Genomic DNA, 55,533 nt, shown 5'->3' with positions numbered 1-55,533 from the left:
TACCAAGCGCTGTGAGCCTTCAGGGCAAGGTCTGATCCTGTTCTCGCCAGCTTGTATCCCTGCCTCTGGAGTCGAGCTCCAAGAAGCTCAGAGAGGCTGGGCTGGGGCAGGGCAGGTTCCCTGCAGGGTGCTGGGAGTGCTGAGAGGGGAGCTGGGCCTATATGGAGACCCCTGGTCTGCACAGAGCTTCCCAAACGCCAGGCTCACGCTGCAGGGAGAGGAGAGATTTCCCAGCCGTGTGGCTTTGAGCAGCATCCCCGGGTCCTTGGCTGCCTGAGACCCCCAGCCAGGGCAGCACCGCCCAGGGGTCCCCCATCCGAAGGATCCCCACTCCTCGATGTGCCCCGGCCCCCTGAGAGCACCGTACAGCAGCGGCAGCCACGATCCCTCAGCTTTATTGGGGTCAGAAGCGCAGTCCTCGTTGGCGCAAGTCCGTCCGTGCCGCACTGATGTGCTCCTGCAGCTCCACAGCTGCCTCTTCGCAGTCGTTGAAGGTGGCCAGGCGATAGCCCACGGTCGCCAGAGAGTAGCAACCAAAGGCCACCAGCAGGTAGACCGGCAGGGGCAGGAGGGCCTGCCGGAACGGGGCCGGCAGCCGCAGCCCCGGCGGCGCCAGTGCCAGCGCGGCCCAGGCCGAGCCCAGCAGGGCGAGTCCACACAGCCACTGTCCCAGCTTGGTCATGACGGCCTGCGGAGAGAAGAGCCGTGAAAACCGGACCGAACCGCGCCCGGCCCCGACTCCCTGTGCCCCAACCGGGCCGGGCGCGGCCCACTCCGGGACCTCCCGAACAGAACCGGACCCCGAATCCCTCCTGGCCGTCGCCAGCCGACCCCGGAACAGGCCTTTTCCTGGGCCTCCCGAATCGGTCCCACCCTGCGGTCGCGGCCTGGGTCCCGGTCCCGGTCCCGGTCCCGGTCCCAGCCCCCACCTGGATCGGTCCCAGGCCCGGCGCCCACTCTCCCTCGTCGCGCCGATGACGTCACGGCGGCGCCTCGGCGCGGGGGCCACTGGGAGCTGTAGTGGGGAGCCGGCGCCACGTCACAGAGCGCGCAGGGCGGACCGCTGCGGGACGCCCCCTGCTGGCGGGGCGGAGGGTGGCAGGGCGGAGGGCGGCAGGCCGGACTCCCGGGCCTGGGCCCGGTGCCGGAGGAAACGCCGGGCTTTGTCGGCCGCGGCCAGGGCCGCAGGAAGCATCTGGTTTCCTCCACGTCCGGCCGCGGCAGGCAGCAGAGGATCTGGCGTGGGAGCAGGCCCTGCCAACCCTCCCACGGCTCGCAGGGTCTGGGCCCTTCTCACGGCCATCCCCCACCCCAGAGCAGCCCCGGCGCCCGGGGCTCCCCCTGCCCATCGCGGGACGGGCACGAAAGTGCCTTTGTTACAGAGTCACAGCATGCATTGGGTTGGAAGCCACCCTCCGAGGTCATCTTGTCCAAGCCCCCTGCAGTCAGCAGGGACCTCTCCAACTAGATTGGGTTGCTCAGAGCCCCAAAAGTTTGGCCTTGAATGTCCCCAGCGATGGGACCTCCACCACATCTCTGGGCAGCAGTTCCCTGGGATGCATTCAAAGGAGTCTGACCAGCAGGGCGAGTGAAGTGATTCTGCCCCTCTGCTCTGCTGAGACTCTTATCTGCAGTACTGTGTCCACTTCTGGGGCCCCCAGCACATGGACCTGTTGGTGAGGGTCCAGAGGAAGCCACCAAGATCACCAGAGGGCTGGAGAACCTCTCCTGTGGGGACAGGCTGGGAGAGTTGGGGCTGCTAAGCCTGGAGAAGGCTCCAGGGAGACCTTAGAGCTGCATTTCAGCACCTGAAGGAGCTCTAGGAAAGCTGGAGAGGGACTTTTGACAAGGGCTGGGGGTGCCAGGACGAGGGACAATGGCTTTGAGCTGGAAAAGGGGAGACAGACTGGAGATTATGAAGAAATTCTTTACAGTGAGGGTGGGGAGACCCTGGAATTGGTTGCCCAGGGAGGTTGTGGCTGCCTCCTCCCTGGAGGTGTTCAAGGCCAGGCTGGCCTAGTGGGAGGTGTCCCTGCCCAAGACACAGAGTTGGAACTGGATGATCTTCTAAGGTTCTTTTCAACCCAAACCAGTCTGGGATTCTATGAATCATGCAAATCACCATAGATTGTTCTGCCAAGTGCTGGCACCCTTGGCTGTACCAGTTAAGGGGCCTGGTGGCAGCTGGGGAGGGAGGCTGTTTCTCCGCAGCTCCCCTTCCCCATCACCCACCAGAGCCCTGGCCCACAGGGACCCCCCCAGTCTCCCTGCTGCCTGCCTCCAGCTGGGCCAAGCCCCTGCAGCACCAGAGCCTGCTCTGACCTGCTTAGCTCTGCTGGGATTTTCCTCTCCTGCAGGTCCAGGCAGACAAAGCATCACCAGCCCTGCGAGCCAAAGGGGGTGGGGGGGGGGGTCAGTGGCTGTCAACCCACCTTTGCCACACTCCACTGGCCCTGCACTGAGCCCCCTCAGGCAATGAAAATCCACCCAGGGCTCTGCTGCAACCTGGAGAAGTGAGCCAGAGGCTCTCAGTGGTGTGAGGAAACTGATCTGAGACCTGCCAGAGGAACCAAACCCATGGCAGCTGCAGGCAAGAAGCTACAAAGAAATGGCTTTATTGGGTGGCTTGAGACCCCCCAGTGTGGCTCAGTGGGGAGGGGACAGCCCAGGGGAAGGGGCAACAGGACATCAATTCCTCTTTCTGCCTTTGCCAACGGCCTTGGTGGGAGCAGCGACAGGTGCTGCAGACTGGTAGAGGGTGGAGGAGATTTTGTTGATGTAGTAGAGGCCAACCATGGAGAAGATGAGGCTGCAAGGAAAGAAAAGTATTTGTCACTTTGAATGTAGGGCTCAAGTTTTGGGGCCCTCACTACAAGATCAGGGTACTTGGCAGCAGGCCCAGCTGCCCTCCACCCTCCAGGGCAGGCTCTGGACTTACCAGGTGGTCACACAGACCCGGTGAATGAGGCCAGAGGCAAAGAGAGCCAGCAAGAGGCAGGTGAGGACTGCAGGGGAAAAAAGAGGAGAGAGAAAAGCTGCAGCCGTGCTGCCCTGAGGTGTCCACCTCAGAGCAGCAGGGGCCAGCTGCAGCAGAACAAACCTGCCCAGGGTGGAGCTGCCAGGGTCAGGCATTGGCACAGGCTGCCCAGGGAGGTGGTGGAGTCACCATCCCTGGAGGTGTTCAAGAAACCTGTGGCCATGGCACTCTGGGACATGGTTTAATGGCCATGGTGGTGTTAGGCTGATGGTTGGACTCCACGATCTTAGGAGAGCTTTTCCAACCCAAACGATTCTAGGGCTCCACGACCGGTGCCCCCCTCTCCCCACCCTGCCTCAGCACTTACTCTCGGGGAATATCTTCGCCTGGAAGCCCTTGCCGAAGACGAGGTTCTCCAGGTTGTTGAAGGCCTGGCTGGTGAGTTAAGGGACAGAACGGGGACGCCGCACCCCCGGCCCGGCCCCGTTCCCCGTCGCCCGAAAGGATACGGTAAGGGAGCAGACGAAGAGCGCGGAGCCCAGCAGCCCCCCCTGGATCGTCAGCCACTCGGTGGAGGCCAGCTGCCGGCTGTACATCTGCATCCCGGCGAACAGCAGCAGCGACAGCAGCGACGAGAGGGCCAGGGAAGTGCCCGTACCTACGGCTGGGGCCGGGGGAACCGTCTTAGCAAGGCCACCGGTACCGGGGCCACCGCCACGACGGGGCCGTGCCCACCCATATGCCCCGGCCCACCCCGCAGCTCCCCCTCAGTCGCCCCCCATGACCCAGGCCTGGCCCGCCCTGGCCGCCCCCCCCCCGTGCCCCGTTACCCATCGCGCCCCGCGGTGTCGCCCCCGTGCCCGTCCCGGTGCCGGCGCCCGGCTCTGCGCACGCGCCCGGAGGGCAGGGACACGGCGGCAGCGCGCGGTGGGAGCCGCGCGGGGAGGCCCCGCCTCGCCCCGCCCCGCCCCGCCCCTCCTCGCGTAGCGCCACGCTCCGGTGGGCTTCGGACACCCCCTGGCGGACAGGGGCGGAGCTGCAGTCTTCGCTGTCTCTCGCTTTCTCGCGCCCCCTGGCGGTGGGAAGGGAGAGGCGCAACGGGCGGACCGGGACGCGGGGACGTCCCCCCCGCAGCACCGGTACCGGTACCGGCAAGGGGGTCCCGCTCAGCCCTGCTCAACCCGCCCCGGGGTTCACCCCGGGCGCCGCTCCTCGATTCGCGCTGCCGTCCTTACGGGCCCGGCGCGGCGGGGGGGCCGGAGATGCGGCGGGATCCTCCCGGTGCCGCCCCGCTGCCGCCGCCACCGCCCCTCGCCGCCCCCCCGCCACCGCCGCCGCTATCGCCACCGCCGGGGAGGGTCTCGCGGAGCATGCGCGCCGCCGCCCTCCGCCCTCCCCCCGGCTCCGCCGCTCCCTGCAACAGACCGGCGCGTCCGCGGCCGCCGCTACTGCCGTCGCCGCGGGGACCGGCGCCGGGAGCGGGCGCGGAGCCATGGCCGAAGGCGAGGACCTGCAGACCTTCACCTCCATCATGGACGCTCTCGTCCGCATCAGCGTGAGCAGCCGCCTCGGCGGGGGAGTTGGAGGGGGGGTCACCGCGGGGCGGCCGGGCGGGCTCTCCCGGGACCGGTGTCGCCATGGCAACCCGCCGGGGCCCGATGGCGAGGGTGCCCTTGAGGACCGGAAAGGCTGCAGCGAGGCCTCGGACCCGCGCCCCGTACCACCGGGTGCCCATCCTCGGGAAAGGCCAGCAGCGGCCCCCCCCTTGCACTGTGCCACCGCCGGAACCACGAACACCGGCAGGGCCGGGAGCTGCCTGCACACCTATGGGTGGGGGTCCTGGTCCCCATCCTGGTCCTGATCCTGGCTCTGGTCCTGGTGTGCAGCCTTTGTGCCAGCCTCAGCCCCAAAGCCCATCCTGATCCCATCCCTGGTCCCAGGGATGGTCCTGATCCTGACCCTAATGCTGGCTCTGATCCTGGTGCTGACGCTGGTCCTGATCCTGACCCTAGGGCTGGTCCTGATCCCAGTCCTGGTGCTGGTGCCAGGCCTGATCACAGATTTCGTGCTTGTCCTGGCTCTGGTCCCACGGTTGGTCCTGGTCCTGGCTCTGGTCCCAGTTCACAGCCCTGGTGCTGGCCTCAGCTCCAGTCACCATCCCAAGCTCAGCCCTGGTCCCTGGCCTGGTGTTGGTCCTGATCCTGACCCTGGTACTGGTCCCTGGCCTGGTGTTGGTCCTGATCCTGACCCTGGTACTGGTCCCAGGCCTGATTCTGGCTCTCGTGCTGGTTTCAGGCCTGATCATGGACTTGGTGCTGGTCCTGGCTCTGATCCCAGTGTCAGTCTTGCTCCCGGCCCTGGTGCAATCCGAGCCCAAATCCTCATTCTGTTCCCAGCTTTGCTCTCTGTCCTGGTGCTGATCCCAGTGCCGGTCCTGCTCCTGGCCCTGCTCCTGATCCCAGTCCTGATCCCATTCCCAATGCAGGACCTGGCTCTGCTCCCAGTGCTGCTCCTCACCCTGCCCCTCCTACTGCTCCCAGGCCTTTGCTCCTGGTCCCAATCCTGATTCTGGTCCTAGCACTGCCCCTGCCCCCCCAGTGCCCACCGCTGCCCACAGCCCACCCGCGGGGGGGGGGGGTGACTCTCTCCTCTCCCTCTCTCTCTCTCTCCCCAGACCAGCATGAAGAACATGGAGCGGGAGCTGGTGTGCCCTGTGTGCAAGGAGATGTACAAGCAGCCCTTGGCCCTGCCCTGCACCCACAACGTGTGCCACGTCTGTGCCAGCGAGGTGCTGCTGCAGCAGGGCTACCTCTGCTGCGACCCCACCTCCGAGCCCTCCTCCCCTGCTGCCACGCCCACCGCCCGCAGCCCACGCCTGGGCCGCCGCTCCCTGGCCCCCAAGCCTGACCGCCTCGACCGCCTCCTCAAGTCAGGTGGGGCAGAGGGGTGACAGGAGGGCAGGAGGGGATGCAAAGAGGGCATGAGGGGACAGCTGCAGGACATGAGGGGATGGCAAGAGGGCTTGTGGGGGTGGCAGGAGGGCTTGTGGGGGTGGCAGGAGAGCATGAGGGGATGGCAAGAGGGCTTGTGGGGGTGGCAGGAGGGCATGAAGGGGTGGCAGGAGGGCATGAGGGATGCAAAGAGGGCATGAGGGGACAGCAGGAGGGCATGAGGGGATGCAAAGAGGGCATGAGGGGACAGCTGGAGGGCATGAGGGGATGGCAAGAGGGCTTGTGGGGGTGGCAGGAGGGCACGAGGGGATGGCAGGAGGGGATGCAAAGAGGGCATGAGGGGATGCAAAGAGGGCATGAGGGGGTGGCAGGAGGGCACAAGGGGATGGCAGGAGGGCACGAGGGGATGGCAGGAGGGCATGAGGGGATGCAAAGAGGGCATGAGGGCATGGCAAGAGGGCATGAGGGGGTGGCAGGAGGGCACGAGGGGATGGCAGGAGGGCATGAGGGGATGCAAAGAGGGCATGAGGGGATGCAAAGAGGGCATGAGGGCATGGCAAGAGGGCATGATGGAGTGGCAGGAGGGCAGGAGGGGATGGCAACAGGGCACGAGGCGACAGCTGCAGGGCACACAGCGCCAGCACCCCATGGGTTGTCACCCAGGAGGCCTGAGCGGGTCTGGGGGTACTCCACCCCTCCCGACCCCCTCCTCGCCTGCCTCCTGCAGGCTTTGGCACCTACCCGGGGCGCAAGCGTGGCACCGTGCACCCCCAGACCGTCAGCTTCCCCTGCCCGGCCTGCCGGCGGGACGTGGAGCTGGGCGAGCGGGGCCTGGGCAGCCTCTTCCGCAACCTGACGCTGGAGCGGGTGGTGGAGCGTTACCGGCAGACCATCGACATCAGCGCTGCCATCATGTGCCAGTTCTGCAAGCCCCCCCAGCTGGAGGCCACCAAGGGCTGCACCGAGTGCAAGTCCAGCTTCTGCAACGAGTGCTTCAAGCTCTACCACCCCTGGGGCACCCAGAAAGCCCAGCACGAGCCCACGCCCCCCACCCTCACCTTCCGCCCCAAGGTTAGAGCCCTTCCCTCCTGGGGGTCTTCTTGGCCTTGCTTAGGATGTGGTGGGTGCTGGGAGGAGGCTCCATCACCCCCAGGGTACCCAAAAAGCCCAGCACGAGCCCATGCCCCCCACCTTCACCTCCTGACCCAAGGTTAGAGCCTCCTGGGGGTCTTCTTGCCCTTGCTCAGGATGTGGTGGGTGCTGGGAGGAGGCTCCATCACCCCTAGGGTACCCAAAAAGCCCAGCACGAGCCCATGCCCCCCACCCTCACCTTCCGCCCCAAGGTTAGAGCCCTTCCCTCCTGGGGGTCTTCTTGGCCTTGCTCAGGATGTGGTGGGTGCTGGGAGGAGGCTCCATCACCCCTAGGGTACCCAAGAAGCCCAACATGAACCCATGCCCCCCACCATCATCTTCTGACCCAAGGTTAGAGCCTCTTGGGGGTCTTCTTGCCCTTGCTCAGGACGTGGTGGGTGCTGGGAGGAGCCCCTGGGGGTGAGGGGCAGTCAGAGAGCCCTGCTGAGCTGCCCTGGTGCCCACGCAGGGGCTGATGTGCCCAGAGCACAAGGAGGAGGTCACTCACTACTGCAAGACCTGCCAGCGCCTGGTGTGCCAACTGTGCCGCGTGCGCCGCACTCACACCAGCCACAAGATCACTCCGGTGCTCAGTGCCTACCAGGCCCTCAGGGTAAGGGCAATGCCACCACGCTGGGGGTAGGGACTGGGATTGGCGAGGAGGAACTGGGGGCACTGGCAGGAGCCTCAAATGTGTCCAGAGAAGGGCAGCAAAGCTGGGGAAGGGTCTGGAGCACAGGGCTGGGGAGGGGTCTGGAGCACAAAGCTGGGGAGGGGTCTGGAGCAAAAGGCTGGGGAAGGGTCTGGAGCACAAGGCTGGGGAGGGGTCTGGAGCAAAAGGCTGGGGAAGGGTCTGGAGCACAAGGCTGGAGAGGAGTCTGGAACACAAGGCTGGGGAGGGGTCTGGAGCAAAAGGCTGGGGAAGGGTCTGGAGCACAAGGCTGGAGAGGAGTCTGGAACACAAGGCTGGGGAGGGGTCTGGAGCACAAGGCTGGGGAGGGGTCTGGAGCACAAGGCTGGGGAGGAGTCTGGAGGAAAAGGCTGGGGAGGAGTCTGGAGCACAAGGCTGGAGAGGGGTGTGGAACCCAAGGCTGGGGAAGGGTCTGGAGCACAAGGCTGGGGAGGGGTCTGGAACACAGGGTGGGGAGGGGTCTGGAGCACAAGGCAGGGGAGGGGTGTGGAGCACAAGCCCCATGAGGAGCAGCTGAGGACGCTGAGGTTCTTTAGCCTGAAGAAGAGGAAGCTCAGGGGAGACCTTATTGCTGTCTACAACTACCTGAAGGGAGGTTGTAGCCAGGTGGGAGTTGGTCTCTTCTCCCAGGCAACCACGAACAGAACAAGAGGACAAAGTCTCAAGCTGTGCAGAGGGAAGTTTAGGCTTGGTCTTAGCAAGAAATTCTTCCCAGACAGAGAAATTGCCCCTTGGAATGGCCTGCCTGGGGAGGGGGTGGGGTTGATATCCCTGGAGGTGTTTAAGAAAAGCCTGGAAGAGGCACTTAGTGCCATGGTCTGGTTGATTAGTTAGAGTTGGGTGACAGGTTGGACTTGATCTTGGAGGTCTCTTCCAACCTGCTTGATTCTGTGATGATTCTGTGTCTCTGTGTGAGCCCAGTGCAGGTGGGGGTGTGTGGGTTGGGGAGCTGGAGACCTAAGAGAGGGAGATGTTGTGGGATGTTGGGGTTTGCAGTGGGGTGCTGAGGGCTCTGAAATGGGGTGCTGGGGTCTAAAGTGGGATAGTGGGGAGTAAAGATTCTGGGGAGTCTGCAGTGGGGTGCTGGGTTTCACAGTGGGGTGCTGGGGTCCACAGTGGGGTGCTGGGTTCCATAGTGAGCTGCTGGTCCCTTGGCTTAACCTCTGAGGTGCCTCTTGCAGCCTTGTGTATGGCTTGGCTCTGGGACACATCCCCATGGGTTGTCCCTGCTGACTGCAGAGGGGTTGGACTAGATGAGCTTTAAAGGTTCCTTCCAACCATGCCATGGTTCTAGGATCCCAATCCTGGAGCTAGGAGCAAAGGTAGAGAGGAAAACCAGCTTCTTCCCTTTGGCAAAACGTTTGCTGCTGGTGGTGGGGTGGGGAGAGGTAGTGATAGGACTGGGGGGAATGGAGCCAAAATAGAAATGGGTAGATTCAGACTGGATGTTAGGAAGAAATTCTTCCCCATGAGGGTGGTGAGAGACTGGAAGAGGTTGCCCAGGGAGGTGGTGGAAGCCTCATCCCTGGAGTTTTTTAAGGCCAGGCTGGATGTGGCTGTGAGCAACCTGATCTAGTGTGAGGTGGCCCTGCCCATGGCAGGGGGTTGGAACTGGCTGATCCTTGAGATCCCTTCCAACCCTGACAAATCTATTATCCTGTGGTTGCTCAGAAACGCAAATCTGTGATTCTGATTGCTCATAAATGCTTTGCCTCACTGGGGGTTTGGGGATGCCCTCACTGAGGAGGATGAGGCTCTCTTAGGTCCTATGCTCCCCTCACCTCCCCTCCTTCCCTGCAGGAGAAGCTGACAAAGAGCCTTGCCTACATCCTGAGCAGCCAGGACACGGTGCAGACCCAGATTGCTGAGCTGGAGGAGACTGTGAAGCATACAGAGGTGAGGGCAGAAGGTGCCCCCTACCTTTCCCTGAGTTTCCCCCTAGGCAGGGGGTGGCACTGCCAGCCTGGTCCCCTCTCTGCCCCAGCCCTGCTGACCCTGCTGTGCTTGGCAGGTGAACGGCTCACAGGCCAAGGAGGAGGTCTCACAGCTGATCCAGGGGCTGTGTGCCATACTGGAGGAGAAGAGATCCACCCTGCTGCAGGCCATCGAGGAGTGCCAGCAGGAGCGGCTGGCAAGCCTGCACTGCCAGATCCAGGAGCACCAGGCCATGCTGGAGAACTCGGGCATGGTAGGCTATGCCCAGGAGGTGCTGAAGGAGACTGACCACCCCTGCTTTGTCCAGGCTGCCAAGCAGCTGCACAACAGGTACCAGGCTGGGGGACCCCTGGTGGGCATGGGGCTGCTGGGGGGAGGTCAGAGCCCTCCGGTGCCCAAGGTCCCTGCTATGTGCCACTGTGTGGTGGGTTGAAGATTCCCCCCAACATTAAATTTGCCAGCCCAGCCCAGCTGGAAGCAAAGTATTTACAAGCAAAACTACAATCCTGGAGGTTTTTAAGGCCAGGCTGGACGTGGCTGTGAGCAACCTGATCTAGTGGGAGGTGTCCCTGCCCATGGCAGGGGGATTGGAATTGGATGAGCCTTGAGGTCCCTTCCAACTTTAACCATTCTATGATTCTAAATGCAATGAATATGTACAAAATACACAACATTTACAATATGTGCAGGTATTTACAGATGAACAGCACAAGAACCCTCCACCCCTGGCCAAAAACCAGGGGAGCTAATAGCTTCCCTCTCCCTGGCCTTCTCCTTTAACCCTCTGGACACAAAGGGACAAGAGAAAAGAGCAGAGTCAAAACAATGCAGCCAAGGTCAGCAGAAGGCAGCAGAAGCACAAAGTTAGTATCTCCAGGAAATGAGAGGCAGAAAGTTTACCAAAATAATTCTTATGGTAGATATCCATAAGAATTATCTACCCACAGAATCTCCAGTGGGATTGTTTAGAACTTAGTCATTATTTTCCTTTTGACACGCAGTGGTGATTTATTGACATTTTTTACCACTTTCTGTTCAAGATCTGTGGAAAATTTTAAAAGCCCAGCCTAAATCATAGAATCATAGAATCAGTCAGGGTTGGAAGGGACCACAAGGATCATCTAGTTCCAACCGCCCTGCCATGGGCAGGGACACCTCACACTAGAACCTACCACACACTGTGATGTCTCTTCTATGGCCTGTGGAATGGGCTGCCCAGGGAGGTGGTGGAGTCACTGTCCCTGGAGGTGTTCAGAAAGAGACTGGATGTGGCACGTGGAGCCATGATTTAGTTGTCAGGAGGTGTTAGGTGTTAGGTGATAGCTTGGACTTGATGATCTCTGAGGTCTTTTCCAACCTGGTTGCTTCTGTAATTGATTCTTCTGCCACAGGATCCTCAGGGCCACCGACTCGCTGCAGAGCTTCCGTCCTGCAGCCACAGCCTCCTTCAGCCACTTCCAGCTGGACGTCAGCAGGGAGCTGAAGCTGCTCACCGACCTGGCCTTCATCCGAGGTAAAGGCAGCAGGACCTGGGCACCGGCTGTGCCCCGAGTGGAGGTGCAGCCCCTGTGGGCAGAGGGGCTCCTTGCAGCCTCGGAGCCGGAGCTGGGCGCCAGCCGCGGAGGGCTGCGCTCGGGCGGGTGCTTGCTGTTCTGCCGGTCCCCCTCCCCGTCAGGGATGGCCCCAGCAGCCCCCAAAAGCATCCCTGTCCCTGCCCTGCCCTGTGCCAGGGGGAGCTAAGCAAGGTGACAGGCCAGGCAGGGCCGCGCTGCCAGGTAAGGGCAGGCGGAGCGCCGCAGGGTGAGTACGGAGCTGCCCCGCTGCAGGGCAGGAGCTTCCCCGCAGGGCAGGAGCCGTGGCCCTGCCGCCCCGCTGGCAGCACTGTTCAGACCTGCTTCTACCTCTCTTTGTTTATAGGCTGAGGCCGCTGCTGAGTCGTCACCGAAGTAACTGAGGCAAGTCACACCCCTGCCCCAGAGCCGGCCCCGCTCTCTCTGTCCCATCCCTCCATCCCTACTCCCGCCCCGCCGACATCCTCCATCCCCCATCCCCATCCCGCCCGCTGCTGGGGGCAGGCAGTGGCTCAGTCCCTCCCCATCTGCTGCTGCTCCTCCTGCCCTCCCGCCACCTCCTCGCCCCATTTCTGTTCTCTTGCCCTGGCTCTGTCACCCTCCTCACCCCATTTGTGTCCTGCTCTCACCCTGTTTTCATCCTCCTCTCACCTTATTTCCACCTCCCTCGCCGTCTCTGTCCCTCTCCTTGCCCCATTTTTGTCTCCTTCTCACTCCCTCTCTGTCATCCTCCAAGACCCATTTCCACCCTCCTCACCCCATTTCTGTCACCTTCTTCACCCCATTTCTGTCACCCTCCTCATCCCACTTGTGTCCTGCTCTCACCTGGTTTTCATCCTCCACTTACCCCTTTTCCACCCCCCACTCTTTCTGTCTCTGTCCCTCTCCTTGCCCCATTTTTGTCCCCTCCTCACCCCATCTCTGTCACCCTCCAAGCCCCATTTCCAATCCTCCTCACCCCACTTGTGTCCTACTCTCACCCAGTTTTCATCTGCCTCTCACCTTATTTCCACCTCCCTCTCCATCTTTGTCCCTCTCCTTGCCCCATTTTTGTTTCTTCTCACCCCATCTCTGTCACCCTCCTCACCCCATTTGTGTCCTGCTCCTCACCTGGTTTTCATCCTCCTCTTACCTTCTTTCCACCCCCTACTCTTTCCATCTCTGTCCCTCTCCTTCCCCCATTTTTATCCCCTCCTCACCCCATTTCTGTCACCCTCTAAACCCCATTTCCATCCTCCTCACCCCATTTGTGTTCTACTCTCACCCCATTTTCAGCCTCCTCTCACCATCTTTCCACCCCTCACTCTTTCCATCTCTGTCACTCTCCTTGCCCTGTTTTGTCCCCTCCTCACCCCATCTCTGTCACCCTCCAAGCTCCATTTCCACCCTCCTCACCCCATTTCTGTCCTCTTGCCCCCATTCCATCCCGTTCTCACCCCATCTCTGTCTCCATCTCGCTCCATTTCCACCCTCCTCACCCCATTTCTGTCCTCTTGCCCCCATTCCATCCCGTTCTCACCCCATCTCTGTCTCCATCTCGCTCCATTTCCATCCCTGCCCTTGCCCCATCTCCATTCTCCTCCTCACCCCACTTCCACTCCCCCCATCCCCCCATCTCCCCACCCTGCTTCCCTGCTCCTGCCGTGCCGCCGGCATCTTCACGCCGCTCCACCATCCTCATCTCCTCCCCCACTCTCCTGCTGCCTCCATCCTCTCTCTTTCTTTCTCTCTCTCTCTCCTCCCTCCCCGACTTGCACTCAGCCTGTCCGGTCCCTGGAGTCCCCCACAGCAGCAGCGAGCTCCTCTGTCTCCCCGACTCTCGCTCTCCTCTGGTTGCCTCCGACACAGTCTCCGCAGTCCAGATCCTTCCCCCCTCCCCCTTTTAGACTCCTGCTGGTTGTGCGTCCGTCCGGGATGTCCCCTCCCTGCATCCGGCTGCCTCCCCGGGGGAGGGGGATGCTGCCTGATGCCCGCTGGGTGCCTCTCCTCCCCCTCGCAGTTCCCGAGGCTCCTGTCATCGACACGCAGCGCACCTACGCCTACGATCAGATCTTCCTCTGCTGGCGGCTGCCGCAGCACTCCCCGCCCGCCTGGCACTACACCGTGGAGTACCGCAAGACGGAGGCCAGGGCCAAGGGGCTGAAGCTGTGGCAGCGGCGGGAGGAGGTGCGAGGCACCAGCGCCCTGGTGGAGTACCTGGACACCGACAGCGTCTACGTGCTGCGGGTGAAGGGCTGCAACAAGGCAGGGTTCGGGGAGTACAGCGAAGACATCTACCTGCACACCCCCCCCGCCCCAGGTAAGGGGGTGCCAGGTAAGGGGTGTGCCAGGTAAAGGGGGAGCGAAGTAAGGGAGTGCCAGGTAAAGAGGAAGCGAGGTAAGGAGGTGCTAGGTAAAGGGGTGCTAGGTAAAGGGGTGCCAGCTAAAGGGGGAGTGAAGTAAGGGGGTGCTAGGTAAAGGAGTGCCAGGTAAAGGGGGAGCGAGGTAAGGGGGTACCAGATAAAGGGGGTGATGGGTAAAGGGAGTGTGAAGTAAGGGGGTGCCAGGTGAAGGGGTGCCAGGTAAGGGGGGTGCCAGGTAAGGGGGTCCCTGGTAAAGGGGGTGCCTGGTAAAGGGGGAGGGTACCAAGGGGGGCACTCAGAGCAGCCATCCTCAGGATGTGGGAATAAAACCTCCTCACCCCCTGCTGCCTTGGGAGCTGGGGGCAGGATTTGGGTAGCTCTTCTGATGCCCGAAGAGGGACTGGGTGGTGCCAGCTGGTGGCTGCAGAGTTCCCTTGAAGGGGTTTTTGTTGGGAGCTCAGGAACCTCTGCAGGGGTCATGCCTGGTGGGGATGTTCTGCCACTCCAGGGTGGTTGCCCCTTGCTTTGGCACCCGCTGGGTGATGTTAATATGTTAATTACTGCTCCTAATTAAGGTACCACTGTGAAGGGGAGGTGCCTCCAAAGCTGGGGTGAAGGGGGTGGGTTGTGTAACCCCCACCTCAGGCTGGTGGCTGCAGGAGGATGATGAGGATGAAGATGGAGATGAGGGTGAGGATGAGGATGGAGATGAGGGTAAGGATGAGAATGAGGGTAAGGATGAGAATGAGGGTGAGGATGAAAATGAAGGTAAGGATGAGGATGAAGGTAAGGATGAAGATAAGGGTAAGGGTAAGGATGAGGATGAAGGTAAAGATGAGGATGAAGGTAAGGATGAAGATAAGGGTAAGGATGAGGATGAAGGTAAGGATGAGGATGAAGGTAAGGATGAGAATGAAGGTAAGGATGAGGATGAAGGTAAGGATGAGGATGAGGGTGAAGATGAAGCTAAGGATGAGGATGAAGGTAAGGATGAGGATGAAGATAAGGATGAGAATGAGGGTGAAGATGAAGGTAAGGATGAGGATGAAGGTAAGGATGAGGATGAAGGATGAGGATGAAGGTAAGGAAGAGGATGAAGATAAGGATGAGAATGAGGGTGAAGATGAAGGTAAGGATGAGGATGAAGGTAAGGATGAGGATGAAGGATGAGGATGAAGGTAAGGAGGAGGATGAAGGTAAGGATGAGGATGAAAATTAAGGTAAGAATGAAGATAAGGGTAAGGGTAAGGATGAGGATGAAGGTAAGGATGAGAACAACGGCGAAGAACGAAGATGAGGGCAAGGATGAGGCTAAGAACAGCAACAGGGAGTAAGGACCAGGCTGTGCCATCCTTCTTCTTCTCACCTCTCCTCCTCCCTGCAGTCCTCAACTTCTTCCTGGACAACCGCTGGGGCTTCAACCGGGACCGGCTGGCCATCAGCAAGGACCAGCGGGCGGTGCGCAGCGTCCCTGGCATCCCGATGCTCTTCGCCGCCGAGCGCCTCATGACCAGCTGCCACCTCTCCATCGACCTGGTGATCGGCGACGTGGCCATCACCCAGGGCAAGAGCTACTGGGCCTGCTGCGTGGACCCCAGCTCCTACCTGGTCAAGGTGGGGGTGGGGCTGGAAAGCAAGCTGCAGGAGTGGTTCCAGGTGCCGCAGGACGTGGTGAGCCCCAGGTGAGTGGGGGGCTTGGTAGATGTGGGGAGTTGGGGGGTGGTCCTCCACCAGTCCCAGCTTCTTTGCTGGGTGCAGAGAGGAGCCCCAGGTGAGTGGGTGTTGGTCCTCCATTTGTTCCTCCTTCTCTGGTGGGTGTGAAAGGAAGCCCCAGGTGAGTGGGGGGCTTGGTAGATGTGGGGGGTGGGGAGTGGTCCTCCACCAATTCCAGCTTCTTTGCTGGGTGCAGAGGGGAGCCCAGGTGAGTGGGTGTTGGGAGGGTGATCCTCCATCTGTTCCTACTTCACTGCTGGGTGTGAAAGGGAGCCCCAGGTGAGTGGGGGGCTTGGTAGATGCTGGGGGGGGGTGGGGGTGGGGGTGCTGTGCTCCACCAGTTCCAACTTCTCTGCCGGGTGCCAACCCTGGGGTGCAGAGGGGAGCCCCCAGCCTGTCCCTTCCGTGCCCCAGGTACGACCCCGACAGCGGGCACGACAGTGGGGCAGAGGACACGACGGTGGAGGCTCCCCCCCCTTATGCCTTCCTCACCATTGGCATGGGCAAGATCCTCCTCTCCCACGGCTCAGCCCTCACCTCCCGCGACCCCAACGGCTGCACCGTGCCCTTGCCCCCTCGCATTGGCATCTGCCTGGACTACGAGCAGGGCAAGGTCAGCTTCTACGACGCCGTCTCCTTCCGCGAGCTCTGGGAGTGCTTCGTGGACTGCTCGGGGCCGGTCTGCCCTGCCTTCTGCTTCATCGGAGGGGGTGCCCTGCACCTCCAGGAGCTGGTGGCCAACAAGCAGGAGCGCAAAGTGACCCTCGGAGGCTTTGCCAAGCTGGACTGAGCCGTGCTTGTGCCCACCCCCTGTCCCCAGCCCCGGCGTGGGCGCTGGCTGCGGTGCCCAACTGCCCAGCGAGCTGCGGGGCCGGGGGGCTGCGAACAAGCAGGGAGCAGAGGCAGGGCAGTCCCAGCCTGGCTGGGAGCAGGCCAGGGGTTTGGTTTGTGGCATTGGGGAGGGGATGGGGACAGCTCTGCCATCCCCTTCTCTCCCTGTCTGCCTGCCCCTCTGCCCAGTTTGGCTCGAGGCTGCTTTGAGCTGGGCAGAGCTGGGCAGGGCTGGGCAGAGGGACAGCCCTAGAGGCCGAGCAGGCTGGGGGGTGCAAGAGGGACAGGGTGCTGGCACAGGGAGGGGGGGTGGCAGGTGACAGTGGGGGTGACTGTGGGGTGTGGGGGGGGAGAGGCTGGGTGCTGGCTGGGTCGGGGAGGCAGCTGGGTGTGGGGAGAGAGGGCTGGGGGTGGGGGGAGGCTGGGCTGGGCTGGAATGAGGTATGAAGATTTATTTGTAAAATGGCTCGTTTTGGATTGGCTCAGCTGGCAGCAGTGTCACAGCCAGGCACAGCCACCCTGACTGGGCACAGCCGCTCTGGCCAGGCACAGTCAACAGGGCCAGGCACAGCTGCCATGGCTGGGCACAGCCACCGCAGCTGGGCACAGCCACCATGGCCAGGCACAGCTACCATGGCTGGGCACAGCCACCGCAGCTGGGCACAGCAACCATGGCCAGGCACAGTGACCATGGCTGGGCACAGCCACCATGGCTGGGCACAGCCACCATGGCCAGGCACAGCTACCATGGCCAGGCACAGTCACCATGGCTGGGCACAGCCACCACAGCTGGGCACAGCCACCATGGCCAGGCACAGTGACCATGACTGGGCACAGCCACCGCAGGTGGGCACAGCCACCATGGCCAGGCACAGCTGCCATGGCCAGGCACAGTCCCCATGGCTGGGCACAGCCATCATGGGCAGGCACAGTCACCATGGTTGGCGCAGTCACCATAGCTGGGCACAGCCACCATGGCTGGGCACAGTCCCTCTGGCCGGGCACAGCTGCCCTTGGGTCCCTCCCGTGGGCTGCAGGGCTGTGGGACCTCAGTGTCCCTTAGCTCCCCTGGACTCTGAGTGCTGCTGGCTGCTGTGCCCTGTCCCCGGGGGAGCCACTTGCTCGGCCAGCCCTGGCTGTCCCCATGCCTGCACATGGCTCAGCAGGGACACCCTCGGCCCCTTTACACCACTTGGTGCCAAACAGGGGCGGGCTGGGGGCTGTGGGGTCAGGATCTGACCCTGCTGGGAGCCGTGCAGGGGCCACCACCCACGGGGAGGACCCTTGCTGGCGCCCCTGCTCCGGGGCCTGCCCGAGCTGCTGTAGTTTCTCCTGGGGTCTGTTACCTTTGCTGTATTTTCATCGTTTCCTACAATAAACTGCAATGCCAGACTCCTCTGGAGACCACCCACCACAGACAGCCCCTGGCCCACCAGGAGCATTGGCACTGGGGGTTCACAGGATCTGAGGATGTTAGGGATTGGAAGTGGAGATCCTCGAGTCCAACCCCACCCCGTCCGAGCAGGAGCAGAGAATCCAGCACAGGTCACACAGGAACACATCCAGAGGGGAGCTGGAAAGTCTCCAGAGAAGGAGACTCCACAACCTCTTTGGGCAGCCTGCTCCAGTGCTCTGTGACCCTCACAGTGAAGAAGTTCCTCCTCATGCTGAGGTGGAACCTCCTGGGCTGGAGTTGTGGGGTGCTGGCTGCTCCCCAGGGTGTGGTGCCCGCTGGTGAGGCCATGGAGCTGGCCCTGGCAGCAAGGCTGCATGGGGCTGGGCTGGGCTGACCTTCAGGCTGTGGCCAGCAGGGACCAATCCTGCCCAGGGAAGGGCCTGGGGCAGTGCTGACGTGTTGGGTCCCAGCCCAAGCTCTGCCAGGCCATGTGGCTGCTGCCACCCCCATCCCAGGGTGTTGGGGTGCTCCTGGACCAGCCACTAGTGGGGACCCTGCTTGGGCCTGGAGAAAACCTCTGCAGTGTCAGTGGGGAGGTCCCAAGGGTGGCTGCTCCAGCCTCGGGGGGGCTGCTGGGCACTGGGGCATCTTCTTGGGGTAGGTGATGGAGGCTGGTACCACCTGGGTACCTGCACCCCATGGGGCAGGTGGAGGTGGAGGAGCCACGTGTGGGGCTGGGGCTCCCACCCCAGGCTGGCACCTGTGCCTGGGGAGCACCAGTCCCCTTTGTTGGGAGGTGGTGGGGCAGTGCCAGGCTGGGTGCCCTGTGAACAGGAGATTCTTTGTAGGGCCCAGCCCTGCAGCCTCTTTCGATTCCTGTGGGCCCTGCCCAGTGCTGAGGTGGGGGAGGGGGGGGGGGAACAGGCATGGCCCTGCCTGGCCCCATGCCACAGCAGCCCCATGAGGCCCTGCCCCTGGCATCCCCAGCTGGCAGCAGGGCTGGGGTAGGAGGATGTAACACTGTGCCCCTTCCCTCTGGCATACAAGGGCAGGATCTGACACTACATCCCCCCCCATCTCATCATATCCACCCAAAGACCCCCTCCCCAAAAAGCCTCCCTGTGCCAATCCCCCCCCCAGCTCCTACCCTAATCCCCTCCCCAACAGGCTGCACCCCAGCCCTGCAGCCCCCTCCCCCCAGCCCCTCCCCAGCCCCGTGCCTGGGAGGCTGCTGGCTTTCTGCTGTTGCTGTTGGCAACTTTGGCTACCAGCACTGCACGTGGAAAGCCAAAAGCAGCAGACACCCCCCCACACACTCCCCCTCCCCCTCTCCCAGCCCCCCCCAGCCCCAGGCTTTGCGTCACCCTCTCTCCTGGCAGTCCCTCCCACCTCAGAGCCCCTTGCCTGCACCCCAGCACATCCCTGGCACCTCCTGGCATAGGCTTGGGGGTCTCCAGGCACCCAGCGTGGCCACATTCCCCACCCGTGCTGCCAAGGCTCCCAGCAGCCCCTCGCTGCCAAGCTGGTTCCTGGCACAGCAGCTGGCACAGTGCCTGGGCTCGCAGGGATTTCTTTGGGGGAGGTTCAGTTTCCTTGTGGGTTGTTGTTTTTGGTTTTTTTTTTGTGTTGGTTTTTGGTGTTTTTTTTTGGTTTTTTTTTTTTGGTTTTTGGGGTTTTTTTTCCTGCCTTTTCAGTGGCTGCCAAAACCCTCCCAGCCCCCAGCATGTGGGCCCAGCCCAAAGTGGCTCTGGCAGGGGGCTGCCCTCAGCTCAGGACATGACTGTCCTAAAAGTTTGTGCCCAGACGTGGTCCAACACACGGCTTCATGCCAGGCTCCAGGCTTTTGGTTCCCCTCTGCCCCTTGGCATGTCCCCTGCCATGCTCCTCTTCCTCCCAGCAGCACCCAAAGCCATTTCAGGGCTCAGCTGGGGTTAGAGGATCCTGAGTGGGGAGCAGGGAGGGGAGGGGAGTAGGACTGGCAGGCTGGGACATGGCTGTGTGCATGCCAGCGATGTGGGCACAGCCTCCATGGCCCTGCTGGCACCTTGGCATTCTGCCTGGGCAGCCACAGCTGCATCAGATGGGACACATTTGCTCATGAGACACAAACCCAGAGTGTGGCACAGGCAGGTGGGATGTGAACAAGAGGGACAGCGATGTCCTGGCAGGAGAGGGTCCCTGCTGGTGAGGCAGAGGAGAGGGCACTGCTTGTGTCCAAGGAAACTGTAGGCACAATGGCAGCAAGTGAGGGGAAAAACAAAACAACCCAGCATGGAGGCCACATCTGCCCAGGCCCAAGGAATGAGAGCCAGAAAGGGATTCACCCACCCAGGGCAGGCACCAGCAGTGCTGGGGGAAGCCTCTGTGACCACAGAATGTGCCAGGGCTCAGCACAGCAACCCCCACATGGGACACGGTGCCCCCACTGCCCCCATCCTTTTTATTGGGAAATGCAATAAATATTCCAGGGCTCAGGCCCTGCCACCCCACTTCCCTGCCAAGCTGAGCTGCTGCTGCCACCCTGCAGGTTTGTATTGATATCAAACACCACGAAAAGAGCAATGGAATCCCCCCAGGGGGTGGGAGGAGCGCAGAGGGGGGGGGCACAAGCTTGGACCCACACCCATGGCACGGAGCAGGGTTGCAAAGCCAAGCAAGTGCAGGGGCTAAGGGAGAGGGGGGTTGGGGGTGGAAAGTGGTGCAGGGGACCCCTCTGCCCCAAATCTTTGTTCATCCATTTCTGTCGTGTGCACGAATCCAGCTGCTGCAGAACCATCTGGCTCCTGCTGTCCGTGGCGTGGGGCCGAGCAGCACCGGGGGACATGCCCGGGGCCGGTGCTGCTCCCCTGGGAGCAGGGGGCTGCAGCCAACCCCTCCTCTCAGCAGCCTCCCACTGGCCCAGAGAGACCCTCAGAGGTTGTCAGAGCCAGCAGCAGGGTTGGTGTAGGTGAAGGTGCCAGTCCCTGCCCCGTTGCTGCTGGCCACCTGGGAAGGGAGATGTGAAGAGAGGTGTCTGAGCTGGGCAGAGGTGCCAGGCTGAGCCTCCTCCATCCCCCCTCACCTCCCCATCTGGGTGCAGTGAGGGAACCCCCCAAACCTTGACCACAGGCACCATGGACAGCCCAATGATGAGCCAAAGAGTAGATTTCCCCTCCCTGCATTGCGGGCACCACAGGCACCCATAGCCTCCGTGGGCACTATGGGGCCCTGCTGGGCACAGGAGCCAGGTGGAGGAGCTGCAGTGGCCCTGGCTGTGTTCCCCACCTGCACGATAAGCCTGCTCAGCAAGAGCCACAGTAAATATTTACCCAGGCCCCTGCTGTTTGAACAGGGTGAGCTGCTCACACCGAGCCCAGCAGCTGGATGTGGCCCCTGCCTGCAGCACCAGGGGGCAGGGGGAGTGCAGCGTGCCAGGGGCACAGGGCCATGATCCCACCCCAGATCCCACATCCCCTGGGGGAGTTCTGTGCCCTTTGCGTGCAGGCAGCTCCCAGTGAGACACATCTGCAGCTCTGCTTTCAGAGCCACTGGTGCCAGATGTGGGGTGCAGGACACAGGGAGCAGCCCCCCCCCCGCAGCCCCCTGCTCCCCCTGCACTGCCCCTGTCCTGGCACCAACGCCAACCCCAGTCCCCATCCATAGCAGAAAGATGCCAGGATCTAGCTTGGGCATGGCCAAGTGGGAGAAGGGGCAGTGTGGGCACACAGTGAGCCCTGTGCCCACTGCCCAGGGTTGAGCAGGGGGTGGGGAGCAGCTGCCCAAGGTCGTAGGGAACTCCCTAGAGCTGGGCCAGGTCTGCCAGTACCAGCTGCATGCCTGGCACCACTGCTCACCTCCCAGCATGGGGCAGGCTCCCAGGGCCCCACCAGCTCCATCAGCCCAGCACCCAAGGGACCTGCCCAGCTCCCTGGCTGCATCACCTTCCCCAGCACCACCCCAGCACCACCGCAGCTGGGCACCGCTGGGTGTGGGCAGCGCCAGGGATGGTGGCAGAGGCTCTCACCTGGCTGTAGGGACTGGGCTTGCTGTTGGGGGGTGCATAGCGCCCGTGGCTCTGGTACGGGGGGTACTCAGCCATGGGGTGGTAGGAGTCCTTCTTGTTGGACAGGTCCAGCTTCCCTCGGCTCTTCCGGCGGCAGGTGCAGGTGGTCTGGTGGGGAGAGCGTGGGGGGCAGGGGGCAGAGGGGATGAGGATGGGGACAGGAAACCATCAGGAGGCAGGGGAGAGCAGGATGGGGGTGAGGAAGGGACTCAGCATCAAGAGGCAGGGGAGAGCGGGATGGGGGTGAGGGAGGGACTCAGCATCAAGAGGCAGGAGAGAGCAGGATGGGGGTGAGGGAGGGACTCAGCATCAGGAGGCAGGGGAGAGCAGGATGGGGGTGAGGGAGGGACTCAGCATCAGGAGGTAGGCAAGGGTAGGATGGAGGACAAGGGACTCAGCATCAGGAGGCAGGAGAGAGCAGGATGGGGGTGAGGGAGGTACTCAGCATCAGGAGGCAGAGGAGAGCAGGATGGGGGTGAGGGAGGGACTCAGCATCAGGAGGCAGAGGAGAGCAGGATGGGGGTGAGGGAGGGACTCAGCATCAGGAGGCAGGGGAGAGCAGGATGGGGGTGAGGGAAGGATTACAGCATCAGGAGGCAAGTGAGGGTAGGATAGAGGACAAGGGACTCACCATCAGGAGGCAGGGAGAAGGTGAGGGCAGGGATGGGGACACAAGGGACTCACCATCAGCAAGCAGGGGAGGGCAGGATGGAGGACAAGGGACTCACCATCAGGAGGCAGGGAGGAGGTGAGGGCAGGGATGGGGACACAAGGGACTCACCATCAGCAAGCAGGGGAGGGCAGGATGGAGGACAAGGGACACAGCATCAGGAGGCAGGAGAGGGCAAGATGGGGGTGAGGGAGGGACCCAGCATCAGGAGGCAGGTGAGGAGGTGAAGACAGGATGGAGGTGAGGGAGGGATTCCCCATCAGGAGGCAGGGGAGGGCAGGCTGGGGACTCACCATCAGCAGGCAGGTGAGGATGCTCAGCAGCAGCAGGAGAGAGACCAGGACCAGCAGAGCAATAGCCCAGTCTGGGACCACAGGCACTGGTGCTGGGGACATCACCTCCACAGCACCTGAAAGAGGAGCAGAGCAGTGCCCATGTCACTGGGTAGAGCCCTGAGACCCCCAGGGCAGAGCACGAGAAGGGAGGTGCCCTCTGCCACAGGGTCCAGTTGGTCTTTCCATTGTTGTGCCACTGGAAAAACTACCTTGGCACTGCCAACTGCAAGCCCTGAACCTCCCCCACCACCACCGAGGAGCCTCCCTGCCCTGGCCAGGATGGGGACAGTGCTTGCAAAGCTCCCCAGAGGACCCCTGTGGGGCTCCATCCCCAGCCTCCCCACCCCCCAAAGCTCACTCTGGATATCAGCCAGCTGCAGGTCCATGATGAAGCCGTTGGGGTCCAGGCTGCTCCTCAGCTGCTGCTCAGCAGCACTGCTGGAGGCGGTGCCATTGCCGTGCCCGAACACGAGGGTGGATTGCACCAGCACCGAGCCCTGGCTGCCCACGAGAGAGGAGGCATCAGCACAGGGACTGCCACCCCCACGAGGGGCTCAGCAGCATGCAGCTGGACCATGCCAACCTCTGCAGCTGGGCCATGCCAACCTCTGCAGCTGGGCCATGGCAGTCCCTGCAGCTGGGACATGCCAGCCTCTACAGCTGGGCCATGCCAGCCCCTGCAGTTAGGCCATGCCAACCTCTGCAGCTGGAACATTGGAGCCCCTGCAGCTGGGCCATGCCAGCTTCTGCAGCTGGGCCACGCCAGTCTCTGCAGCTAGGCCATGCCAGCCCCTGCAGCTGGGCCATGCCAACCTCTGCCAGCCTGCTCACCTGAACTGGAGCTCACTGCAGCCCTTGTAGGTCTGCCTGCCCATGCAGCCCACACAGCCAAAGACACGTTCAAACTGCAAGAAAGCACAGGGGTGATGCCACCTGCCCAGCAGACATCCCCCTACCTCCTGTCCCCCCTGCAACCCCTCCCCCATCATGGCACCACCTGGCAGAGTGGCTGCTCCAGTGCACTTTCATGGGGAGCCCCCAGTGGGAGGTGGCTCCCTCCCAGCACAGCCCAGGGTGGGGTCTTTGCTCAGCCTGGCAGGGCTGGCACTCACCATGCTCAAGACGGAGTACTGCAGGCTCTGGTACTCCTTGGACGTGGGGTCCCTCAGGCTCTCGTTGAAGCTCCTGTTGAGGATGCGGAAGGACAGAGGGACACGGAGCAGCAGCTGGCCAGCGGTGGGAGGCAGGACTGCAGCTTTGCTGGGGTTAGGACCTTGGCTGTTGTCCAGCACAGCCGTGGGGGTCAGCCTGGGGGCTGTGCTGCCAGAAGTCTGCTCTGTGGGCACGACCCGAGCACTGCCGTTCCCGTTGGTGTTGGGGCTGGAGGTGCCAGCAGGAGGCAGGGAGCTGCTGTTCGTGGTGGTGTTGGAGCTGGCAGTGATGCCAGGGGCAGGTGCCACGGTGCTGTTTGCTGAGGTGTTGCCTGGGGTGTGGGAGGAGACAGAAGTTTGGGTCCCGTTGCCAGCTGTGTTTTTGGAGATGAAGTTTGGAGCAGTGGTCACAGGAGGGAGAGTTGTCCTCAGGGTTGTCTCCACGGTGGTGGTTTCGCTGGTGGTGGTCTCCGTGTCAGTCGTGGTCTCTGTGGTGGTCTCGGTGGTGAACATCTCTGGGAATGCAGCACCGGCTTGGAAAGCTTTCAGAAAACACAAATCCTCAGCTGGATGCTCCCCTGGGCACCAAGAAGCACCACAGCCTCCAGGAGCCAACCACCAGCAGCTCTTGCTGCTCACGAGGCATCTCCTGGGCACACGTGGCACCACCAAGGACCCAGCAGTGCAAGGCGACTGGCACCAGCTCTTTGCCCAGCCCTGGCCAGGGGCTTGGGGACAGGAGCTTGGGGACAGGAGCTTGGGCACAGGAGCTTGGGCACAGCCTTGCACCCCAATAAAACCACCTTTGCTGCAGGGCTGGGTGATGTGGCACCCCCCCAGAGTGCTACCCATGCCCCCCTGGACTCGCATGGGTTGGCTGCTGGCCAGTGCAGGCAGCTCCCCAGCCGTTTCCCGTTGGGTGCCCGAGGCACTGGAGGAGAGCCCGGGGTCCGGCTGGTTCACTGAGACACACCTGCATACCAGCCTGCCAGCCCTGGGCACAGCCTGCTCTGGCTGGTCCCGGCACAGCCTGGCTGCCCGGGCACAGCCGATCCTTTTGGACACAGCTAAGAGGGAGCCACGGACTCGAGTGAGGTCCCCAGGTCCCAGCTTTGCCTTGGGGACAACCCCAGCCCTCGGGTGCTGCACCCTGGGGCCAAACCAAACCAGGAGAAGCTGTGAGGTGTCCCTGCCACCGTGGTGCCAATGGCCACCAGGTCAGACATCACCTGGCCCCCACCCCAGGGGACCATACCCCTGCCCACGTTACCTCCCTGCTTGCTCAGTTACCAGCCTGGCACCCTCTAGTCTGGGGTGCCCCCAACCCCTCACCTGTGCCCACCACCAGCAGCAGCAGAAGGGTGGTGAATGCCATGGGGGGGCTCTTCCCGGGGGTCCTGACACCTCTCGGGGCTCTGCCGGTGGTTGCTCTCCCGTTAGGCAGCGGCGGTGCTGCACGGTCCTGGGATCAGGAACTGGCAGCTCGACAGCGGCAGGAGCTTTATAGAGCACCTGGAGCAGGTGGGGAGGCCCCACCCAGCTGCCAGTCCCGAGGAGGAGGGGGGGTTGGGGAGGGGGGGGGTCCCTCTGCCTCACTTGGCGCAGGATGTGCCCTGCGATGGGGCCCCCACGGCAGCCTCCTCCTGGGCTGAGTCCTCTACGCTCCTCTGTCTCAGAGGGACACTGCCAGCAGCGTGCCCACGCTGCAGGTGGGTGCCACAGCAGATCCCCAGGGGCAGTGGTTGGGCATCCTTGGGCAGGGGTGAGGGGCAAGCATCTCCCTGGCCCCATGGGCTGAGCCATGGTCCCCAGGAGCTGGTGGAGAGTACTGGGGGGGTGGGACATACACACACAGAGGTCCCCAGCCCGTTGTGCAGGGGGGGGCCTCATCCTCAGGTTCGGCCTCAGGGTTAATCATTACCTGCCGGCCACTGCCTCACCCTACACTCAAATAAACGCCAGCGGTGCCCCCCCCGAAATGCTTACGCAGGTGGGGCCCAGGGCCCCACAAAATCCCAGTACCTCCCAGGAACCTCCCTGCCAACCTAAGCAGGGCTCCCCCCAGGGTACAGGTGTCCCAACATGCACAAGACCCTCTTCCCACTCAGGACATAGCCCCTGGCCCAGACTGACGACCAGTGCCAGGCTGGTTGCTGATGGTGCCACCTGTGCCAAGGTGTAGAGCCCCTGCTCTCGCTGGTGACATGTGCTCCTGGCACCGATGACCACAGTAGACTTTCTGGTCCCTCCCTGCCCTGCGGGAGAGCCCTGATTCCGGGGGAGGGCCCCCAGCTCTCAGTGACAGCTTGGTGCAGGGCCTCCGTGCCTGGCATCCTGTCCAGCCCTGTGTGGAGCCAAACTGTCAGTGTGGCTCTGATGAAACAGTCCTGAGGTTTCGGTGCAAAGGAAGCAGAGAGAACTCTGCACTGCAGTAACAGCAGGGTGAGGGATGGGCACCCTGGGTGTGGACGTGGGTACGATGGGACCCAGCTGCACCCAGTCCCTCGGTGGGGTCCACCGCCTTGGTGTGAGGCTATAGGAAAACAGAGGCAGGGCATGGGCAGCAGGCTCTGGGTGAACGTGACCCGCCCCCAAACCCCTGAGCTGTGGGGACAGGCAGCCCCACTCAGCGCTGGTGGCTTCAGCCTCCCTCCTGCACCTTTTGGGTCTTTGTGCCAACCCCGGCTCCTACCTGCCTACCCCCATCCCGGGGATGCCTGGGTCCTCGAGACCCTCCAGCCCCTCCAGCCTGCTTTAAGCGTGGCTGTGAGGTCGGCAATATCCCCTGGGCAGAGACCCACGGAGGACACGCTGCGTGGGGGAGCTGCGGGAAGGGGCTGCGCAGGGCTGAGCAGAGCTGAATAGGGCTCAGGGGCCCAGCCCCGCCCCGCCAGCGCCTCCGCCCCTCCCGGCCGCGCTGAAGCTGTGGCGCCCCCTGGCGGGCGCAGCTCCTCCCCACAATCGCCCCGAGTCCGCCAAGCGGCACCGGACCGGGATTGGCACCGGGGTGGCACAGGGACCGGCACCGGAGCGGGACCTGAGCAGGAGCGAGTTCCGCTGACGCCCCTCGCAGCTGGCGGAAGGCACGAACTCCGCCCCGCCGGGCACCCCCCCGGACGGCGGGTGGGACGGGGCTGCTCGGTACAGAGCAGTGATTTCACCTGCCCCGGCCCTGTGATGTCCCGGGGCTGGAACGGACAGCGGACAACGCTGGCCCAGGCACCGGCTCCGGAGGAGCAGCCCCGCGGCCGCCGCGTTGCCGTTTTAAGAGGAGGGGGCCGGGGCCGCCGCGCCCATTGTGGCCGCAGCGGGGCGGAGTGGAGGGGGGGGGGCCGGGCCGGTGCCGGTGCCGGCCCCGCGCGCTCCGGGGCGGGAGGAGAATGGGGGTGGGGGGGCACATTCCGTCGCGTTGCCGGGACAGCCGTCGCCATGGCAACCGGGCACTGCCGCCGGGGCTCGGTGCGCGTCGCGCAGTTCCCACGGAGTGGCCCGAGCGGCGGAGGCTTCGCTCCGCTCCCTCCGAGGCGGCGGGAGGGACGGGATGCGGTGCAGTGTTGTGCTCTCGCCTACCAATATTGCACTCGTCCCGGCCTCCCGCCGCCACGGGCTCCACCAGTGGGACCGGGCCGGGTACCGAGCTCCCCGCGACGACCACCGGGAAGGCGAAAGACGAAGCCGAGAGCACAGGGTGGGGTCCGGTGCCCTCTCAGGGCACAGGCATCACTCCAGGAACCGGGAGCGCAGGCTAGAAAACACTCAAAACTTTATGGGCAGACTTGGGGCACGGACCGCAGCGGCAGAAACCCCCCCGTCAGGGCTGAGAGGCAGCCCCGCCACCCCCGGGGGTCCCGCTCGCCCCGCGCCGGTACCGGCACTGCAAAGTTCGCGGGGCCGGGAGCGGGGCCCGGCCGGGGGGGGGACGTAGGTGGCCCTGAACGCCCCCGGGTGCTGCTGGCGGGGGAAGACCGGGCCGGGTGCGGCCGTTCACTCGCGTCCCTCCAGCAGGAACCGGCGGAAGGGCTCGAAGTCGGCGGGGATCGTGTCTGCGGGGGCAGGGGAGAAGAGAGAGGGGGGTCAAGAGCCATGGGGTTCCAAGCCCCGATAGAGCGGGAAAGGTTCCCGGCCCAGGGCCCCCGCAGGAGGGGCAAGAGATGCCCTGCGAGCTCTAGGCCCTCGTCCCGGTGCTGAAGCTCCCCGGTGACACCCTCCCCCACACCCACCCCGGCCCAGGAGGGGCTCCCGTGCTCACCGTTGCAGCGGTACTGCAGGTTGGACCAGATGATGTTCTCCTGGGAGAAGCAGAAGACCCCCAGCCGCCCCCCGCGCATGGTGGTGTCGATGATCACCCCGGAGTCAGCCACCAGCTGCGGACCCTCGTACAGCCGCACCCTGTGCGAGGGGAACAGCCCAGCCCTGCCTTTCAGCGAGGCACCAGGAGCCCACCGGGGCCAGCGCCGGGCATCCAGACTCGGGGGCTGGGGTGGGGGTCGGGGACACCGGGCTGGGGCATCCCCCTCTGGGGGTTAGGGTGGGGACATCGAGCCGGGAATGGGGCATCCCACTGGGGCTGGGATGGGGGCATCGGGCAGGGGCATCCTGCTGGGGCTAGACCCCCGGAGCGGGGCCCCCTGCGGTGGCCGGGATGGAGCCCCCCGCACCGCCCCCGTCCCGGCCCCGCCGCTTTTGTCGGACGTTTTGCATGTGAAAAGCGCCGGCGGCCGGCGGGGTCGCCATGGCGACGGGACAATGGCTGCGGGGGCCCGCGGGGCGGACGGGCCCGGCCCGCCGAGCCCCCCCGCGGCGGCCGCCCCGACGGGATCCTTAAAGGGGAAACGCGCCCGCGGCCCACCGGGGCAGGACCCCCTCCCCACGCCCAGCATCCCCCCCCCACCAGTGTGGTCACACCGCAGATGGACCTCAGTGAGGACAAGGATGACTTCCCACAGCTGGCATCCTGCCCACCAGAGTGGCTCCACCGAGGGTGGCCACAACACAGAGGGACTCACAGAGCACTGGAACAGGCTGCCCAGAGAGGCTGTGGAGTCTCCTCCTCTGGAGACTTTCAAGCCCCTTCTAGATGTGTTCCTGTGTGACCTGTGCTGGATTCTATGGCCCTGCTCTGGCAGGGGAGTTGGACTTGATGATCTTCGAAGCTCCTTTCCAACCCCTGACATCCTGTGACTCCCATCCCAGCAGCTGGCATTGCCACCTTGGTGTGGTCCCACCCAAAAGCCCAGGCAGCCTCCGTGCCCCCACTTGTGTCCAGTCTGTGCTCACCTGATGTAGCCCACTTGGGGCCTGTGTGTCAGCTGCCAGCGGTAGGACATTTTGTCCCTCCAGCCCACGTTGCGAGGGTCCTTCCAGAGCAGGCGGACATGGTCGGGTGTGTGCCCTGTGTGCCACAGAGCATTGCGCAGGTGCTCCCCAGGGCCCGTGGAGGACTTCACTGCCTGTGGGTTGGGTGCACAGAGCATCAGGGGGGACCTGGCTGAGGGATGGGGGCCATGGGGGACTTTACTGCCTGTGGGTTGGGTGCACAGAGTGTCAGTGGAGACCTGGCTGGGGGATGGGGGCCGAGGAGGACTTTACTGCCCGTGGGTTGGTGCACAGAGCGTCAGTAGGGATCTGGCTGAGGGATGAGGGCCATGGGGTTGTTGAGGACTTCACTGCCTGTGGGTTGGGTGCACAGAGTGTCAGTGGGGACCTGGCTGGGGGATGGGGGCCGAGGAGGACTTTACTGCCCGTGGGTTGGTGCACAGAGTGTCAGGGGGGACCTGGCTGAGGGATGGGGGCTGTGGAGGACTTTACTGCCTGTGGGTTGGGTGTGCAGAGTGTCAGTAGGGATCTGGCTGGGGGATGGGAGCCACAGGGGACTTCACTGCCTGTGGGTTGGGTGCACAGAGTGTCAGTGGGGACCTGGCTGGGGGTTGGGGGGACCTGACACGGGCCATGGGGTGGCCTGTGCTTACCTTGAGTTGCAGCCCCGGCTCAGCCACAGCACGGAAGGGGGTGGCCTGCCAGTAGGTCTGCTCTGTTTGCTTCCACATCACCACATAGAAGCTGGCACTGTCCTGGTAGCTGAAGATGAAGCCAGCGTAGTCATCATCGGTGACAGTGTTGACGTGGAAGGTGCCCTCGAAGTCCACCCCGTTGAAAGCTGTGTAGCCTACCAACAGGCAAAGGCTGCAAGAAGCCTCCTCCTCCTCCGGCACCAGACCCCACACCCCCAGCTCCCTCCAGACCACCCTTCTGTGGGGCAAAGAACTGACCCTCCCCCTGGCCCCAGTACAGGGGACAAGAGTTAGTGGCTACCCCTTGGGGTCTACATCTCTTACCAACAGCCAAGCCTGGGTCACTGTTCATGGTCTGCACAATTTCCATGCCCTGTGGGGGGAGAGGTGGGTGAGTTGCATCCCCAGGGACCTCCCAGACCTCCCACCCCCCACCCTTTTGCTCCCACCCCAGAAACACGGAGGGCAGCACCCACACCTGGTTGAGGACAACCCAGTTGGGATCAATCTGGGCATCCCCCTCGGGGTCGAGGATGACTGTCTGGTAGGCACGGAAGTCGGTCAGGGTCACCTCGGCGCTCTCGGGGCACACATCCAGCTGGTCCACCACGGTGTCGTTGTCAAAGTCCTCCTCACACACATCCCCCACACCGTTCCCTGGGGACATTGAATCACGGAATTGTCAGGGCTGGAAAGGACCTCAGGGATCAGCCAGTTCCAACCCCCCTGCCGTGGGCAGGGACACCTCGCTCTAGATCAGGTTGCTCAGAGCCACATCCAGCCTGGCCTTAAAAACCTCCAGGGATGAAGCTTCCACCATCTCCCTGGGCAACCTGTTCCCATGTCTCACCACCATCATGGGGAAAAACTTCTTCCTAACATCCAATCTGAATCTCCCCATTTCTATTTTGTTTCCGTTCCCTCCAGTCCTATCACTCCCTGACACCCTAAAAAGTCCCTCCCCAGCTTTCTTGTAGACCCTCTTAAGATACTGGAAGGCCACAAGAAGGTCTCCTTGGAGCCTTCTCTTCTCTAGACTGAACAACCCCAACTCCCTCAGTCTGTCCTCACAGGAAAGGTGCTGCAGCCCTCAGATCATCCTTGTGGCCCTTCTCTGGACATGCTCCAGCACCTCCATATCTTTCCTGTAATAGAGGCTCCAGAACTGGATGCAGTACTGTAGGTGGGATCTCACCAGAGCAGAGCAGAGGGGGAGAATCACCTCCCTTGACCTGCTGGCTCTGCTTCTCTTGATGCAGCTCAGGATGTGACTGGCTTTCTGGGCTCCAAGTGCACACGGGTGGCTCATGTTGAGCTTCTCATCCATCCCATGGACCCTACTCAGGGCTGGGCCAAGCCCAACACTGCTCTGCCTCCTCCTGCCCTGCTCCACACTCACCATCTGAGTCCTTCTGGTTGGGGTTGGGGATGAGGCGGCAGTTGTCTGGGCCAGGCGCCATGTAGTCAGGGATGCCATCGTTGTCATCGTCGTTGTCACACTCATCTCCCAGCCCATCGTTGTCTGAGTCCAGCTGGGAGCTGTTGGGGATCTCAGCACAGTTGTCCTTGGTGTCCTGGTGCCCATCCCCATCGCTGGGAGCAAGAAGAGGGTCAGAGCAGTGCTGTGAACTACGGCCCCATCGCCACGTCCTAGCGCTCTTGCTGAGTCCAAAGACCCCTACCAAACGTCCCTCCTCCTGGGTCCCCTGATCTGGGAACCCAGCTCAGCCACTGGGAATGGGATGGGACAAGGAGGTGACCCCACAGCAGCGGTCCCCACCTGTCCTCGTTGGTGTCACAGATATCTCCTACCAGGTCACTGTCCATATCTGTCTGGAGGAAACCAGAGCCCTAGTTCAGTGGACACCCCAGGGCAAGGGGCGCAGCCATGCTGCAGGAGGCCCCCCTGCCCCCTGTCAGACAGGGCCCTGCTCACCATGGACCCCACCCCAGCCTTGCCCCAGCCATACCTGAGTGGGGTTGCTCATTTCAGGGCAACTGTCACAGGCATCCCCAACCCCATCCTCATCCCTGTCAGTCTGCAGAGGGTTGGGCACCTTGGGGCAGTTATCCAGCATGTTGGGAATCCCTGCAAAGACAGCACTGTGTGGATGCCCTCAGCCCCAGCCTGGCACGGCAGCATCCCTGCCCTGCAAGCAGCCCCAGCCTGGCTGAGGTGGGCCAGACCCCCAGAGCCCCTCACCATCCCCATCGATGTCATTGTCACAAGCGTCTCCCTCGCCGTTGCTGTCTGTGTCCCGCTGGTCGTTGTTAGGGACGTTGGGACAGTTGTCACAGGCGTCCCCAAAGGAGTCAGTGTCTGAGTTCTGCTGGTCCTTGTTGGGGAAGAGGCGGCAGTTGTCCTGTGGGCGAGAGGGCAGGGATGCCCACGCTGCAGTGGCTGCCTGAGAGCCAGGCAGGAGGACTTCTCCCCCAGCACGCTCATTGTGACCACCCCAGAGCCACAAGCCTGCAGATGCCCAGGAGAGCTATCTTGAGGGAGTTGGCACCAAGGTAAAGGGAGGAAAGTCCTCTTGCCCAGCGTGGCCCCCAGAGCCACAGACACATCCTGCCCACCCAGCACAGCCACCTCCACGTTCTTGATGCCATCACCATCGGCATCATCATCGCACTGGTCCCCAATGCCATCGTTGTCAGCATCCTCCTGCCCTGAGTTCGGGGTCAGGCGGCAGTTGTCCTGCAGGCACAGAATCACAGAATCACAGAATTAACCAGGTTGGAAAAGACCTTTGAGATCATCAAGTCCAACCTATCACCCAACACCATCTAATCAACTAAAGCATGGCACTAAGTGCCTCATCCAGTCTTTTCTTAAACACTTCCAGGGATGGTGACTTCACCACCTCCCTGGGCAGCCCATTCCAATGGCCAATCTCTCTTTCTGGGAAGAATTTCTTCCTAACATCCAGCCCAAACCTCCCCTGGTGCAGCTTGAGACCATGTCCTCTCCTTCTGTCACTGGTTGCCTGGGAGAAGAGACCAACCCCCACCTGGCTACAACCTCCCTTCAGGTAGTTGTAGACAGCAATAAAGATGAGAGCTGACAGGCAGCATTAAAGATGAGAGCTGAAGCACAGCCCTGCCCTAGGCTCCCTGAGCCTGGCACCCCCTGCCCGAGGGTGCCCCATGAGCCCACCTGCTTGCAGTGCTTGTTGTTGTCGATGCAGGGCAGGGGCTCGTCGGGGTAGCCGTCGAGGTCTGTGTCTTGCCCACACACATTGCCGTTGCCAGCCCAGCCCACATTGCACTGAAGAAATTCGAAATCAGGGGCTGGGAAATGGGGAAAGGTGCTGGCAGGACCAACTGCTGCCCGTGCTGATGCCCCCTGCGCCACTTCACTTCGCCCTCCTCCTGCCCCCTGTTCCCTACTCACCGCGCAGGAGATTTCCCCGTGCCGCTCAAACACGCAGAAGCCGTTGACGTCGCAGGGGTTGGAGGTGGGGGTGCTGCAGGACCTCTGCAGGATGCATCCGGACGTTTGGTTCCCCACAAAGCCTGACTTGCAGGGACCACACTTGTAGGAGCCCTGGGTGAGAGAGGGCAGAAAGGGGCAGGATTAAGGGAGCAGAGTGGCCCTGGGTGTCAGGCAGGGGAGTGGAGCGGGGCAGCTCTCCTCACCAGCGTGTTGGTGCAGATGGAGTTGGGGTCACAGCCTCCATTGTTGCCATCGTTGCATTCGTCAATATCTGTGCAAACCTGCGAGCAGCACGGCAGGAAATTGTCACTGGGGCCTTTCCCTGCTGCTTTGCCTATTCCTCCATGAGAAACAGCATCCTCTCCCTATCCCCACAGCACCCACGGGGATCCAGCTGAGCCCCACAGCCCTGCACTCACCTGCTTGCTGGCCCTGGCATAGTCAATCCCCACACCAGAGACGGTGTTGCCCCGGAAGCCACGGGGACAGGGCTCACATCGGAAGCCAGGGGCTGTGTTGATGCACTTGGAGCCAGGGAAGCAGGGGTTGGCATGAGCACACTGCAGGAAAGAGACAGGCTTCACCCTTGGGCACAGCATCTTGCCCATTAGGATGGCCAGTGCTCAAAGGCATCCCGGTGAGGTCCCTTTCTGGCTTGAGCATCCATCTGAAGAGGGGAAGCATCATCTGCCCACACTGCTCTGGCAGTGCTGGGGCTGCCAACCCAGCCCAGGAGTGTGCCCACCTCATCGATGTCAGCGCAGTGTGTGCCGTTGCCCTCCAGCCCCGGCGGGCAGGGCCCGCAGCGGTACCCAGGGTACTCATATGTCTCCATGCAGTCCACGCCACTGAAGCAGGGGTTGGGGTTGCAGCGGGACCGGTGCTCATGGAAGCCTGAGAAGAGAAAGGCAGAGCAGAGGGGGTGAGATGGGGCAGCCCTGTGCCCCTGAGAGGGGAGCAGAGCCTCGCCAGCACTCACCGCAGACCTGGCACTCCATGATGGTGTTGCGGATCAGAGACATCTCCTTCACCTGCGAGGCAGCAGAGCACGGAGCATCAGGGGGGTGCAGCGCCCTGGCTGACACCACCCTCTGGGGCAATCCAGGCCAGGGAGAGCTGCTGCTGCCTCATCATCTCACCTGGTCCCTGATGTCTTCTCGCAGCTCAGTCAGCACTCGATTGAAGAGGGTCAGTTGTGTGACCAGGGCCTTGGTCTGCTCGCCTGCCATGAGCACAAAGTGCAAGATCAGCCCCTTGGATGAGACAGCCAACAGCCCATCCCCCTCCTCACTGGTCCACACAGGACCCCCTCCCCTGTAGCACTCCCATGACCTCTGTTCCACCCCACCTTGGGGCCCTGCAGGCACCTGAGGCACTGGGACAGGCTGTGGAGGGTTTTCTGCCTCCGCGGAGTCCCAAATGCTGCCAATGCCCTCATGCCAGGGAAAGGGGAAAGCCAAGCAGGGTCTTACCCAGGATGGAGGCCAGCGCGCTTGTCACTGCAAGAAGAGAAACCAGGAGTTACCAAACGATTGCCACCAACAGCATCACCCTGCATGGCTGCTCCTGGTCAGCATATGCACAGTGCAGGAATCACAGAATCACAGAAACATTCAGGTTGGAAAAGACCCTCAGGACCACCAAGTCCAACCCAGAACCCTACTCTACAAGGTTCACCCCTAAACCTTATCCCCAAGCATCACATCCAAACCACCTTTAAACACATCCAGGGTTGGCGACTCAACCACCTCCCTGGGCAGCACATTCCAATCCCTGACCACTCTTGGTGGGAAAGGAGCTCCCACCTGTGTGGGGACAACTGGACTGGGAGAGGCAGGGATACTCCTGTGTGCTGTCACCCCCCTCCTCCGTGTGCCACAGCATGGAACATGAGCTGTAAGCCCTCCACACTGCCCCTGCTTCGTGCAGGGCACACAGGTGCCATTACCTGCGCTGTGAATGGACTCATCTCCCTGGAAAGGGCACTCGCTCAGGGCACCGACACGGCTCATGGACCCTCCCAGGATCAGCTTCATGGACTCCACAAATCCCTGAACACAGGAGGGGAGATGCAGTCAGCCATGGAGGGCTCTGCTTGTCCCCAAAGGCCCAGGGTAAGGGGGGGAGGATGGAATCCCAGCCCTCACCTGCATCCTCTGGTAAGCTTTCTGCCCCGTGCGCAGCTCTAAGGACTCCACCTCTGCCAGGGGGATCTCTGACAACTCAGGCAGCCCCACGCTGGAGTCCATCTGCTTGCAGTCCACATAGAGCTCCATGCTCAGCATGTCCCCACGCAGCCCACTCAGGCGCACGATGATGCTGTGGCTCTGCCCATCTGCCACCTGGGCATGCTGCAGGTTGACCGAGTGCAGCTTGTTGTCCTCCCGCAGGTAACGCACCAGGACTGCAGAGGAGCAGGAAGGGGACATCAACTCTCCCCACCCACCCTCCCAGTGCCAGCAGCCCCCTGGGACCAGCGTGCATCCACCACTCACCCCAGCGGGCCCCTCGGATGGCAGCAACTGGGTCCCTGCTTCTCTCTGAGCATCAGGGCAAGACCAGGGCCAGCACGTCCCCGTGCAGCAGGCACCCACCTTTGTTGATTTTCCCCACTACGGAGACCTCCAGCCACCTCGTGTTGTCCTTCTTAGAGTAGAGGCCGAAGAGGGTCCCCCCCTGCTTAGGGGGTAGGCGGAAGGTGGAGAGGAGGTAAACGTCGTTCACGGTCAGAAGTTCCATGCGGATCTTGTGTGTGACGCTGGACATCTGCCGCGCTTCGCTCGCCATCAGCAGGTCGATGACTGCGGGAGCCAAGCACGGGGGTCGTATCCTGACCGGCAACCGCATTCGGTGCGGGGACCCAGGCGGCCCGGCCCGCTGTCAGCCCGAGTGCAGCGGGAGAGAACGCGGTGTCCCTGGACCGCCGGGCTCAGGGCTGGGGGGGCGCCGGGGAAGCCCCGAGAGCTCCGGACCCCGCCCATCCCCGGCCCCGCGCGGTGGCGCTCCAGGACCGGTAACGGCACCGCCGGGAGGGACCCACGGAGCCCCCGGCCCCACTCTCCCGCTCCGCAGACGGAGCTTCTCCGCGGGGGCGTCGGCAAAGTCCCGTCGACCCTAGCACCCCGCAGCCGAGGCGGGCAGGGCTGGGTGAGCCGAGCTGGCCCCGCGGGATTGCGGAGCGGGGCCGCGGTTGGAGCCGGGTTGAGAAGCAGCTCGGAGCTCCGCTGGGACCAGTCCCGAAGGATCACGATCACCCCGCCAAGGCACGGTGGGACCGGGAGCTTCTGGGCGGACGACCCAGCGCTCGGCACCGTCCCGGAGTACTCCGGAGAATCACGGAGAGCCCGGTCACGCCGCTGCACGGGTGCCCTCCTGCTCCGCAGAACCGCACCGGGCAGACCGGGAGCCCCGGCGCCGGGGCAAGCCCCAGCCACGCACCCCTGGACTCTCCGCTGACCCACATGGGACGACCAGAGACTTCCCGTCGTCCCGACCCGGTCCCGGGACCGGCGGCTCTCTGCCCCGAGCGGCCGCCGGGACAGAGCTGGCCCTCAGGGGTGCAGAGCTCCGGAGATGAATGTCCCTCTGTCCCCACGCTGCCCACAGCCCGGCTGCCAGACCTCCCAGGGCGAGCGGAGCCGCTGTCAGTGGCCCCGGGCCGGGGAGCGGAACCGGGGAGCAGGGTCGGCAGGGCTCCAGCCGCCGACACCGCCCGGTTGGCAGACGGGGCCGGGAGCCTTGTCCGCCTCGCCCCGTCGGGGCCGCCCCAGCTCTGGTCCGCAGCAGCTTACCGTGCAACCCCGGACGAGCCGCAGCGGCGGCGCCCAGCAGGAGCAACGCCAGCAGCGCACCGAGCGCCGGGCCCCCCACGGCCGCCGGTGCCCCCATGCCGCCGGTATCGCCGGTGCGGAGCGGAGCGCGGCGGGGCGGGGTGGTGCGAGCGGGGAGGGGCCGGCGCTGCCGGCAAGGAGGAAACAAAGAGCCGTCAATCACGGGCGCGCATCCCGGGACCCCGGCGGCAGCTCGGCCGCGGCGGCCCGGCCGCAGCCCCACCAGCGGAGAGCAGCGGGGCGGGGCACGGCGCACCGCGGCCGGGACTGTGGCTGCGGGCGAGCCACCGACCGCCCTGGCTCTGCCCGCCCCAGGCGCGGCTCCCGCTCACAGAAATTGAGTGTGGCAGGCGCCGGTTCACCGGGAGGTCAGGCAGTCTGGGCCCGCCTTCCCGAGAGCTAAAGCCGCTCCAGCAGCACCGGAGCATCCCAGCCCGGGAGAGCCGGGGACAGCCACCGTCAACTGAGGCCGCGGGATTGCTTTGTCAAGGGTGCCCCACGCCGCGGTGCCAGCCCCCGTGCCGGGCGGTGCTCCCCGGGCGGGAGGGAAGCGATCGAAGCCAGCCCGCCTGGAGAACGCTCAGCGCCGGGATCCGACCCAAGCGCCGGAGCAACACAATGACCTCATCCCGGGACCTCATCCCGGGATCTCATCCCGGGCTGTGAGGAGGGGAAGCGGGGCCGCTGGGGGAAGCCCCCGCTGTGCCTTGGGGTGGTGGCTGCAGCTCGGTGCCCCGTGGGCAGCACCCGGTCCAGTCCACACCCCCGGTGTCCGTGGATGCTAGGTGCCGGCAGGGCTGCTCCCCGCTGAGCTCCGGCCAGGCCGGGCGGGCAGCCCGCGGCTCCTCGGTCGTGTTTACTCCTGTTTCTCCCGGCTCCATAACAACGAGCCCAGCCCAGCCCCGGGGCCGCCCCAGCCCCGCTGCCCCGACTCCGCGCCAGCGATCTCGTGTAACGGGAGGGGATGGGGGCGGAGGGGCTGCTCCCGAGCCGCACACGCGGGGGAGTCTCCCCTCCCTCCGCTGCCAGCAGACTCCCAGCTCTGTTTGCTTTCCACGGAAACGTGCCGTGGGATCCGGTGTGGTGCGGGGCGGTGGGACCCGGTGCGGGGCAGCGGGATGCGGGGCGAAGTGCAGGTCTCGGCCCCATGGACCCGGCCAGTATGAGCATCCCCGACCCAGATACTCTGCTTTGCTCTGCCGAGCACGGCGAGGCTCCCAGCCAGTACTGCGTGAGCTGCCGGTGGCGGAGCCGCCCCTCGGTAGGGGCGGGCGGAGCCGTCCTGTGTGGTTCCGGGTCGGGCGGGAAGATGGCGGCGCCCATGGAGCTGTTCTGCTGGGCAGGAGGCTGGGGGCTGCCCTCGGTAGACCCTGACTGTCTGGCCGTGCTGGTGAGCGGCGGCGGGGCCGGAGCCGGGACCGGGGCCGGTGCGTCCCTTTGCTCCGGGCGAGTCCCCGCTCCCGCCGCCGCTCTCCTGTCTTGCAGACCTACGCGCGGTTCACCGGGGCGCCGCTGAAGCTGCACCGGGTCACCAACCCCTGGAGGAGCCCCTCCGGTAGGAATCCCCCTTGCCGGGGCTACCGGCACTTCTTCGCAGCTGGGACCGCCCAGCCCTCCGCACCGGCACCCCTGCCCTCATGGCACCCCTGCCCTCGTGGCACGCCGCCCTCGTGGCACACAGCCCTCGTGGCACTCTCTGCCCGATGGCACCCCTCTCCCCATGGCGCCCCTGCCCTCATGGCACAGTGCCCTCACCCAATTGCATCCCCCCCACCCCAGCACTCTTCTCATGTCCCATCCCATGTGGCTTTTACCCTCTCCCCCGGACCCCTCGCATCACCCTGCACCCCTGGCACACCTCATGTGCCTTCCACCCTACCACATGCACCCTGCCCTTTGACTTGTGCCCCCTCACTGGTGCATGTGGGCCCTTCACCCCATCACAAACACCACCACCCCTCCCACCAAATCCCCAGGCTCGCACCCTGGGGACCTGGCACTCCTACAGCCAGCCCTCTCCCTGCCCTCAGGGCACCTGCCTGCGCTGAAGACTCGGGACAAGGGCACCATCTCCAAAATGCAACAGATCATAACCCACCTCAGGAAACAGGTAGGGGGGGGAGAGGGAAAGGGGCACCTCCTGACCCTGGGTTGTGGGGGGCACTGGAGCCCACTGGGGAAGGATGGAGGCTTTGTCCTGACCACCCAGAGGCACAGGCAGGGGCAGGGTTTGCCATGTTCCCTCTGGGTCACGGTGGCATCGTTTGCCCTGCAGAAGTACAATGCTGACTACGACCTCTCAGCTGCACAGGAAGCAGACACGTTGGCATTCATGTCCCTGCTGGAGGAGAAGCTGCTGCCTGTGCTGGTGAGGCTCCCTGTGGAAACATCTCATGGGGGGACACAGGGGAGGTGACCCTGGAGTGATGCTGGTTGGGCTGCACTGTATGCCCACCTGCCAGGAGAGGCAGAGAATGTGGCAGGTGGCAGAATCATAGGATCACAGAATTGTCAGGGTTGGAAGGGACCTCAAGGATCAGCCAGTTCCAATCTCCCTGCCATGGACAGGGACATTTCCCACTAGATAGGTTGCCCACAGCCACATCCAGCCTGGCCTTAAAAACCTCCAGGGATGAGGCTTCCACCACCTCCCTGGGCAACCTGTGCCAATGTCACACCACCCTCATGGGGAAGAATTTCTTCCTAATATCCAATCTGAATCTCTCTATTTCTAGTTCTGTTCTATTATCTTGGGGGTCTGGAGCATCAGCAGCAGGGATCAGGGTGCTGGGAGACTTGTGTTGCAGTGGTGGGTGGTGCAGCTGGGGCTGGGGTCTGGCCTTGACCCTGATGGTCCCTCAGCCCCTCACAATCTCCAGGGTATCCTGTCCTGAGCCAGGCACACAGTGCCTGTGTGAACAGCACCGGGCACAGGGACTTCGTGGTGCCCACCACGGCAAAAGGCTGCACTGAGTCCAGCACCTATGGCCTGGACATGGCTTGTTCCCACTGCAGATCCATACCTTCTGGGTAGATGCCAAGAACTACGTGGAGCACACACGGAAGTGGTATGCAGAAACCATTCCCTTCCCCCTCAACTTCTTCCTGCCCAACTCCATGCACAAGCAGCACCTGGAGCGACTGCAGCTCCTGTGGGGAGATAGCTACATGGAAGATGAAGAGAAGCTGGAGAAGGAGGTGAGAAGATGTAGTCTGCTCACAACAGGTCCTTGGCAGGTACCTAAAGGGGACCCACATGAAGCCAAAATTGTGTTAATTGTGTTCTGGGGTTCACCCTGGCTGAGCACCTCCTTCCCACTCCCCTCAGCACCGTGGCAGTCGGCCGCGTGGACGGGTGGGTGACGACTCTCTGTCCTCCTCCTCCTCCTCCAGCTCTACCGGGATGCTCGGGAATGCCTGACCCTCCTCTCCCAGCGCCTTGGGGCCCAGAAGTTTTTCTTTGGAGACTCGTAGGTGGCCAGAGTGGGAAGGTTGCACTGGGGCCTATGGGACCCCCCCTCATCCCCACAACACCCGGGTGGGATCGAGACCTCATGGTCTGTTGGGGAACCTGCAGCCCGTGGGGTCTGAACAGGCTGTCAAGGAACAGGGCTGTCCATGCCAACAGAGCCCAATGTGGGCAGTGGGCATTGAGGCTGCAGAAGCTATTGCCAGCCCCAGCATCTCTTTCCCCATCTCGTTTGATCCAGCAGAGATGCTCTGTCATGGGGTCACTGTGCTCCTCTTGGGGTTACCTTGCTCCTCTCAGGGTCACCCTGCTCCTCTCTTCCTCACCTTTCAGGTTGGAAGCAGAGAGCCCTCCTGAGGAGGAGGAGGAGTTGCCTGCTTGTTCCTGGGGTGCAGGGGACTGACTGGAGGTTGCCAGTGCATGCAGGTGGCTTTGGGTTGAGCAGGGAAGGAAAGGGTGGGGGAGGGACCACAACCATGCCAGGTCTCTGTGCCCCAGGCCAGCCTCCCTCGACGCCTTCGTCTTCAGCCGCCTGGCGCCGCTACTGAAGGCGAAGCTGCCCAACGGCAAACTGCAGCAGCACCTGAAGTCCCTGAAGAACCTGTGCAACTACTGCACCTCCATCCTCAGCCTCTACTTCCCTTGGGACGGAGGTGAGATGTGTCCCCCTCCCTCACCATGTGGGCTCAGGGTGACCTGTCCCTCCTGCACCGTCCACACCCCCTCCTCTGTCCCTCCAGGTGAGCCCCCAGCCAGCGCCCCGCGGGCTGCAGGTGCTGATGGTGGTGAGGCAGAGGAGGACCCCCACAAACGGCGCAACCAGCTGCTGTCGGTGCTGGTGGGGCTCGTGGCCATGCTGGGCTATGCCTTCCTGAGTGGCATTGTCTCCATCCAGCGCGGTGGTGTGGGGCCAGCTGGCCGCCAGCAAATTGGCCTGGAGGAGGAGGAAGAAGAGGAGGAGGAGTGAGGAAGAGCTGTGTGACTGTTCATCCTTTTGGTCCCTGGGATTGACTGGTTCTATGCCAGGAGCCTGGCAGCGTCGCCCCCTGGGGGTGCTTTGCCCTGTGTCCCACCAGGACTTGCAGTCCTCTCTCCGTGGGGAGTGCCCCTGCCAGGCCAATAAACCTTCCTTTCTTTGCCTGTGCCCTCTCATCCTCCCAGCAACCTCAGAGCTCTTCCCATTTCCCCAGCTGCATAGCTGGAGCGCTGCAGCAGGCACCAATGTGCTCCTCCACTGCCTAGGGCACTGCACCCTCTGTCCCTCTCTTGTCCCCAGCCCCCTGTGGACGTGTGTGAGTGTCTCAGCGCCGTGTCACATCATTTCCCCAGCAGCTGTGGTGCTGAGCCCTCTGTCTCTATTGCCCTCCAGCTGTCAAGTACAGCCCCGGCACGCTGCTGCCAGCTCAACTTCCTCAGGAGCCAGCAGAGTCAGCAATGGTCCCTGGCCAGCTGCCTGCCACGGCAGAAACCAGTAGCAAGTGAGGGCCCCGGGATCCTCGGCAAAAGCGTGTCCCCAGCTAGGGAGCACACAGTGCCCCCCGCCGCTGGTTGGACACCCGGAGCTCAGCTCCCCACTGCCGGTGAGGTTCTCGGAGCCCAGCTCCCGGCAGCAGCAGGGCAGGAGCAGGGTGGCGAGCGGCCACGGCGGCAGCAGGAATCCCTCCGGCGCTGACGGCTCTGTTTGCATTCCTCGGTGTCTGCCAGCTCCGGGAGTTCCTCGCAGCTGGCACTGCCAGAAGCACATCGTGCGGTAAGCGGCGGTGGCTGAGGACGCGTGGGCTGCAGAGCTGGGGGCGGGGGGAGGAGAGGGGGATGGTAGCCCCTGGCACCGTGTGCCCTGAGCAGCACCGTGGTGTTTCCTTGGGACACCTCGGCTGAGGCTTGGCCCACGCTGCTGCGGTTTCCTTTGGCCGCTGCCGGTTTACGAGCGGCGCAAATGGAAAGGCGGCGCCCGGCCAGGCGGGACCGGCACCGCCGGCGGCACACAGCCCTCGCTTGTTCAGCCGCCACCGGCATCCGGACACCGCTGCTGTGGGCACCCTGGCAGGCTAGCTGTGCCCGGTGTCCCCCAGTTAAGGTCTCCGGATTCGTTCCCTGTGTGCTCCCCCCACCACGTGGGTGTGATGGTCAGGGGCCCCCCGTGCTGTGCTGGGAGCAGAGCCGCAGGGCTGTGCCGGGGCTGGCTGCAGAGCCTCCCCCACATTGGCCCAGTTTGAGGGGCCCCACTGGGAGGGGAATGACTCAATGCAGCCCCCCCGTGCCCGCTCCCCCATAACGTCACTCGGGAAGTATGTGCCCGACGCTCCCAGTTCCCCTTAGCTGGGGGGGCTGATGGCAGGGGAAACCACCACCGCCTGCTCCGGCCGAGAGCAGAAGCTGGGACTGCTGACGTCGGGGCCCTGCGCTAAATCCTGGCTGCAGGGCCTGGCTGCCACCAGCCCCAGGTCCCTGCCAGCTTCTGGCCGCTGAGGGATCCGCCCAGGGGATGCTGCGCTGGGCAGAGGGGAGGGGGATGCCACTCTTTGTGGTGACAGCCTCCTTGCAGCACAGACCCGGTGCCCAGTAGGGGTGCCCCGAGGAACTGGAGCAGAGGCAGGGTAGGACTGCATGGTGCTTAGTAGCTACCAAACCTTCCTCCTCCTCTGTCTCCCAGCCCAGTCCCAGCGAGGGAGCGCAGGGGAAGCACAGGCAAGGTTGTAGAAAACCTCTTTATTGTATGAAAACATCTAGAAAAGAGCAGGAGTTGCAGCCCTCGGTTCAAACAGGTCCCCTGGGGCATTGCAGGGCTGCAGGGGCTCTGCTGCAGCCCCAGCCCTGTACGAGGACCCATCCCCAAGCCCTGCACCAGCACCAGGCTGATGATGCCAGCACCTGTGTCCTCTGCCAGCCTTGGCCCCACTAGGCTGGCTGCCTCCACAGGAATGTCTGGATGGAGTCGCTGGGAGCTGTGGCCTCAATGAAGCCGACTCGTGGGTCAGAGATCCCGAAGGACACATCCACAGGGGAGCTGTGAGGGTGTGAGAGAGGATGCAAGTCAGAGGGGGAAGCCAGACTTCGCGCTGGGGCACAGTGCTGAGCCACTCACCGGTTCAGCACCACCAGGACGATGGCACCGTCAGGGCGCAGGAAGGCTGAGTGCTCCAGGTCACACCGGTGGCACCTCTTGGACACAGCCAGCCCCACACGCTGCGAGCCCTCAGGGATGAACTTGCTGCCAGGGCAAAGCAGAATCTTCAGCGTGGTGCCCAGGCTTACAGCTGCAGCTGACAAGTCCCTTGCCAGCTACCCCCACCCCCAGCCCCAACCCACCTGAAGTGCCCCAGGTGGTAGAACATAGGCTGCTTGTAGAAGAGGTTCTTGCTGCTGTCCACAATGACAGGGCTGTCCACGTAGTTCTTGCTCCAATTGGGGCCCCCCTCCAGGTCCAGGGCCAGGTTCCAGTCAGTCCAACCAGTCACATAGTTGTTGAGGTTCTGCAGGGAGGTGACAGCAGTGAGTTGTGAGGGGGCACAGGGGGTGACTGGCACAGCAGTGGCCCCCACTGAGCCCTACCGTCAGGATGCTGTGGCTGTACTTGCTCCCACGGTCCCAGCCGCCCAGCACCACTCTGGGCTCCCAGAAGTAGGACCCAGTGGAGGCCTCCGTGGAGAGGAGGAAATAGTCTGGGAAGAGGTGATGGGTGATGGAGAGTGTGAGGTCAATGGGTGCCAGGAAGTCCAGGTACCAGTGGATGCCGATGCCACTGATGTAGCTGGCGGCCACAGGGTCTTTGAGAACCTGCCAGGAGAAAGGTGTCACCGGTGCCCGAGGCTGGCATAGCCACCGTGAGGCTAGGAGAAGCCACCCTGAGGACTCACCACTTGGGCCCAGTAGGGCAGCATCACCCTCTGGTCATCCAGGATGATGAGCTGGACGTGGGGGTGGGAGCTGTTGGCCAGCGTGGGGCCCAGGTCCCGCGCGATGAAGTCCCTCTGGTGCTCAGGGGAGAAGCCCAGGCACTGGAAGGGGTAGAAGACAATCTCACCAGCTGTGGGCTCGTTCCCTGCTGTCACAGCCCAGAAGGTCAGGTTGTGCTTGGCATATTCATCCAGGAACCTGGGCACAAGGGCAGAGGCAGATGGTGAATGGCCTCATCGTGGCAGTGCCATCCCCAGCCCCGGGCACGGTGAGCCCAGCGCCCACTGTGCTCCCACAGTTCCTCACCGGATGAAGTACTTGGCCCAGGCCTGGTGGTACTTGTCCCCAGGGCTGCCCTTCAGAGTCCCCCTCCCTGTCATGGCACCGTTGGTCTTCATCCAGACTGGGGAAGTCCAGGGGCTGGCATACAGTGACAGAGGCCTCTTGGCCACTGCCTGAGCTGCTTGGAGGATGGGGATCTGGGGAAACAGGGATCACAGAATCACAGAATGTTAGGGGCTGGAAGGGACCTTGAGAGATCACAGAATCAACCAGGTTGGAAGAGACCTCCAAGATCATCACCCAACCCTATCTAATCAACTAAACCATGGCACTAAGTGCCTCATTCAGTCTCCAGGGACGCTGACCCCAGCACCTCCCTGGGCAGCCTCCAGTGAGCAATCTCTCTGTCTGTGAAGAACTTCTTTCTATGATCAAGCTTGAACTTCCCCCTGCACAGCTTGAGACTGTGTCCTCTTGTTCTGTTGCTGGTTGCCCAGGAGAAGAGACCAACCCTCACCTGGCTACAACCTCCCTTCAGGTAGTTGTAGAGAGAAATAAGGTCTCCCCTCAGCCTCCTCTTCTCCAGATCATAGAATCATAGAATTGTCAGGGTTGGAAGGGACCTCAGGGATCAGCCAGTTCCAAACCCCCTGCCACGGGCAGGGACACCTCACTCTAGATCAGGTTGCCCAGAACCACATCCAACCTGACCTTAAAAACCTCCAGGGATGGGGCTTCTACCATCTCCCTGGGCAACCTGTGCCAGTGTCTCACCACCTTCATGGTGAAAAACTTCTTCCTAACATCCAACCCGAATCTACCCATTTCTATGTTTTTTTCCATAGTAGAAATGGGTAGATTCAGGTTGGATGTTAGGTCATCCAGTCCACTCCCCCTGCCAGAGTAGGATCACCTAGAGCAGAGGCAGCAAAGCTCTCCTGCTCCACCCCAGTGCCAGCCTCATCGGTGGGTGGCAGGACAAGGCATCCCCTTGCCCATCAATGGGAAAGAGCTCCCTGCCCCTATCTCATGCCATCCCACCCTGGTGCCTCAGGGTCACCCTGCAGGGCTCACCTTCATCTTTGTGTCCTCCTCTGTCAGGTTGAAATGCTTCATCTCAAAGTCTCCCTCAGCATCAGCGTAGGTGTAGAGGCGAACAGAGAAGTCTGTGCTGGCCATGGGGACTCGCACAAGGTTGTACTCAATGCCTGGGCACAGGTTTGGAGGGGGAGGAGGTTCCCTTCAGGATGAGCGTGGGGCAAGGCAGAGCCCCCAGCAGAGGGCTGGGGAGACTGGCATTGCCACTCAGCAGGGCACCATCCTGCCCCAGGCTCACCTTCCTCGGAGAAGTAGGAGCGGATCAGGTGGTTCTGGGCACCCTCAGACAGGGACTGGATGTTGATGGCAGCTGAGTCTGTGACGGAGCCACCAAAGCCCTTCACCTTCTGGTACCTCTGTGCCATGTCCAGGGTGAGATGGAAATCTGAGGAGGGCACAAACATTGGCACATCGGGGACAGACCCTGGTGCCAGTTCCCAGGTAAGCATCTGGCCATGGTGGTACCTGAGGTCTTGACGTTGTGCTGGAACCTTCCCTCGCTGCGCTCCAGCCGCTTGCCAGCCTTGCTGCTCTCGTACTTGAGGTAGGTGCCAGGGGCTGGCAGCACCACGGGGTCCAGCGTGTCGCAGTAAGTGGCGCTGCAGACACACACCAGCGAGCCGTGCCCGAAGTCTTTGGCATCGCAGGGTCGGCCACCTGCAGGAGGAGGAGAGAGAGGGCAGGCACCAGAGGGCTGTGGCAGGAGCCCAGCTCACCCCTTCCACCCGGCATGAGCACCGAGCCCGCGGCTTTGCTACCCCAAGCCGCTGAGCTCCGCGGCTCGGGGACGTTCCAGCAGCACTTACCTGCTGCCTGCAGCGCTGCCTGCATGAGCAGGAGCCAGCCCAGGACGCTAGCACACCCAGGCCCCATGGCACTTCTTCTGCAGCACGGCTCGGGTGGACGCTGAGGGCAAGGAGCAGTGCTGGGAGCAGGGCAGAGGGCATCAGCAGCCATCTCCTCTCACCCTGTCCCAGCCCTACACAGGGCAGATCCAGCAACCCAGAGGCTCTGGAAGCAGATTCCAGGACTCATCCTCCACCACCCCATCCTCTCCCTACAGCCCCAGCCCAGCACTCACCTTCCCTCCTGCCCTGCCAATGCCCAGGCAGCTCTGGCTGCATCCTAGGTGAGGGTGCAGCCCCCTGGGCATGTGCTACTTCCCCGTGCCCACCAGCCTGGTGTTCCCAGCCACCCACACTGGCTGCACTGGCAGCTTGGTTCACTCCCATCACTTCCCTCCCACTCCTCCCTCCTTGCTCATCATGGTCATGCCATGCCATGGCACTCCATGCATCCCCAGTGCCTCCCGAGCTGTGGCTGGGAACTCCCAACCCCACTGGTGCAACAGCCAGGACTTGCCCAGCCAGAGGGATTTGGGGCTCAAGCCCTTGGCACAGTGAGTCCCACATTTCCCTGCTCTCTGTGGCTGCTCCTGCCCTGCCCTCTCCTTCCCTTGACATTGGGCAAGGAGCTCCTTGGAAAGGGCAGGGCAGGAGCCATCTTTGTGCCTTGAGTCCCTGGTGCCAGGCTGCTGCCCACAAGCAGGGGAAGATGAGGACAGGATGGCACCAGATTGCTACTCCTTGAGACTGTGCAGGATGGGGAACAGGGCCAGGCAGGTCATCCTGCACACTTCACCTCCTTCTCCCTGCCCAGCACTGATGCCCAGCACCATAGGCATGGCTTCAGTGTGGTGCTGCTCGCCAGGGCCATCCCCATCCCCGTCCCCACCAGCTGACGAAGCCACTCCAGACCCAGGCACTCACCTGCTGCCTGAAAAGCCTCTTGCTGTGTCTCTGCTGGGTGTGGGGCAGCAGGACCTGCTGCTTTCTGGCTGTGCCTGGTAGGAGGTGGCAGCGTCTGGTGGAGCAGGAAAGGTGAGTCCAGGAGAAAACAGCTCCTGGGACACTCTGCATATAAAGAGGAGCCCGGGGATAATTTTGCAACCTTGCTCCAGTGAGAGCTTTCAACACTCACAGCAGCGTTTGCAAAAGTCTCCTGGAACCTGTGCCAGTGGTGCAGAGGGACCCGGGGTGGGGGGTGTGTGTGAGATGCCCAAGGTGCCTCCATCACCCCAGACAGACCTCTCCACCCAGCACAGTGCTCCCCTTTCCAAGCCCCCCCCCTCATGGAAGTGGCATCATCTCCCTCAGCAAGGGTAGGGCATCCTGTGCCCACCTGGGGGTCCCTGCTGGGGTCATGCAGCTGCTCAGCCTCGAGTGCCACCCTGCAGCAGCTTGACCTTGCAGCCAGTGTAGGCAAGAGCTGTGCTGGCAGTGCCATGACCACAGCCTCTGCCCCATTTGTGGCCACATCAGCAACTTTCCTGGTGTGGGTGGAGGCACTGCCTTGGCCTTGGGCAACCCTGCAAGCAGCCAGGCACAGCAGGGATGGCTGTACCCTGCTACTCACCACCCAGCTGAGGAACTGGTGGGCATACTAGGGGGGCTGTAGGTGCCAGGGTCCCACTTCTTGCCCTGCGGTGGGGCTGTGCTCCCCACGCCTGAGCCCCACGCCCACAGCTGGGCTGGGTGGAGCAGGCTGCAGCAGTTTATCATCTGCAAAACAAGTCTGGGCTCTACACCTTCTAATTTGGGATCCTTCCTAATTGCAGCTGCCCACTGGGAGAAAGAGGAATGGGGCAGAACCATGGGAGAAGTAGTACCTGTCCAGCCTGTCCCTGGTGTCCCCCTGATGCTGCTGGTGCAGGTGGCCAGCCAGGCAGCCACCCACCCATGGACCATTCCTTCTGCTGCAGCCAGAGTAAGGAACCCCTGGTACCACCTGCAGCTGGTGGGAACCATGGGGGTTATTCCTCCTGCCTCATCCCAGCCCCTCACACCCACTGCCAGAGGAGGCCACGGCAGTGAGAGGAGGGTTGAAAGCCTGAGGACAGGCTGAGAGAGTTGGGACTGTTCAGCCTGGAGAAGAGCAGGCTCCAGGGAGATCTTAGAGCAGCCTTCCAGGATTTGAAGGGGACTCTAGGAGAGCTGGAGATGAACTTTGGACAAAGGCCTGGAGTGACAGGATGAGGAACTATGCCTTCAGACTTGCAGCAGCTTGATTCAGGTTGGACATTAGGAAGCAACTCTTCATTAGGAGGTTGCTGAGGCACTGGAACAGGTTGCCCAGAGAAATTGTGGAGGCTCTACCCCTTGAAGTGTTCAAAGCCAGACTGAAAGAGGCTTTGAGCAACCTGGGCTAGTGGGAGGTGTCCCTGCCCATGGCAGAGGGATTGGAACTGGATGATCTTTAAGGTCCCTTCTATGATGAGTGCCAAGGAACTCTGCAGCTTTCTCATTCCAGGGCTTCAAAGATGCTGCTGGTAACGTTCCCAAGGGTTTGGAGCAAGCAAATAGTGTGGCTGGGGTTTAAAGAGAGCAAAGAGGAGGGCCAGGTAATTGTGGGCTGTCACCTTGATGTTGGCCACCACAGCCAGAATAGAGAAGACTCTGTCTAGAGGCCACACCAGTGGATGGTGGCTGTGTGAGGTGGCATCAGCCTCACTGATTTGCAGTGTTGGGTGGCATCAGCTTCACTAAACTTCAGTATGAGGTGGCATCATCAGCCTCATTCATCTGCAGTGTGAGGTGGCATCAGCCTCACTGATCTGCAGTGTGAGGTGGCATCAGCCTCATTGATCTGCAGTGTGAGGTGGCATCAGCCTCATTGATCTGCAGTGTGAGGTGGCATCAGCCTCATTGATCTGCAGTGTGAGGTGGCATCAGCCTCACTGATCTGCAGTGTGAGGTGGCATCAGCCTCATTGATCTGCAGTGTGGGGTGGCATCAGTCTCACTGATCTGCAGTGTGAGGTGGCATCAGTCTCATTGATCTGCAGTGTGAGATGGCATCAGTCTCATTGATCTGCAGTGTGAGGTGGCATCAGTCTCATTGATCTGCAGTGTGGGGTGGCATCAGCCTCACTGATCTGCAGTGTGAGGTGGCATCAGCCTCATTGATCTGCAGTGTGGGGTGGCATCAGTTTCACTGATCTGCAGTGTGAGGTGGCATCAGCCTCACTGGTCTGCAGTGTGAGGTGGCATCAGTCTCATTGATCTGCAGTGTGAGGTGGCATCAGCCTCATTTGTCTGCAGCTTTGCTAGATTGGGACCCTGCTGTTAACACTGAGCCTTTCCCCTTGCATCTGCCCTGGCTCTGCAGGACCTTGGGATGCAAAAGGAGCAGGGAGCTGGGGGGGAGCCACCAGCACATCTGCAAGGAATCAAGAGCTGGCGAGCAGCTGAGGCTCCAGCTGCGGCCACAAACAAGGCAGCCACACGTGGGGCCGCGGGGCCGCAACCCTCTGGGGCACCCCTGGCCCTCCCACCGCCGCGCCGAGGAGAACCGAGCGATTTCCGAGCGCGCAGAGGAAACACTGACACAGGGACGGCGCATACCGGACGGAGCACGTCACGGCTTTACTTGGCACTCCCCAGACACAGAGCTAGGCTCCAGCAGAGCCACGTGTGGATGCAGGGCCCGGGAGACGGCACAGCAACAGCAGCTTCGTGGGGCTGGAGGTGCTGGGGAGGGAGGGTGGAGGTTGGCAAGTGCCACGAGCAGCAGCAGCAGCAGCCCTGGCGAGACCTCAGCAGCAGGATCCCTGGGTTCTCCTGCACGCCCAGCAGTGGTCACCACTATCTGCCACCGTTGCTGCTGGAAAGGGTAGGGGGAAAAAGGTCAGAGATGCAGAGCCCTCCACAGCCACCCCAGGCTGGCCCCAGCACTGCCCTTGCCCTCACTGCTGACGCCACAGGTAGGTCTGGATGGAGTTGGCTGGAGCCACAGCCTCGATGAAACCCAGGGCAGGGTCCCGGATCCCGAATGGCACATCCCAGCCAAACCTGGGGAGGGAGAAGGACTGAGCAAGCAGGTCCAGTGATGAGCCCTCCCCCACCACGACCCCCTTGCCCGGGCTGCCCCCACTGACTTGTTGAGGACCACCAGGACAAGAGCCCCATCGGGGCGCAGGGCAGCCACATGCTCCAGCTGGCAGGTGAGGCACCGGCGGCTGCTGTGCAGCCCCACACGCTGTGAGCCCTCTGGGATGAACTTGCTGTGGGGAAGAGAAGCAGGACATGGCCTCAGGTCCCTGATCTTGGGCTGGCAACACCACCTGATGCCCCCTGACCCACCTGAAGTGCCCCAGGTGGTAGAACATGGGCTGCTTGTAGAAGACGTCCTTGCTGCTGTCCACGATGACAGGGCTGTCCACGTAGTTCTTGACCCAGTTGGGACCCCCCTGGAGGTCCAGGGCCAGGTTCCAGTCAATCCAGCCAGCCACAAAGTGGTTCAGGACCTGGGTAGGTGGGAAAGGGCTGAGTGGAGCAGAGTGGGAGAATCATAGAATCAACCAGGTTGGAAGAGACCTCCAAGATCATCCAGTCCAACCTATCCCCCAGCCCGATCCAATCAACCAGACCATGGCACTAAGTGCCTCATCCAGGCTTTTCTTGAACATCTCCAAGGACAGCAACTCCACCACCTCCCTGGGCAGCACATTCCAATGGGCAATCACACTCTCTGTGAAGAACTTCCTCCTAACATCCAGCTCAAACCTCCCCTGGCACAACTTGAGACTGTGTCCCCTCGTTCTGGTGCTAGTTGCCTGGGAGAAGAGCCCAACCCCTTCCTGGCTACAACCTCCCTTCAGGTAGCTGTAGAGAGCAATGAGGTCTTCCCTGAGCCTCCTCTTCTCCAGGCTAAACACCCCCAGCTCCCTCAGCCTCTCCTCAGAGGGCTGTGTTCCGGACCCCTCACCTCTGGACACATTCCAGTACCTCAACATCTCTCTTGAATTGAGCAGCCCAGGACTGGACACAGGACTCAAGGTGTGGCCTGAGCAGTGCTGAGTACAGGGGAAGAATAACCTCCCTTGTCCTGCTGGCTACCCTATTCCTGATAGAGGCCAGAATGCCTCTCCTGGCCACCTGGGCACACTGCTGGCTCATGTTCAGCCTACTACCAGCCAGCACCCCCAGGTCCCTTTCTATCTGGCTGCTCTCCAGCCACTCTGTCCCCAGCCTGTAGTGCTGCTTGGGGTTACTGTGGCTGAAGTGTAGAACCCTGCCCTTAGCCTTGTTAAATCTCAATCCCATTGGCCTCTGCCCACCCATCCAGCCTGGCAAGATCCCTCTGCAGGGCCCTCCTACCCTCCAACAGATCGACACCAGCTCCTGTTACACTGGAGCCCCATCCCTGGGCGGGCTGTGCTGGGGAGGGGGCTGTACCGTCAGGATGCTGTGGCTGTAGTGGACCCCTCGCTCCCAGCAGCCCAGGGACACGGAGAAGCGGAAGGTGAGGAAGCCACTGCAGGCCTCCGTGTAGAGGAGAAAATGGTCAGGGAAGAGCTTGTGGGTGGCATCCAGGCAGCTGGCAGGGACAATGCTGTCCAGGTACCAGTGAATTCCCACACCAGCAGAGTAGCGAGCAGCAGTGGCATTGCCCAGGACCTGGGGGCAGCAGGGAGAAGACCTCACACAAGGGGCACCAGCACCCTGTGGGGAGGGACACACAGACCCCACGTGGTAGTGGGGTCTGCTAGTGTCACCTGCTTCCCTTCTTGATCCTTCCTGTGGGCACCACATGCTCCAGTGCCCCAAACTGCCTCCTTTCAGCCCCTGTGCCCCAAGCAGCAAGCCATGAGCAGCACTCTGATGTGGCTCCAACACCCCTCTGGGCACAGAGCAGTGAGGGGGTAGGTGGGGGGGTGGGCAAGTTCACAGATGTGCCCATCGGTGGGCTCCTTGCCCTTCAGCTTGGCCACTGCTGCTGCCTGTTCCTTCTTCTGCAGCCCTTCCCCAGGGTGCCCTGGGGAGGACCCAGCCCTGCCTGGTCCCTGTGTAGTACCTTGCTCCCCGGCTTGGCGACTGCTGCTGCTGCCTGGTCCTTCTTCTGCAGCCCCTCCCCAGGGTGCCCTGGGGAGGACCCAGCCCTGCCTGGTGCCTGTGTGGTACCATTCTGAGGTGGGGAAGTGGGGGGGGGGAGGGGGGGAGGGGTGTGCTGTGCCCTCCTGCAGCCCCACCCTTGCCCCGAGCAGGGGCAGGAGGAGGTTTTATTTCCTTTCCTTTTAGTTTAAAGAAAAATGCTTCCTCAGCTTTGCCAAGGATTAGACCAAATGCAGCCTAAACGCCGCCTGGGGAAGGCGCTGGAGTGCCAGCAATGGCTCTGCCTCATGCGGGGAATCCAGGACACGGATGCCACCTCCCGTCCCTGCTCCAGCCAGGCGCAGGCAGAGGGCGGCTCTGGTTCGCCTCCTGCTCTGCATGGGACTGCCAGCAGCTGCTGGCTTCGTTTTCAGCTAAACCCCAAACCTTGGGTGGGACACGGAGCGGGGGGAGGGGGAGGGGAGAGGAAGGAGCAGGGCAGGGCAGTGAGGTTTGCTCTTCACCACTTTGGCCCAGTGTGGGAGGTGGATGCGTTGGTCGTCCATGATGATGAGCCGGGTGCGGTGGGCACTGCGTGCCAGCGCGGGGCCCAGGTCGTGGACCACGAAGTCCCTCTGGCTCATGGCGGTGAAGGCGATGGTGGGGAACTGGGGGGGCGTGAGGAGCGCTGCCAGGGGCTCGTTCTGTGCAGTCACTGCCCAGAAGGTCACATTGTGCTTGGCATATTCGTCCAGGAACCTGGCACGGGGAAGCAGGGGGCAGCGTCAGCTACTTCTGCCCACCCCAACCCACTCCCCAGCCCCCTGCCAACCTCCTGTCTATATTCCCCAGCACCCCTTCTGCACTCTGTGGTCCTCGAGCATCCCAGCCCCAAGGGATAATACTTGATGAAGTAGTTGGCCCAGGTCCTGTGGTACTTGTCCCCTGCCTGCCCCTTCAGGGCGCCCTTCCCACGGACATCGCCGTTGCTCCTCATCCAGCCTGGGGCGGTCCAGGGACTGGCAAGCAGTGACAGTGGCCTCCTGCTCATGGCCGAAGCTCGGTGCAGGAGAGGGATCTGCAGGAGGGGGCAGAGGGCCTGGCTCAGCTGCAGCTCCCCCAAACCACACAGCCCAGCACAGGAACAAGGGGGAGAACTCAAGGGACCTCCATGGGGAATGTCAGCCTGCAAGCACCACCCCATGGCACAGTGCCCTGGCTCTGCACCCTGCCAGCACCAGCCAGGATGTGCCAGGACGTGCCCTGAAGGAGGTGCCAGCTCCCACGGGCTGTCCCCATGTAGCCAGCACCCGTGTGTGGGGCTCAGCAGCACCTGGTCACAGGGGTCCCGGCACACGCAGGAGCTCCAGTGGGAGAGGGGACAAGGTGCCGATGGCAGCGGCTTCAGCCTCCCACCTTCATCTTCAAATCTTCTTCTGCCAGCCTGAAGTGCTTCAGCTCAAAGTCGTGGGGGACGTCGTCGTAGCTGTAGGGGCGTGTGGAAAAGTCGCTGCAAGCCATGGGGAGCCGGAGGAGGTTGTACTCAATCCCTGGGAAGGAGGGAAAGGCATCGAACGGAGCCGGAGCAGGTGCCCAGGTGAGGGACGTCCTTGCAGCGGCCATGGGCACAGCCACCTCTGGGGGACCCCCAAGAGCCGCCCTGCGCTGCCGATGTCCTCACTGCTCACCGTTCTGGGAGAAGTAGGAGCGCAGCAGCTGGTCCTGGGCTGGCTGCGACAGCTCCAGAATGTTCAGTGCAGCAGAATCGGAGAGGGATCCACCGAAGCCCTTCATGCGCTGGTACAGCGCAGAGACATTGAGCGTCAGCAGCAGCCCTGCGAGGAGGGAGAGCCCAGCTCAGCTCCCGGGTGCCCAGGGGTCCTGCAACGGCACCCACCACCCATCCACCCACTGCAGGAGGTACCTGGGGCGTGCAGGCTGCTCTGGAATTTGCCTTCGCTGCGCTCCAGCCGCTTGCCAGCCTTGCTGCTCTCATACTTGATGTAGGCGCCCGGGGCTGGCAGCTCCACGGGGTCCAGTGTGTCGCAGTAGGTGGCATTGCAGACGCACACGATGGAATCATGGCCGAAGTGCTTGGGGCTGCAGCGCCGGGCACCTGGTGGGGATGGGCAGAGTTAGGGGCAGCTGCCAGCCTGGGGACACAGCTGCCAGCCTTCTCCTGCCCACGCCAGGCTGCTGCCTCTGCCCCTACACTTTTCACTGCCATCTCCCCTGGCACCCCAGCTCTGGCACTGCCCTCATGCTCCTGACCCTGTCCCAGGGCATGCCAGTGCCCAAACCACGCAGCTCCATTGCCACCCCCACAGAGTCCCTGCACTCACCTGTGGCCCAGGACACCACCTGCAGCAGCAGCAGCCAGCCCAGGACACCAACAGCCCCCATGGCTCCTCTGTGTGGGTCCCAGAAAGCAGAGCCTGTGAGTGGGGGCACCCTCAGTCAGGATGGGCACAGGAGAGGTGGTGGAGGGGCAGGATCAGCTGGATCAGCGTCTCCTCTGCCTCTGCTCCTCCTCCTCCTGCCAGGTTGCTCCTGCCACATTCTCCGTCCTTCCTCCCTACAAAGACCCTCACCTTGGAGGAAGGTGAGGTGAGTCCACCCTCCTCTGCCCCTGCTGCTCCCAGACCTCCTCCTCCTCAGTCGTCTCCAGTCTCCTCACGTCACCTTTACAGGGAGCCACTTCGAGACCTCCCTCCGCAGCACACCCTCTCCCCCACCCCCACAGCTCCTCCTTGCCTTCCTCCTAGCCCGTGCCTACTGCTGGTGTTGCACCTGGACCACCGTTTGTCTCCTGATGCCAGGGCCAAAGCCAGGGACCACCAATTCCCCCTTACCCTCTGCTGTCCTGCATCAGCCCCCGGAAGGGAGAGACAAGGACATCACAG

At 62.7% G+C, this 55,533-nt stretch overlaps 7 protein-coding genes across 8 annotated transcripts; 2 read left to right on the top strand and 5 right to left on the bottom strand.

Annotated features, from left to right (window-relative positions):
- Positions 1-393: 393 nt before the first annotated feature.
- On the bottom strand, positions 394-682 carry DPM3 (dolichyl-phosphate mannosyltransferase subunit 3, regulatory). The gene has a single exon (XM_054397057.1). It carries the CDS (start codon positions 680-682, stop codon positions 404-406), a length of 279 nt encoding a protein of 92 aa, XP_054253032.1. The 3' UTR covers positions 394-403.
- A 3,787-nt stretch (positions 683-4,469) lies between these two features.
- Positions 4,470-16,101, top strand: TRIM46 (tripartite motif containing 46). Of its 2 annotated transcripts, none has more exons than XM_054397042.1 (10): positions 4,470-4,532; positions 5,652-5,910; positions 6,656-6,999; positions 7,529-7,672; positions 9,551-9,646; positions 9,762-10,015; positions 11,077-11,198; positions 13,256-13,555; positions 14,983-15,280; positions 15,726-16,101. In XM_054397042.1, the coding sequence occupies exons 1-10, from the start codon at positions 4,470-4,472 to the stop codon at positions 16,099-16,101; spliced, it is 2,256 nt and encodes a 751-aa protein (XP_054253017.1). The 2 variants fall into 2 exon arrangements, with proteins under 2 accessions (XP_054253017.1, XP_054253016.1); XM_054397041.1 differs by having other exon boundaries at positions 4,470-4,602; positions 5,647-5,910.
- Positions 16,102-20,448: 4,347 nt separating this feature from the next.
- Positions 20,449-24,249, bottom strand: MUC1 (mucin 1, cell surface associated). Its single transcript, XM_054396930.1, has 6 exons — positions 23,698-24,249; positions 23,417-23,490; positions 22,944-23,086; positions 22,589-22,659; positions 21,542-21,688; positions 20,449-20,523 (listed from the first exon to the last, which is right to left on the bottom strand). Exons 1-6 carry the CDS (start codon positions 24,247-24,249, stop codon positions 20,449-20,451), a joined length of 1,062 nt encoding a protein of 353 aa, XP_054252905.1.
- Positions 24,250-27,720: 3,471 nt separating this feature from the next.
- On the bottom strand, positions 27,721-37,071 carry THBS3 (thrombospondin 3). The gene is made up of 23 exons (XM_054397040.1): positions 36,975-37,071; positions 35,778-35,984; positions 35,331-35,587; positions 35,132-35,234; positions 34,656-34,682; positions 34,323-34,405; positions 34,163-34,214; positions 33,929-34,077; positions 33,603-33,743; positions 33,387-33,464; positions 33,142-33,294; positions 32,905-33,015; positions 32,338-32,445; positions 31,951-32,110; positions 31,718-31,836; positions 31,528-31,580; positions 31,147-31,340; positions 30,226-30,404; positions 30,072-30,120; positions 29,706-29,902; positions 29,014-29,186; positions 27,986-28,125; positions 27,721-27,779 (listed from the first exon to the last, which is right to left on the bottom strand). The coding sequence occupies exons 1-23, from the start codon at positions 37,069-37,071 to the stop codon at positions 27,721-27,723; spliced, it is 2,889 nt and encodes a 962-aa protein (XP_054253015.1).
- A 1,251-nt stretch (positions 37,072-38,322) lies between these two features.
- On the top strand, positions 38,323-41,449 carry MTX1 (metaxin 1). Its single transcript, XM_054396929.1, has 8 exons — positions 38,323-38,403; positions 38,499-38,568; positions 39,044-39,123; positions 39,289-39,381; positions 40,029-40,211; positions 40,407-40,483; positions 40,981-41,135; positions 41,223-41,449. The coding sequence occupies exons 1-8, from the start codon at positions 38,323-38,325 to the stop codon at positions 41,447-41,449; spliced, it is 966 nt and encodes a 321-aa protein (XP_054252904.1).
- A 1,931-nt stretch (positions 41,450-43,380) lies between these two features.
- LOC128978892 (lysosomal acid glucosylceramidase-like) lies at positions 43,381-46,632 on the bottom strand. Its single transcript, XM_054396928.1, has 10 exons — positions 46,566-46,632; positions 46,225-46,416; positions 45,998-46,144; positions 45,736-45,869; positions 44,686-44,858; positions 44,340-44,577; positions 44,035-44,259; positions 43,792-43,955; positions 43,568-43,693; positions 43,381-43,489 (listed from the first exon to the last, which is right to left on the bottom strand). Exons 1-10 carry the CDS (start codon positions 46,630-46,632, stop codon positions 43,381-43,383), a joined length of 1,575 nt encoding a protein of 524 aa, XP_054252903.1.
- Positions 46,633-50,502: 3,870 nt separating this feature from the next.
- On the bottom strand, positions 50,503-55,000 carry LOC128978991 (lysosomal acid glucosylceramidase-like). The gene is made up of 9 exons (XM_054397054.1): positions 54,973-55,000; positions 54,555-54,746; positions 54,047-54,180; positions 53,536-53,708; positions 53,155-53,389; positions 51,995-52,216; positions 50,900-51,063; positions 50,695-50,820; positions 50,503-50,608 (listed from the first exon to the last, which is right to left on the bottom strand). The coding sequence occupies exons 3-9, from the start codon at positions 54,149-54,151 to the stop codon at positions 50,503-50,505; spliced, it is 1,131 nt and encodes a 376-aa protein (XP_054253029.1). The 5' UTR covers positions 54,152-54,180; positions 54,555-54,746; positions 54,973-55,000.
- Positions 55,001-55,533: the final 533 nt, after the last annotated feature.

Source organism: Indicator indicator, chromosome 40, assembly GCF_027791375.1.
Source record: "Indicator indicator isolate 239-I01 chromosome 40, UM_Iind_1.1, whole genome shotgun sequence".
NCBI lineage: Eukaryota > Metazoa > Chordata > Aves > Piciformes > Indicatoridae > Indicator > Indicator indicator.
The sequence above is the reverse complement of the archived record's forward strand: the minus strand, read 5'-3'. Positions and strand labels throughout refer to the sequence as shown.

Coding starts and splice junctions, on each gene's coding strand:
- DPM3 (XM_054397057.1), bottom strand. CDS start 682: ATGACCAAGCTGGGACAGTGGCTGTGTGGACTCGCCCTGCTGGGCTCG.
- THBS3 (XM_054397040.1), bottom strand. CDS start 37,071: ATGGGGGCACCGGCGGCCGTGGGGGGCCCGGCGCTCGGTGCGCTGCTG. Junction 29,903..30,071: donor TGACCCAGGCTTGGCTGTTG/GTAAGAGATGTA, acceptor GCCTGTTGGTAG/GCTACACAGCTTTCAACGGG. Junction 27,780..27,985: donor CCTGCAGTACCGCTGCAACG/GTGAGCACGGGA, acceptor CTGCCCCCGCAG/ACACGATCCCCGCCGACTTC.
- MUC1 (XM_054396930.1), bottom strand. CDS start 24,249: ATGTTCACCACCGAGACCACCACAGAGACCACGACTGACACGGAGACC. Junction 23,491..23,697: donor AGTACTCCGTCTTGAGCATG/GTGAGTGCCAGC, acceptor GCTTTCTTGCAG/TTTGAACGTGTCTTTGGCTG. Junction 22,660..22,943: donor GCAGCTGGCTGATATCCAGA/GTGAGCTTTGGG, acceptor CTCCTCTTTCAG/GTGCTGTGGAGGTGATGTCC.
- LOC128978892 (XM_054396928.1), bottom strand. CDS start 46,632: ATGGGGCCTGGGTGTGCTAGCGTCCTGGGCTGGCTCCTGCTCATGCAG. Junction 43,956..44,034: donor ACAGCCACAGCATCCTGACG/GTAGGGCTCAGT, acceptor ACCTCCCTGCAG/AACCTCAACAACTATGTGAC. Junction 43,490..43,567: donor GTCCTGGTGGTGCTGAACCG/GTGAGTGGCTCA, acceptor ACACCCTCACAG/CTCCCCTGTGGATGTGTCCT.
- MTX1 (XM_054396929.1), top strand. CDS start 38,323: ATGGCGGCGCCCATGGAGCTGTTCTGCTGGGCAGGAGGCTGGGGGCTG. Junction 38,569..39,043: donor CCCCTGGAGGAGCCCCTCCG/GTAGGAATCCCC, acceptor CCCTGCCCTCAG/GGCACCTGCCTGCGCTGAAG. Junction 40,484..40,980: donor AAGTTTTTCTTTGGAGACTC/GTAGGTGGCCAG, acceptor TCTGTGCCCCAG/GCCAGCCTCCCTCGACGCCT.
- LOC128978991 (XM_054397054.1), bottom strand. CDS start 54,151: ATGGCTTGCAGCGACTTTTCCACACGCCCCTACAGCTACGACGACGTC. Junction 53,709..54,046: donor AAGAAGATTTGAAGATGAAG/GTGGGAGGCTGA, acceptor CCCCTCCTGCAG/ATCCCTCTCCTGCACCGAGC. Junction 50,609..50,694: donor GTCCTGGTGGTCCTCAACAA/GTCAGTGGGGGC, acceptor CTCCCTCCCCAG/GTTTGGCTGGGATGTGCCAT.
- TRIM46 (XM_054397041.1), top strand. CDS start 4,470: ATGGCCGAAGGCGAGGACCTGCAGACCTTCACCTCCATCATGGACGCT. Junction 5,911..6,655: donor CGACCGCCTCCTCAAGTCAG/GTGGGGCAGAGG, acceptor TGCCTCCTGCAG/GCTTTGGCACCTACCCGGGG. Junction 7,673..9,550: donor GTGCCTACCAGGCCCTCAGG/GTAAGGGCAATG, acceptor CCTTCCCTGCAG/GAGAAGCTGACAAAGAGCCT.